General features: G+C 42.8%; 1 protein-coding gene across 2 annotated transcripts; it reads right to left on the reverse strand.

The window, feature by feature from the left end:
- Positions 1-13,348: 13,348 nt before the first annotated feature.
- Positions 13,349-44,972, reverse strand: LOC147882415 (uncharacterized). 2 transcript variants are annotated; one of them, XM_087400890.1, is made up of 9 exons: positions 44,669-44,972; positions 44,366-44,464; positions 43,671-44,279; positions 40,929-43,189; positions 40,563-40,832; positions 40,408-40,488; positions 29,188-29,296; positions 29,027-29,093; positions 13,349-13,766 (listed from the first exon to the last, which is right to left on the reverse strand). In XM_087400890.1, the coding sequence occupies exons 2-9, from the start codon at positions 44,430-44,432 to the stop codon at positions 13,730-13,732; spliced, it is 3,501 nt and encodes a 1,166-aa protein (XP_087257016.1). In that variant the 5' UTR covers positions 44,433-44,464; positions 44,669-44,972; the 3' UTR covers positions 13,349-13,729. The 2 variants fall into 2 exon arrangements, with proteins under 2 accessions (XP_087257016.1, XP_087257017.1); XM_087400891.1 differs by lacking the exon at positions 29,188-29,296.
- Between the last annotated feature and the right edge of the window lie 27,117 nt (positions 44,973-72,089).

Consider the following 72,089-nt stretch of genomic DNA (forward strand, 5'->3'; position numbering starts at 1 on the left):
TCCGAAAAAAACATGCCCTTAGGTATGTTATCTGACCAAGTACTTATCGGATGGGTGTGCCTCTTTGAGAACATTTCAATACCACCTAGGTTGAAGTGTACGAAAAGTGTTGTGCCCATCGGATATCCTTTGCATGGTCGATCGAGCACTAAATACTATTTTTGCTCGTGTCATGCACATCTGTAAAAAAACACGCTGCTAGGTATGTTATCCGATCAAGCACTTATGGGATGGGCGTGCCACTTTGCATGTAAGTTGATTCTACCTAGTTGAAGGTGTGTGCAAAGTATTGTGCCCATCGGATATGCTTTGCATTGTCGATCAAGCATAAAACACCATTTTTGCCTTAGTGTCATGCACAACCATGAAAAAACACGGTCCTAGGTGTGTTATTCAAACAAGTACTTATCGGATGGGGGCTCCAGTTTGCACACAAGTCCATTTCAACTAGTTTGATATGCATGCAAAGTATTGTCACCATCGGATATGCTTTGCATGGTCGATCACGCATTATACACCATTTTTTCCCTAATGATATGCACATCCGCAAAAAAACATGCCATTAGGTGTGTTATCTGACCAAGTACTTATCGGATGGGTGTACCTCATTGATAACATTTCAATACCACCTAGGTTGATGTGTATGAAAAGTGTTGTTCTCATCGGATATCCTTTGCATGGTCGATCGTGCATTAAATACTATTTTTGCTCTAGTGTCATGCACATCTGTAAAAAAACACGTTGCTAGGTATGTTATCCGATCAAGCACTTATGGGATGGGCGTGCCACTTTGCATGTAAGTCAATTCCACCTAGTTGAAGGTGTGTGCAAAGTTTTGTGCCCATAGAATATGCTTTGCATTGCCGATCAAGCCTAAAACACCGTTTTTGCCTTAGTGTCATGCACAACCATGAAAAAACACGGTCCTAGGTGTGTTATTCAAACAAGTACTTAGTGGATGGGGGCTCCACTTTGCACGCAAGTCCATTTCAACTACCTTGAGGTGCGTGCAAAGTATTGTCACCATCGGATATGATTTACATGGTCGATCATGCATTATACACCGTTTTTGGCCTTGGTGTCGTACAAACCGTCAAAAAACACGGCCGTAGGTGTGTTATTCAAATAAGTACTTATCAGATGGGGGATCCACTTTGCATGCAAGTCTGTTTTAACTACGTTGAGGTGCATGCAAAGTATTACCACCATCAGATATGCTTTTCATGGTCGATCACGCATTATACACCATTTTTTCCCTAGTGATATGGACATCCATAAAAAAACACACCATTAGGTGTGTTATCTGACCAAGTACTTATTGGATGGGTGTGCCTCTTTGAGAAAATTTCAATACCACCTAGGTTGAGGTGTACAAAAAGTGTTGTGCCCATCGTATATCCTTTGCATGGTAGATCGGAGCATTAAATACTATTTTTGCTCTAGTGTCATGCACATCCGTAAAAAAACACGCTGCTAGGTATGTTATCTGATCAAGCACTTATGGGATGGGCATGCCACTTTGCATGTAAGTTGATTCCACCTAGTTGAAGGTGTGTGCAAAGTATTGTGCCCATCAGATATGCTTTGCATTGTCAATCAAGAATAAAACACCGTTTTTGCCTTAGTGTCGTGCATAACCATGAAAAAACATGGTCCTAGGTGTGTTATTCAAACAAGTACTTATCGGATGGGGGCTCCACTTTGCATGCAAGTCGGTTTCAACTACGTTGAGGTGCGTGCAAAGTATTATCACCATTAGATATGCTTTGCATGGTTGATCACACATTATACACCATTTTTTCCCAAGTGATATGCACATCCGTAAAAAAACACGCCCTTAGGTGTGTTATCTGACCAAGTACTTATCGGATGGGTGTGCCTCTTTGAGAACATTTCAATACCACCTAGGTTGAGGCGTACGAAAATTTTTGTGCCCATCGGATATCCTTTGCATGGTAGATCGAGCATTAAATACTATTTTTGCTCTAGTGTCATGCACATCCGTAAAAAATCACGCTACTAGGTATGTTATCTGATCAAGAACTTATGGGATGGGCATGCCACTTTGCATGTAAGTCGATTCCACCTATTTGAAGGTGTGTGCAAATTATTGTGCCCGTCGGATATGCTTTGCATTGTCGAACAAGCATTAAACACTGTTTTGGCCTTAGTGTCATGCACAATCGTCAAAAAACGCAGTCCTAGATGTGTTATTTTACTAACTACTTATGGGATGGGCATGCCACTTTGCATGTAAGTCAATAATACCTAGGTTGAGATGTGTGCAAAGTAGTGTGATGATAGCATATGCGTTGCATTATTGATTAAGCATAAATCAACGTTTTTGCCTTAGTGTCATGGACAACAACCAATAAAAAACATGGTCCTAGGTGTGATATTCCAAAAAGTACTTATTGAATGGGCGTTCCAATTTGCATGGAATACCATACCACCGCTTTTGAGGCACGTGCAAAGTTTTGTGCCCATCGGATATGCTTTACATGGTAGATTGAGTATTAAATACCATTTTTGGCCTTGGTGTCATGTACAACGGTCAAAAAACACGATAGTAGGTGTATTTTTCAAACAAGTACTTATCGGATGGGGATGCCACTTTGCACACAAGTCAATACTGCCTAGTTTGAGGAATGTGCAAAGTCTTGTGTCCATTGGATATGCTTTGCATAGTCGATCTCACATGATACACCATTTTGTTCCTACTGTTATGCACAATCGTCATAAAATACGTCTGGAGGTGTGTTATCCGAACAAGTACTTATGAGATGGGTGCACCACTTTGTATACAAGTCAATAAGACCTAGGTTGAGGCATGTACAAAGTTTTGTGCCCATCGGAGAAATGTAGATGTGATAATATTAGAAAATTCTCGCTATGTGTAAATGTGTGTGTGTGTGGCAAACAATTTTGATACAAAGTAAACACCTAGTGCACAAATTATGCACTTCATACCTTGAGTAAATAAGCTTGTTGATGAGGATAAATATGCCCTTGAATAAAAGCACAGTTGTTGTATGACCACAATAGGATCGCTTTGACACCTGTGATTTTGCCCACATGTGAGTTTGCAAATAGTATAAAAAATCATATAATAATATATTAATAGTTTGCAAATGTGTATAGCAAGTGAGTAATGGGAAGTGGAAGTGGGAGTGAGGAGGGAGGAATGGAATGGGAGAGGGAAGTAATAGGGGTGTATGATAATAAGTATAAAAAATAGTATAATAATATATTAATAGTTTTCAAATGGCAAGTGAGTAATGGGAAGTGGAAGTGAGAGTGGGGAGGGAAGAATGGAATGGGAGAGGGGAAGGTAATAGGGGAGTAGGATAATAAGGGAGTGAAATGAGTGAGGGAGTTAATAGGGGATGAAAATGAGGAGGGTGAGATGGGGAAATATGGGATTTTGGGAAATGGGAGGAGTATGGGACATGGTGGAAATGTGGGATGGGAGTGGTGGCAATGGGGAGGAAGAAGAAATGGATGGATGGGGGGAGGGCTAATGGAAGATTGGGATGAGGGATGGGGGTCCAATGGGAGAGGGGGAGTAATGGGAGCCAATGGGAGAGGGGATAAATGAAAAGCCAATAGGAGAGAGGGGAGGAATGGAAAGCCAATAGGAGAGGAGGAGGAAAACCTAATTTTTCTTATATATAGTCTTCCTTCTTCATTCATTCTCCCCTCATTTCATTCATTGAAGCAAGAAAGCAAGGACGATCAAGAGAGCAAGGAAGGAAGAGCAAGAAAGCAAGAAAGAGCAAACTTACAAACTTTTTCCAAGTACTTGCAAATTTTTTTGATTAATTCTTTTTCTAGATTTTTTTTTAAAATTTGAAGAGAGAGGAACTAGAGAGAGAGGTTCAGGGGAGGAGAAGAAGAGGATGGAGGGGCTGGAGGGAAGGGAGGAGGAAGGGAGGGAGAGGTTGGGGCTGAGTAGAGGGAGGAAAGGAGGAGGGAAGGGGGGCGGGGGGGGAAGGGGGGGACTAGGTCTCCCCTGGAGGGAGGAAGGGGGGAGAGGGAAGGGAGAGGAGAGGGAAGGGGGTGGGAGGGGCTGGCGGCCCCGGGGGAAGGGAGGGGGGGAGGAGGGGTGGGGAAAAGGGGGGGGAGGGACTGAGGGGGGGGCGAGGGGGCTGGGGGGTTGGTGGCCGTGGCCGCCAGCTCGGGAGCGGGGAGGGGGGTGGGTGGGGGGGAAGGGGGTGGGAGGGGTGAAGGGGGTGGAGGGCTGAGAGGGGGGTTGGGGGGGGCAGGGGGGGGCTAGCAGCCACGGCCACCAGCTCGAGGGCGGGGAGGGGGGTGGGTGGGGGGGAAGGGGGTGGGAGGGGTGAAGTGGGTGGGAGGGGTTGAGAGGGGGGGGTTGGCAGCCACAGCCGCCAGCTCGGGGGAAGGGGGGGTGGGGAAGAGGGGGGGAGGGCTGAGAGGGGAATGGGGGGCTGGGGTGCCGCGAAGGGGGGGTGGGGAAGAGGGGGGGGGAGAAGGGGGGAGAGGGGGCAGGGAAGGGGGGTGGCGGGGGTGAAGGGGGGGAGGGGGTGCGAGAGGGGGGGGGGCTGGGGGGCTGCGAAGGGGGGGGTCTCCTCATAGCAATGAGAGAGAAAAGTAGGGAGGGAAAGAAAGAGAGGGAGGGAGAGGGAGAGAGAGAGAGAGAAGAGAAGAGGGAGACTTAGGGAGAGAGAAAGAGAGAGAGAGAGAGAGAGAGAAAGAGAGAGAGGGAGAGAGAGGGAATGAAACTTCTCTGCTAGAAGACTAGGGAGGGAAAGAAAGAGAGGGAGGGAGAGGGAGAGAGAGAGAGAGAGAAGAGAAGAGGGAGACTTAGGGAGAGAGAAAGAGAGAGAGGGAGAGATAGAGAGAGAGAGAGAAAGAGAGAGAGAGAGAGAGAGAGAGAGAGAGAGAGAGAGAGAAAGAGAGAGAGGGAGAGAGAGGGAGGAATGAAACTTCTGTGCTAGAGGGAGGGAGAGGGAGAGAGAGAATAAGTGGGATGAGGATAGAGAGGAAAAAACAAGAGTTGTCAGAGAGAGAGAGAGAGAGATTAAGAGAGAGAATGAGGTGTCTTGACTATGGCTACAGAGAGATTTAGGAGTCGAGAGAGAGAGAGAGAAAGTAAAGAGAGTTTTATATATTTACATGTTTTATATTATACTTTTAAAAAATTATAAAAGAGTGAATTTATGGTTTGTTTTGAAGGTGAGATAATATTTTTATATATATTCATCTTTTAAATTGAAAAATGTTAACTTTTCTTTAGTTACTTGTTCTTCATTTATCTCACATGCAGGTTTAGCCTCTACATCACAACCCCTTCTTTTGCATATTTAAGCCTCTTAAACCCCAACACATTAAAAGGAACACAGAAAAAGAAATTATTTATTGCTTTTCTTCGCTTCGACGGTTGGTTTAGCATAGTTTAGCATAGATTAGATTGCCTTAGCGGAGAGACAATTCTCCAAGTTGCCAATCGAAGCCATGCTCAAATTTTTCTAACTAGTTCCTAATCGTTGTCAGTCCCTTCGCTCACATGCAGTTTAACACTCATAACATGCTATTAAATAAGACCTTTTACCATTTACCAAGAAGTTTATCAGTGGGCAGATTGCATGAGTAGATATCAGTGGATAGATTACATATACCAGTGGACAGATTACATGTCATGGGACATATTGGAGCTTGATGATTATTAGTTATTTTTATTGCATTTGTATAAATATTTAAGCTCCTTTATTGTCATAAAAACCCTTGTAAAGCCTTCTATGCTATTTTTTACATTTATTGTCATATGAAGCACCTTGTAATAAACCCGACCATCTCGACCATTCACTATTTAACGAGTATCAGTGGGATGCATAAGTGGATATCATGTGGGCTGCATAAGTGGATATCAGTGGAACAGTTTTTAGTGGATAGATTGCATCAGTTGGGTATCAGTGCACAGATATCAATGGATGGACAGATTACATGTCATCATGAAGATTGAAGCTTTATGACTAGAGGGCAAATCAATGGATGGACAGATTACATGTCTTCACGAAGATTGAAGCTTTATCACTAGATGACATTTTATATTACTTGTAAAGCTTTATTGGCTAATGTTTTTACATTTGTACAAATATTTAAGCCTTGTAAAGCCTTTTAGGCTATTTCCCACATTTATTGCCATATGAAGCCTTGTAAAGCCTTTTGGGCTATTTCCCACATTTATTGTATCAAGGGTCGTATATTGTACTTTACTTGTATGTATCTAAATTCTTCATTATCTTTTCTCGTAGGATTATGGAGCAATCAGCTAATGTGATGGCTATCCTATATGACTTTGAGATTAGAGAATGGGTTTTTGATGTCACTTTGAATTTCAAAGGAAAGGAATATAGCCCCAATGGCTTTTGTAGGTGGACTCGATATCACATGGGCAGAAGAGCTTGGTTTCTTCATCAAAAGGAAAAGAGACTCTTTCTACTTATGTCAAAAAGGGAGTTCAATGGTGTTGAAGATCCATGGGATGCTACTTTCTTCAAAAAAGATATGACTTCAAGCCTCGTGGTAGGCATAATTATAGAGCCAAAAGAGACCTTTGTGGATACTTTTACAAAGAGTTCAAATCCTGAAGTTGGCGGTCTTCATATTGTTTTGTCAAGGAGAGACTCAAAGACCTTTGTGATGCCTCCTCCTCAACCATCAAAGTTTCCAGAGCTGCAAAGTGCATTGGAGACTCTTTCATATACTTGGGAGCAATTTCCTAGTGTGGTGGCAAAAAGGATGCATGCAAAGATAATGTTTGAGTACTTTCAGGATGCACAATATGCTCCTCATATTCAAGGATCTTCAGATGAAGGAGATCAAAAAGCTCAGACTTCGATGCAAGGACAAGAAGAACCGGCACACTGTCACAAACGTGTAGAACATGAGCGCAAACTTCTAGAGAAAGAAATGGTGGATGTAACTAAGGATGATGAAACAAAAGCCTTGAGTGCATGGGAATTAAAAAAAATTGAAGAAGATCAAGGTCGATCCACTGTAGTTATGCTAGAAGCTCTTGCTAGCAAACCACAACGTGAAATGCAAAAGGCTAGTACTGCAAGAGCCACGGTTCCAAGCAGTAAAAAAAGACATCATCCCACTATAGAGAGAGATAATGTGATGAAAAACGGTTAAAAAAAAGAGAAAGATAAAGAAGACTCAGAACCCGAGGCTGAAGATGATCAGGATGAACTCACATCAATCAAAAATCTTAATCTGCGTCTTAATGAAGCAGTTACAGATGACGATGTGGGATATATCTGGGGTCAAAGGATGTGGTTTGTGAATGCCAAAGATGTGGAAGCTGCAGCTCTCTTTACTAATAGCCGAAGCCTTGATATATCCTATGCAATGCAAATATATGAGGCTTCTTGTGCCCAATAATGTTTTGTCCAACCAAAAATAGTTTTCTGGATCAAATAACATTTATAGGGCCTACACATTTCGAGGAAACCTTCAGTCGATTCTTTAAAGACACTCTTAAAAATATTCCACATGAACAAGGCAAAGAGGCACAAGGTGAGAATATGCTAAAGGAAGTAAAGAAGGAATTCCTCCTTCAATGCCAATTCCAGCCCATTGATGGTCAGCATTGGGCTTATGCTTGTAATCAGATCACAAGGGAAGCAAAGGAGGGCAAAAGACTGACTCCAGAACAATTTGCAAAGATAACTTTATTCTATTATTATCCTGCAACAATCTGTATATTCAAGCATGAGATCAAGTATTTGATTGAGTCTGAAAGACTTAATCATTATGTCCATGGAAAGAGTAAGATATCCTCAACATCAGAGGTCTTACAGAAGGCAAGGGTTATATGGACAACATTTGGTTCTCCAAATCTTGATTTGAAGCAAAAGGTCACAAAAGCAGACGCCGACACACTCACGAACTTCTATACTTCTTTGAGTGCAGTTGTGCCTAGGGGAACTCAAGAGCGAGAAGAAAGTATGACAAGCCTCAAGGTGGTGAGGGACAGATATGCCGACTACACTTCTATCATATTTCGTCCTGTTGAAGTGTTCAATGAGATGCTTGAAATGTGCATTGCTTGTGAGCGTGGACAGTTGACCTATGAAGCTCCTTTGTTTATCTCCGGCAAGTCAAAGGTAATGGATAAGAAGGAGTTGACGGCAAGGATGTGAAGACCTATAAAGTACTTACTTGATAAGTATGCATCCATGGCAGCATAAAAAATTTTAAAGACAGAATGGTTTTTTGGAAAAAAAGACAAAGACCACTGCATGGAAGAATGCATCAATGTACAGGTGAGGTGTGATGCAGTGCATAGTGCCATTAAGTATTTGCTGTTAGAGAAACAAATTCCACTTACTCATTGTAACATTGACTATAATGTGGTGAAGCATATAGCTTCTTTGTCAACACCCAAGGTAAAGCTATGGGCAAACAGGTGGATTAAAAAGAATGAAGATGGGTAAAAAATAGTAACCTCTTATATGAGAAAAGAAATCCCACAATAAGTGGTTGCATATGTGGAAAGATTAATCAGCGATATAAGAATGCCGACAGATATGCGCCAAAGCTTTCAATTCAATGTAGAGGTTACGGCAGAGTCTGGAAAGCTTGTGAACTTCAGGGGAGTCTCAGAAGATGACTTCTTCAAGAATGAGTTAGCATGGGATAAGCCACAACTATTCTTTATCAATGAAGTTTCTAGCGATGATATCCATAACTTCATTGATGGAATAGTATATACCACCATTAGCAAAGTGGCGATTTGCAACATTGTCATTTTTGTTGATAAAAAAGGCAAAGAAGCCATGCAGGTTACTCTAGAGCGAGCATATTCATCAGATTTGAAGATCTATAGTGGTGTTTATGCAGCAAAGAGAGGCAAGAGAGAATGTGGCATAGCGATTCAATCTCTTGAATCATTCTTTTTGTGTATGCGGAGTCCCAACTTTAATCACTCCTTACAAAAGAACATAAGAGGGAATTCAAATAATTTGAGATTGATGCTAGAAGAGCAAGATATTCCCAGGTCCATACATTATCAAAAAAACAACTATGGAAGTCCTGCAAAAAGTGGGAGTCTCTTGCTTACCATGATGGAGAATTTGCTACCGGCAGGTTGGGAGGTCACCTTGTGCGGGATGGGATATTTGTTTGAGGATCTCGTCAAAAATGGCAACTCCACAAATATTATTGAAAATAAGCATTTCATGGCTTATTTCCAGCTTCAAGCAGATCTAACCACAGGCTATGAAAAAGAGATAGACCACAAGGACACCGATGACATGGATGATTACCTTGAAGATCATAATGTCCCAGTTGATGATGATGAAAAGATGGACTTACATGACCCGTTCACAGAGAGGTTGGTGGATGAATACAAACATGATGATGCCTTCTTTGATAATTATGGCTCGCAGGGTTATGAAAAAAGGCCACTACGACAATACTTAGCGGTATGAACTCTCTATTTCTCAACTAAATATAATTTTTAAAATAAGATAAGATAATGAATCTAATCTCTCATATTTGTTTACAGGCAATAGAGGGAGAAGAAATGGATGAAGTCAATACAGAGGCACTCCCTTCTACTTCAACAATGCAATCACCTGTAAATTTGATTGAAGAATCAAATTTAGCTGCATTGGATAAAATGGAGAGCTCATTTGAAGTTAGGATCGTTTTGAAATGAGAACCTCAGTATTTGAGCTTTGGTAGAGAGGAGGTTTCAATCCTCTCCAATCCTTTAAAAGAGATTAATGACAATGTTATCTTGGCCATTCTTAGGTAACGTTTGTTTATTTATTGCTACTTTAATGAGCTAACATTTGTTTATTTATTCACAGTGTAGTTATATATCAGTTTCCTAGTGCAGAATGCAAATCAATTCTATGATCTAATGTTTGTTTATTTCTTGGTGCAGTGTAGTTATTTCTCAGCTTCCTAGTACAGTGCAGCATCATGTCTACATGCTCGATGCTCTCCTTTCTTCTATTCTTAGCTCTCCTCAAAAGACTATAGAAGATGTTTGTACTTGGTTAAGCCCTTTGAATTTAGATGGGGTGCGAGTCATCTTAATGCCTTATCATGAGGCGTAAGTATCAACTCTAACCTTATTTTTACTATTTCTTTGGCAAGTTTGTGTGTAAAACAATAATAATTTTTATTCTAGTCGTGTAGCTCACATTGGAGTCTGATCTTCTGGGACCTTGAACTCAACCATTTATGGTTTGTAAATTCAATAGAAGGCTATCATGCCAACTCCCCAAGGTAATTATTCTCTTAATATTTTTTATACTTTCTTATTTTGTATCTTATGATCATGACATATTAATATATTTAATATGTCATGATGGACAATGCTGCATATCGGCTAGTATCTGTTGTCAGAACAACCACGGAGCAACAAGATCAAGTAGAATTCAAAAGACGTCTGCCAGTGGAGCAAAAAGATGGACACAGCTATCGGTGGAGAGTTGCCTACAACTGCATATTGTTTCTTAGAGAGATTTTTGATTTGGAGTTACCAGTCAAAATGGAATCATATACAAAAGCCGATCTGCTAGCATTTCGGGCTGAGAGTATTCAACGTCTAATTACTACCATTAGGAAACAACCTGAAAATATGACTACATTGCAGCATGTATAAAACCTTATCTTTATAGTTATATGCTTGTTCAAGCCTTTAATTGGGATGTGTAGATCTCATAACTTTTTTATATTTTCCTCCAAGAGGAGAAGAGATTGAGTCTAATGAAAGCATGCTATCTTTATACTTCTATGATTATTTAAACCATTATTTTTATTTGGGATGTGTAAATCTCATAACTTTTTAAATTTTTCCTCCAACCACGTGGCCACTTCTCAGTTGCTGAATGATATGTTTGTGCGAAGCCCGTGTGTGAAAGTGTTTAAGCGCAAGATCCGGAGATCTAGTCGTAGCCACTATACCCATTCATGAATGAGTACATCTCGTGGCCCACCACTTGGTCTACTATAGTAGAGGGATTGGAAATGGATCTAGTATCCTTTGAGCATTGAGCTTTCTATAGTTGCCACACAGCCGAAGCTTCTTATTCTTCTTGGACACCACCATGATCAGGAATAGCCAATTTCTTTGATCAATTGCCTCTCAATTGCATATATGAATCTTGCTCTTGATTAGTTGGCTAAGCTTGGATTTGTCCTACTTGGCATAATTGGGGTTCTTGTGTTAGTGGACGAGCTTGGTATTGGGTATCAAGGGAATCCAATTTTGACAATTCTCAAGTGGAACACCTACAAATCGGTGTCGCTCCAAGAAAATGCATCCTTCAATTGTACACACAAAATTTGATTTCTTACAATTGAGAAGTAGACATATTCTTGCTTACTTGCATGTGTGTGGCTCCTTGTTTGTACCCAATTCAAGTGGCTAGGTTGGTTTAGCCATCTTGGGATCTCCTAGCTCGCGTTCTCCTATGATATCACAAAAATGCTTCGGGTAAAGATGTCTATTCTTCAAGCTTGTCTTCCTACATCTTGTGCTTGAGTTCTATTGCCACCTATAAAATATCCACACACCAAGCATGATCGTAAGGCTCTCCACCTTCTCAAAACAAATTATGTCTGTTCGCCTAGACTTCATGGAGGTTTGAATATTCTTGATTCTCACACTCATTTACTCATCCACAAGGCTATACTTTTGTCCACCTTTTTGGAGTTCCAACTATTTCTAATGTGATATTTGTTTACTTTTCTTACCATATTCAGGACTATTCGTTCTCTTCTCGATTGCTTCAAGATTGATAGTAGCTTCTAGATTATGTCCACTTGTCTAGTAGACCTCCAAATCCTAGAAACACACTTCGATTGCAGAGTTTTCACTAGAGTTGAATCTTTCATATTCTCTTGCAACCTCTCAAGGCATATTTATTACACCACTTGGGAATTTCTTTAGTGGCAAATGTAGTGGATGATCGAGGTTATACACTTTTCTTTCCACAAGCTAAGAGACTACTATTTAGAGCTACATCACAGACTTACTTGTTGTAACCTTGTTGCAACCTCTTCATCTTGTCTCGTCTATTTTCTACTCTCCCCTTACTCAATTGGCGATTTGATAGTGAGACTCTAGGTTACTCCTTTTCATTTGCATATCTTTGATAGTGAGACTCTAGGTTACTCTCCCCTTACTCGATTGGCGATTTGATAGTGAGACTCTAGGTTACTCCTTTTCATTTGATAGTGAGACTCTAGGTTACTCCTTTTCATTTGACAGTGAGTCTATGGAAGTAGGAAGGCATATCACTTCCTACTTCCATAGACTTGGATTCAAGGTTACAACAATCACTTTTGACATTTGAATAAGTCCCTCTCTTGGTGGAGAACAACTCTTCGACGCATCTAAAACATCTAACTCCCTTTGAAGAAAAGAGCCTTTCTATGGCGTCGTTTGGTTGGGGCTTTACCGGTGGGATCCAAACTCATTGCTTCCTCGACTTGGCCCACTTGCTCTCATGCAAGAGAGAGGGTCTTGCATCTGATTTGGACCTGTCCTTTTGCACGACATTTATTTTTTCATTTGATGACAAGGCTTTGAGTTCTTTTCCCATCCACTTCCTTCGGATAGCAGTTTGGTTGTTTGGAAGATATGCTTCTATCTCGAAGTATCATCATTTCTTTTGTGGATGTTGCTATTGATCATTGTATTGTCATCGTACCATTCGACTATATGAGCACTCTTCAGTGAACGTCTTCCCATACTTTCGAGCTCCTTTGCTTCGGCTTTACAAGATGCTTAATCCTTTGGGACCTCTCTCAAGCCCAGCTGGAAGTTTTTTACTACTGCTTTAATTATTAGTAGCTATCCCTCTCTAGGACAACTATGAATATAAACGCTTTCTTAATGCAAAATTTCTTTTACAAAAACAAGTGTGTTTGTGTATGTGCGTGTCCACAATGCACACATACATGCAAGTGGATGCAAAAAGGTGCAACCTGCAAGCTGATACAGAGACCTTGCATAACATGCAGAGGCATACACACGGACTCACACCAACACACACGCGCTAACACCCACAAACATGTGCATCCACCTTCCCATAGATACAAAAAGGGTGTGTATATAAGATATATATCTAACATCAACAGAATCATAGATAAGTGCATCGTGCTTTGGAATAATGAAAATATTATGATGTCATTGCTGCAACTCATAAAACCTCTTGAAGAAGAGAACTGTCATCAATTAGGCCAGATCAAAGCTAGAATATCTCCCGTCAAAACCCAAAAAAACGTCTTATCAATTGTCTCACACGCGCCCCAGCCCCCCAACAAAAGAATAATGCCAACGCATGCATCTATATGCACAATGATGCCGAAATGTCACATGTATAAAATTTACTGACTGTTCAAGGCATATCAAGTGTGTTAGAAATATAGCTTTGGGAGTAAAATATGAGAATCAACACTTTGTCAGAGTCTCAAAAGTGAGAGATACATTGCACATTGAATTCATGACAACACACAAAGGAGATCACCTTAGGAATTTCCATCATAAATATAACTTTATTGGTACAAGCACTTGCTATTATCACTTTTTATGCGCTCCAAAAGAGCATTCAATTAACGGAAACATACACACCAATTATACTTCATGAGATATTTAACCAGCACTCCCAAAACTTAAATGCTCTTTTGCATTCTCGGATAGAATTGAACATTTTTGATACCCAAAAACTGGCTGCCCATCTTAATTGATGTTGTCCACATTCTTAAAAAGCTGGTTCCTGGGAGTGAATGACCAAAAGCATACAGTCAGAACATGACGACTTGTCAAAAATGAGATCTTTCACATGAAAAGTGTGAAGGCCTGCAAAGGTCTGTAAATATTGACACCAAGCACATTACTGATTGTCACACAACATTATATCGTAGTTTACTTTTTATAAACAGAAAGCAATAATATCCTAAAGGAAGATGAAACTAGTAATCATTTTTGACACCAGCATGTCTCTGTTGCAGTTACACTTCTGGGTAGTGTGTTGACACTCCACAATCAACGTCCAACATGTGATACACATTACGTTTAGGAGTCCAAGATCTAGAACACCTTGCAAGGTGGAGTAGGACTAGTGTATTGTGCCTGGGGCACCCTATTATAGATGGTCTCTCCAGAGGGGCACCACGACACATGTCAAACATAAAAAGTCGGTTCAAAGCCATTGAACCCAAACATATGGACTCAAAGGTGACTATGGGAGAGAACTAGACATGTCCTCTGAAAGGGCATAGGGAGTATTCCTTTCATCGCCAACTCAAGAACTGAGAAGGTAATCTCTCAAGAACTGCATGCTTGATCTTTGCAAGAATTTCCTTTCTACGAGTCAGATGACCAGGAACAGGATGAAGGTCTAGTTCAATGATCAGGAAGTATTGCTCGGATGAAAGGAGACTCCAATGTTTTAGGCACAAGGAGTTGATGAAGATGGTTTGTACCTGATCAATACGTGATAGTCCAAGGTGACAAAGACAGCTCCAGACTGTGGCATGAGAGGTTTGGTCATGGCAACTATGATATCTTGTTAAAGATGCAAAGGGACGAATGATGGACGGACTTCCACCAATAGTAGGTGTGAAAGAAGTATGTGAGGCTTGCTTGGACTGCAAGCAATGTGGGGAACCATTCGGAGGAGGCCACATCCAGGGTCAAGTAAATGCCCCAGTCCCTTTGCTAGGCACATAGTCTGGCAGACCTTGCACAGCAGCCCATGTGGTAGTGTTCAATGCTTGCATGTGGATGTCAATCTTCACCTAGATATGCCCATGCGGTATCTTCTTCTCATGCCCACGTCTATTATTCCAACATATCTTGGGGTAAGTGCCTCTCCTTCCAATCCTTCATTAGGAATCACTTCAACACCTCAAGACAATACTTCTCTTGAGAACTGAAGGTATGGCCATGCTTCAACCATACTTCTATAACAAGGAAATAATTGAGCACCCCTACATCTGCAATTTCAAACTCCTGCATGACAAGACCTTTGACCTCCCAATCTTTCACCTATAACCACCTGAAATAATTAAATAATGAACATTAAGAAGCGGTATAGGCTGGCATCTAATGGACTAGTTACATGACAATCCAATCTCATAAAATCAATTCCTTGGTATCATGCCCTAGGGGCTTGTTTTATCCCGTATACTGTCCTCTGGAGCTTGCAAAATTTTGTTCGATAACGAAAACCCTATGGCTGCTCCACATAGACTTTCTCCTGTAGACTCCATCCAAGGATGAAGACTTCACATCCATCTAGAAAATGGCCACTTATGATGGGCAACCAAAGCTATCACCGTCTCATTGCTTGTCATTATGGTTGTAGGGGCAAAGGTATGAAGCCAACAGACTCATCACGTTTGTGTGAGAATTTTCTTGTCGTTATCTTGTCCTCATTATCATTTGAATTGTCCCCTTTTGAGTTGTTGTCTTTCCCTTTGGGGAGGAGGCCTTGTTACCATCTTTGTCGTCTTGCTTTACCATGGTTCCTCTTGTAGCCATAAGGGCCCAAGCTCTTTGAAGGTGAAAGGCTGTCTGCATTCCACATTTATGCTTGTTACCAACCCCTTGAAGCTTCTAGAAAGCAATCTTGACACAAACATGTTAGAAAAGATCATTGACCAACCTATGAGCCCCCATATGAGGACACCAAGGCAATGCATCTATAGGTAGGTCAGGGTAGCAGACAGCAGATTAGGGTTTGCACACAGCAACCTTTGTTAGAAAAAAAGTGGGAAGCACTGCTCTTTGGGCACGATTTTGGGACTGACTAGGTCAAACCAACCTGCTGGTTGGGTCAAAGGGCCAGACTGGGTCGGGTCAACAGACCAGACCAGGCCGGCTGGTTGGCTGGCTGGGGCAGACCCAGTCGGTGAGTTTATTCACTGAAGCCCTTTCAAATGCACGCAGGAGTGAAATTTCTGGAGCATCTGTTCCTTCATCCATACCTCAGTTTTGAGGAGTCCTCCTTGACTGTATTTTGCCTAGCACCCTGCTGGAGCATCACTTCCTTCATCCATACCTCAGGTTTGAGCAGTCCTCCTTGACTGTATTTTGCCCAGCACCCTGCTGGATGTTTGTTGCTTCACCCTGAAGCAGTTCAGCCACTTTCCTGGTGACCTAAAGCTGAGTATATTTTGGAGATTCCTTTGCTACTCTATTTCCTGTTTTATTTACAGTTTGTGGGTTCAGCACAAGCACATACTTCAGCTCCTGAAACTCTGACATGGTATCAAATCCTCATCAGCAACTCTCATGATACCCCTCAGCCCTGAAGGGATAAAGAAGAGCCAAATTTTTAAGCAAGCCAATTTGGAGGATAGGGAAGTGAGGGAACATGGGATGAGAAATAGGATGAGAGAGGGCAATAAGGAGAATAGTGAAGGAGTGAATTTTTTTAATCATAAACAATAAACACAAATACAATAGCCTTGAGAGAGTTAGAGATGAATAACACTTTGATTAGGGTTTGTGCCCTCCTAAGCCTTTCACATCCTGGAATTCTGGAAAGCTCGACGGAATCAATTATGCCCTCTAGAAGATGGAGATCTGGAGCCACCTTGTGGCGATGATAATTTGGCACATCGTGACACATGAAAGGGAAATCAAAGGGCAAGCCTTCAAGGGTAGGCCACATTCTGATGGAGACTCCTAGGATGACGAGTCTATTGTGAGAAGCTAGAGCAATTTGCCAAAGATTGAGTTGAAGGTAGCATACAGGTCAATAGAAGCTGCCAATGTCATCACATAGGATATCTAGGTGAAATCGTTGAAAGTTCTCATGACTTGCAATGACCAATGGAAAAGACCATTGGCACGTTGACAATCGAGCCTCAAAACACATGAAGCAATGGTTCAAGAACCTTGCTGGCCGGTTCTGCCTGATCAAAGCCATTTGGAGCATCCCCTACCCCTTCCTCTACCTTGTTGAGGAGAAGTGACAGGTGCAACCACAGTCTCTCGCCACGTCTCATCTCCGTTGACATAATCCCATAAGTGTTTGCCAACTAAGATATTGCGAACCATAAAACTCCATAAGAAGTAGTTGGTACCATCCAACTTATCCTCCTGTGTGAAGACACCAAAAACCTCATTGGGGTTGTTCTGAGCCATATCTGCCAGATTAAACAAAAAATGCAGCAAATCTGACAAGTGAAATCCCTTCCTGGGATCAAAGATGCACAACCAAAGTCTGCAAAAAATCTTCCCAAAATGACAGCTTGCTGTCATAGCCTATCAAAGGCTTAAAATGCACCAGAATGCTTTGCAGATGCCCAAAATCTGCACAATCTGTCTGCAAAAATTGGCAAATGTCTGCAATGTGACTCAATTTGAGTCCAAAATTGCCTGCAAAACTCCCAAATTGTCTGTCCACTGCCAAATTGCATCCAAAATACAAAAGCCCCAAATTTTTGCGAGAAATTGCAACTGAAAGAGGGCAAATTGACCAAAACCCCCAAATTTTGCAATCGTCTCCAAAAGCCCCAATTTTTGCTGCAAAATTGCAAGCAAAAACCAAAAGCGCCAAATTTTGGGGAGAAATTGAGCTGAAATTGGGGCAAATTCACGAAAAGCCCCAAATTCTGCAAAATGCCCAATTCATAGACTGTGTTCAAATCTACCCACAAATCTGCTTGAATCTCAGCCAAACACTGGTTGCAAATGCAAAATGCAACTGGCTGGTCTAAAATGCCATTGATTGCTTTGTGCAATCACTGCAAAAATGGCATCAACCAATCACTGCAATCACTGGAATGCACTCTCAATCTGAAACTGCACATCCGCGAGTGCCCAAAAGCATTCACAACTGCCAAGAATCTACAAATCCCCCAAATGTGCCAACAAAAATAACATTTACGCCAAGGAAATGCACAGAATGCAATGTACATGTACAAACACCACCAGCAGGCTGTACAGACAGCAACAACCTCTTTGGACGGGCAGGTAGGACAGGACCGTACAAAATGTACGGCACTATTTATGTACACGTGTGGTATGACAAAATTGGCAGAGCAAGTCCGGACTGTAGTACGGAAATGTCCAGAAGGTCACTTATACGGGAATGCACGACGCAGGAGTACCGTACGATTTGTACAGAGCTTTGTATACGGGCAACACCCTACAAATGTACGAACAGCTGTGCGGGAGCTCTGTGTACGGCGCATGTATATTGTGCTGCAGGCAACGTACGGAATCATTCCGTACTGACTATACGGGCTGATGGTGCGACTGTAAGGGCTGCTAGTTGATAACGGCCTACAACTAGTAGTAGATGGCAAGCAACAGCAGTTGGTCCGAGAGCTGGTCCTGCTCTGATACCAAATGTGAGAAATGAACAGGCAAGCAGGATGCAAGAGAGTTGGAGAGCAAAACGTAGAGTGTGTAATAGATAAGATAGAAAGATACAAGAGTGGAGTGGTTAAAAATGGATTAGTTTTGAGTTGAAAAACTGGACAGTTTCAACAGTCCAAGAGAACCGTTATGCTTCTTCAAGCCAGACAGGCACAAACGCCACAAAAGTCTAGGGGACGAGCATTTTTCGAGCGAAATCTTCCAAGCGTCCGAGAGAAGGAAAAAAAAAGCATCCAACCATGTAAAAATATGGCAAAAATAGATCGAAACAAAATCTAGTTTTACTTAGAAACATGCAAAGTATTATAGCAATGCCTATTTTATACACAAATCTTTACATGAATCTTTGAAAATTGTGAGTAACATAATGGGATGGCTTTTTAAGAAACCCACATGTAGAGTAGACTTCTCTATGAAAATTCCCTTATGATCCTTCTTACGACTTTTAGTTAATAGGGGGTGACATTGAAAACCCTCTCTCAACCTAGCCTGTGAAAGGGTTTATCCAAAGAAACCTCGTTGAATTAAGCCATCAAAGTAGTTTAGCCAACGAAATCCCTTTGAAGTAAGTCTTCCAAGGTAGTTTCGTCAGCAAAACTATCATGGACAGTACTTTTAAAAGTGGCATAACTTTCACATCCAATGTCCTAATATAGTCATTCAGCCACTCAAATTGATCGGAAAACTCCTTTTTAAAATATTGCATGTATAGTATTAAATATTACAGATATATAAGCGCAAGTTAATACTTATTTATAGTAATTTAAACTTCTTTAGAAACATATCCATAAATATCTTGTTATCTATGCTATTAAAATACTAGAAAGCTCTTGTCATATTGATATAAATGTGTTTAATAAGTAATTATGTATGTATAATGTTATGCTCTAGCCGGGATAGCATGACCTCGGATAGATCGGTGGGCATTTTCTCTTAGATGACCAACTTTTGTAATAGTTAATGTGCGTAATTGAAATGGTCAAGAGAAGTAACTGCCAAGGTCCTAGGTGAGGGCGGAATGGCATTGACTAGATAGTTCTGAGTGCTAAGGCCTAGGTGCACCTAAATGTGCAATAATGCCAAGGGGCAAGTGGTTTTTAATGTGCCCCAAGAGAGGGGTAAAAAGGTGCACCAAGTGGAGAGGCTATAATGATGACATTTAGCAAGGAGAACTATCTAGGGAATTGAGGGTCTCATGGATAAGTATGAAGGAAAATAACGAAGGAATATACGTATCTGACGATTTACTATCCTTGAGAATTTGGCTGGGTGGAAAAATCGTATGCCATCGCCCGTGAGTTGTATCCACGTATGGAATAGAGCTTCGTAAATTAGAGATAGTGTTTTTGACAATTGGTATCAGAGCTCAGGATCAAGCCCTTTCTTAAGGGGCTGACAATCCAGGACAAAGCCTAGTGCTTGGAAGGTGTGCGTTGTTTTCAATTGTCCGGGAAGTGCTACGCAAGATAATCACTAGGTTGACGGGCAAGACACAGAATCCTGCAACCAGCGACGAGCTCCGTGAAGGTCACAAAGCGTGGTCATGAGGTGTTTGCAGCCGACGAAAGCCGTGTTCTTTCTGAGAACAGGCTCTGATATTGCGAGGTCACAGAAGAACTAAAGAGCCGTCGCAAATTCCAGACTTGACATGGCATCAAAGATGGACGGAACTGATCGGCGCTAGGTGAGGCTAGGTAGAGATCGATGGAAAGCTGACGTGCTGAATGGGAAAATGGCCACCGTGGCCTACGAAGCCTGTGCGTGAAGGGACTAGGTGGACGGACAGCAGGCGGCAAAGATATCGCGACTGGTCGAGGGGGATAAGCCGTCCAAGAGAGGGGTAAAAGAAAGCAAGCTCGAAGCAACCGCCGACACCCCTGCGTGCGCAAATAAAGGGCGACTCTGGAGATGCAGTAACCGCTATTGAAGAGATCAACCACTGAGCAGAATTGCGACGTGCATAATTCAAAGTGATGCCAGCACCTGTGTGACTTTGTTGAGAGCATAGGAGAGAGAAAAGCTTAGGCTGGGCCTAACCTTTGGTATCACGTAAGACAGCGCAAAGGTGACGTGATCCGTCGAATCGTTTGAAGAGGAGAAATCGGGGAGCCCTTTCTTTCATATGTCCTGTTATTTCTGCACCGTCGAAAAGAAAAGAAAAAAACCCAGGAAAGCAGAACAGAAGTGAAGGGTGCATATATTGGTTATTTGGGTTTTAGATAAGACTGAAAAAAAAAAATTCCCATCTTCCATTGTGAAACTGTGGAGGTAGAAGGGCAGAATTCAAGGGTGAATCCTAGTGAGTCTAGAGTGCAGTCTACACAACAGATGTCACATCATGCAGCACCTACATTCATTGGTAGGATTTCGATATTAGAGGATGCTTTACAGCAGATTATGAACCAACAGCTTCAAGTGAATGCTGGTCAAAATGAGATCAGGGAGATGGTGCAAACCTTGTCGGCTAGACCGTCTAGAACTGATAAGGGCAAAGCTCCAGCAGAGCCAGAGCCCAGTATACATTCCTTAGAGCGCGCAAGGGTCAAAGTGCCCAATATCGCTAATTATAGACCGGAGAAGTACGCTGGTCGGATGACCGAGCGCAGCTCTGATGTGATCGAGGTTTGGTTACACAAGTGGGAAGAAGCCTTCGCCATTTGTGAGACTAGATCCGATCTAAAGAAAATCCGCGAGGCCACACACCTGTTTATTGAGGCAGCGGACAGATGGTGGATAAAGCAACAGAAGGATCAAGTTGCTCCAACCACCTGGGAACGGTTTAAAGCTGAATTCAAGAAACACTTTCTCCCACCTGATGAAGAATCCCGAGCTTGGGATGCTTATAGAAATCTTCGTCAGAGGAGCTTGTCAGTGGCAGAGTACACTGACAAATTCAGGGAATGTGTCATGAAAATAACAGACCCTCTCCCTATGTCGGTTCAGTTAAAGAACTATATCTATGGACTGAACGACAAGATCAAAATGGAAGTTCGGGCTAAATATGTGACTACACTAGATGAATCTATAGCAGTAGCCCTGAACTATGAGGATGCCTTCTCAGAGGTTAGTACCTTGTTTGTTAGTACCTTCTCAGAGGTTAGTACCTTGTTTGTTATGTGTGTCTGTTGCTAAGTTAGTGACGAGTGCACCTGATAACATCCTATCTAAGCCCGCAGCAACGGGGTATACGGCCTTTAATGATACGGAGTTAATTAAAATGAAAGGGCAAGTGGCCAGTCATGATGTCATTGTGTTGTTTGACTCGGCGTCAACTCACAATGTGATTAACTCCAAGCTCGTGAAGAGGCTGAAATTAAAGACAAGTCCATCTGACTATGCGTATACAGTCAGGATGGCCGATGGAAGTTCAACTGAAGTATGGGACCAAAGGGTTACCCAGTTGGAGCTTCGGATTCAGGACTATGCTGAGAAGCTTGATTTTGAAATGACCAAGCTTGCTCATGCAGATATAGCCCTGGGTATGGCATGGCATTCTAAGAAGAATCCAGCCATTGATTGGAAAAAGCACGTATATCAGTTCAAGATGAATGATGTGCTTTATGTATTGCGAGGTGAAAAAGATATACCTCAGGGACCGTTGGTTTCCGTGATGGAAATCAGAAAGGCTCAAGTAGAGTTTTTATTCCTTTGCACAGCATCGGTAGAGCCGGTGGATGAGTCTTCGGCTAGCACTGATGTTACGCAAAGTGGTGAGATGGCCAAGCTGGCTAATCTTATAACAGAGGAGTTCTCTGGATGTTTTAGGGATGAACTACCTTATGGGTTACCTCCAGAGCGGAAAGTTCAACATAAGATTGAACTGATCCCGGGGGTAGAACCTGTAAATAGACCTCCCTATAGAATGAGTTTTGCTGAAGAGGCGGAGGTGCGTAGACAACTGGAAGAATACCTCAAGTTGGGGCAGATTCAACCAAGTTTCTCACCTTTTGCTTCGCCAGTGATATTAAAGAAGAAAAAGGATGATACGTTTCGCCTCTGTATAGATTACAGAGCATTGAATAATATCACTGTTAAGCACAGGTATCCGATGGCTCGGATTGATGATTTGCTAGATGCATTACATGGAGCCGTGATTTTCAGTAAGATAGATCTTAAGTGTGGCTACCATCAAATCCGGATTAGAGCCGAGGATGTGCATAAAACCGCTTTTAGAAGCAGGTTTGGTCATTATGAGTTTTTGGTAATGCCCTTCGGACTTACCAATGCTCCAGCGACCTTCGTCATGCTTATGAACGATTTACTACGTCCGTATATCGGAAAGTTCGTAGTACATTTCATTGACGATATCCTGATATTCAGTAAAAGTATTACTGAACATCGTGAACACTTAAGAGTAGTGTTCAGTACTTTGAGGAAAGCCAGTCTCTATGTAAATAAAAAGAAAACTATACTGTGTATGGTTAGGCTTTAATACTTAGGGTTCATTATTACTCCACAGGGGGTAGAAATGGATCCGAAGAAAGTGGCTGCGATACTAACTTGGCCAATCCCTCAGAGTCTGACCGCGTTGCGATCATTCTTGGGATTTGTCCAGTTTTATAGAAGGCATATCAAAGGATATTCCGGAATAGTATCGCCATTGACTGATCTGACCTCAGATAAAGTACCTTTTATTTGGGGACAGAATCAACAGGAAAGTTTTAACACCATAAAACAAGCTGTGGTCTCAGGACCGGTGTTAAAAATAGTTGATCCCCAGAAACCGTTTTTCCTAGAAACCGATGCAAGTGGCATTGCGATAGGAGCAGTCCTCCTTCAAGAGGGAAGGCCAGTAGCCTTTGAAAGCAAGAAGCTTTCTCCCTCTCAAAGGAATTGGCCAACTCATGAATTGGAGTTGTATGCTGTTATCCATGCTTTGAAAACATGGAGGCATTATCTGTATGGTTCAGAGTTTTATGTGGATGTAGATCATGATACTCTGAAACATTTTTGTAAACAACCTGACTTAAGGGGCCGCCAAGCTAGGTGGGCAGAGCTCATGCAAGAGTTTAATTTGACGATTCGGTACCGAAGAGGAAAAGACAATAAGATGGCTGATGCATTGTCTCGCATTATGCACAACCTGAGTTTCACGGTATTAGAGAGTGCTCTAATGACCGAGATCAGAGAAACTCAAAAGGTGGACGAGTTTGTCTAGAGCTTATGGCCTAAGGCTCATGTGTTAAAACCCGGGGAAAGTGAAAAGGATGACCTGGCATCTAGAAAAGGACAAACTTATGCAAGATATACCATAAGGGATGGTATGCTAGTTAGAAATGGCAAGGTTGTAGTACTTGGTCAAAATGATCTCAGGCAGAGAGTCATTCGACAGTGCCATGATAGCCCGTGTGCGGGACATCCAGGTGTCGAGAAGACCTATGATCTCGTAAAGCGAGATTTCTTTTGGCCAAAGATGAAAAAGCATATTCATGAATATGTGACACGGTGTTTCTCGTGTCAGGTAAGTAAGGCCGAGCGGGTGAAGCCACCCGGACTTTTACAGCCCTTGGAGATACCACTAAGTAAGTGGGAGAGCATTTCCATGGACTTTATTGTAGGACTACCTGCAACACAAGGAGGATATAATTCTATCCTTGTGGTGGTTGATCGTCTAACCAAGATGGCTCACTTCATTCCGACTAAAGAGTCTGTTAGTGCCCCGCAAGTGGCGGATTTGTTCATTAGACATATATTTCGTCTGCATGGATTGCCTAGATCCATAGTGTCAGACAGAGATGTCAGATTTACCGGTCATTTTTGGACAGCAGTATTTGAGACACTAAGGACTGAGTTGGGAATGAGTAGTGGGGATCATCCTGAGACGGATGGTCAGACGGAGAGAGTCAACCAGACTTTAGAGAACATGCTGAGGGCATATGTGTCATTGAGGCAACATACATGGGACAAGTGGTTGCCATTGTTGGAGTTTGCCTACAATGATAGGAAACATTCCTCTACCGGGTTCAGTCCGTTTGAACTGAACTATGGTATGTTGGAGTACCTCAGAAAGTGCCTAGTGCCGCGAACTTTGTAGTTCAGATGCGGGAGATGCTAGCACTTGCGAGAGCCAATATCCGCCAGGCTATGGATAGGGCCAAGGTATATGCGGATGAAAATCGGTCTATAAGAGTATTTAAAGAAGGAGAAAAAGTTTTTCTCAGAGTTCCTTCGCACTCGAAGTCGTTGACTTCAGGAGAGTGTGCTAAGTTATCACCTCGATACTGTGGGCCGTGGTTAGTTCTAAAGAGAATAGGCACTGTAGCCTATAAATTAGAATTGCCACCGGGGTGTAAGGTGCACCCGGTTTTTCATGTTTCGCGCTTAAAGAAATTTTTGCATACAGGTGACTCACTAATCGAAGGTGTGGTTTTGTTTCAGGAGATAGAGGATATTGCAAGGCGCCAGCCAACAAGAATCCTGGACCGAGGAACAATGCAAATACGAAATCGGAAGATACCCACGGTGTTGGTTGCATGGCATGGTCAGCCTCTATCGGAAGCTACCTGGGAATCCGTATACCAGTTACGGAGAGCGTTCCCAGATTTCATCATCGAGGACGCTGATGCTTGAAGAGGGAAGGAATGTTATGCTCTAGCCGGGATAGCATGACCTCGGATAGATCGGTGGGCATTTTCTCTTAGATGACCAACTTTTGTAATAGTTAATGTGCGTAATTGAAATGGTCAAGAGAAGTAACTGCCAAGGTCCTAGGTGAGGGCGGAATGGCATTGACTAGATAATTCTGAGTGCTAAGGCCTAGGTGCACCTAAATGTGCAATAATGCCAAGGGGCAAGTGGTTTTTAATGTGCCCCAAGAGAGGGGTAAAAAGGTGCACCAAGTGGAGAGGCTATAATGATGACATTTGGCAAGGAGAACTATCTAGGGAATTGAGGGTCTCATGGATAAGTATGAAGGAAAATAACGAAGGAATATGCGTATCTGACGATTTACTATCCTTGAGAATTTGGCTGGGTGGAAAAATCGTATGCCATCGCCCGTGAGTTGTATCCACGTATGGAATAGAGCTTCGTAAATTAGAGATAGTGTTTTTGACATATAAGAAGGATGTTTCTTAAAGGAATTATTTTCAACAATTTTTAAAGGTAATAATAGGGGTACAAATGATGTCTACGAAGAAGAAAATTTATGTTATGTAAAATTGAATAAGTGACAATTTTGTATGTTTTTATGATAAAGGAATTTAGTTCTAGTGAAAATAAAAGTGTAAAAACCATGTTTCTTAAATAAATACATTTTTTAAAATCTCTTGAAAAACACACTCAGATAAACCTGCTCATAGGTTTTTGCTCATAAAATTGATGCATCCAAAAGTCTGCTCCAAATGAAGTTTGAAAGACTGGAGTTTGCAATCTCTATTAAGGAAGCTTCAGAACGAACCAATGCAAAACCCAATCTCCCTTCTTGAACATAAACAGCTCCAAACTTCGAAGGCATCCAAATGACAACAGGAGCAAGTACAACTGTTCCACGTCTAGCAAAGCTGCACCAAGAGCATAGCTTGCGTCAAAATAAGCATGTGATAGTTCATGGCTGCCCTGTTCAGCTCCAAAAAGGTAACAGAACCTGCGAAAACAGCAGAAGGTCTGCTGGAATGACCTCTAACAGCAGTGCCTTGCTGGTGTGATAGGAAAACCAGCCAACTGAGACTATTCAAAGAGTCAAAACTCCTCTAAGAAAGGAGGGGGAGTGCCGGGGTAAGGACACAAGCAGGATTTGATAGCAAACGTGAGATGTGGAGATAGTGGTGAGAACCAAACATGGGGCAATTTGGAATTGAAATTGCAAGAATGAAAGACAAACGTCTGTCAACATGACAAACCCTTAAACTAACAAGAATTCCATTTGCTATATTCCCTGATACGGACGCTCTCATCTCTGTAAAGAACCTATTTTTTCTCCGTGGTCACAAAGACTTGTTGCCTACCTTCTGGTGCTCAAGCTGCATTTTTGCTATGCAATTATGGATGTTGAGTTAACTTTTCCTTTTATTCATGTTGGTTGTTTTGAAATGTTTTTCCCGCATTCACTCATCAGACAATTAAGAACCCATACGTATCTGCTCATTGTTCTCTAACAATCAAAAGCTCCACATGCACACTGCCTATATGAGTCAGTCAGAGGCAGAGTTCGTGCCCCAGGTGGTCTATTGGATTGGGTTGAGAGTACGATCGGAGTGAAGCAAGCCCGCCCCCTCTCACTGACCCTTTTCGGGCTTTAAATTGATGAGATCACTTCCTTCATAGACCACCTAGGAGGCGAGGGATCATTCTTGGCGATCTCATGATATAGATATTGCTATATGCTGATGTCATAGTCCTCATCTCATCTTCAACGGAGGGGCTACATAGACATCTGGAGGCCCTAGAGAGAGACCTGACAGTCAACCTTGGGAAGACCAAAGTTATGGTCTTCAACACCTTACATGCAGTGCTCTGCCGACTCAGCTTCACTTATCGTGACAAGCCAGCGGAGATAGTGCAGTCCAACGCATATTTGGGAGCAGCCTTCACAGGACCCCTTTTCACTATGACCCATGCAACCCAGGCACGACTCACACGCGAATGGGGTGCTCTAGCCCGGTTGGAGATACAGTGCTTCCAGGCACACTTTCAGGATCCACCGACGAAGTGTTGGCTTTTCAATATACTAGTGCGACCCGTTGCCATGTATGCAACACCCCTCTAGGGATGTGATCTACTGATGGCGGAGTGGAGGAGATTTGAGCGGCTACAGGTGACTATGGGGTCTAGGATGATTCGAAGTAAGTCCTCAATCCCACATGAGATAGTACAGGCATAGTTCACCATGACACCACTACAGGTTGATGCCATCTTCCAGACAGTGACATTCATTCATAGAGCCTAGGACTTACCCCAGTGGAGACTATTGAGGTTGGCCTTGGAGTCATCCAAGCGACTAGCTGAGAGCGGAGTGGACATAAGGTATGCATGTATATCCACATGGTTTGCTAAACACGAGATTCACATGGATAGACTTCCCCCCTTTCAATATAGCATGGATGTGCCCCTTGAGTTGATCCCACGAGATGAGATTAACCGTATCATAAGGTTAGATCTTCTCCAGCTCCACACATCTCGGACTTGGGAGGGAGATCAGGAGCTCCCCACCAAGACCCAGTTCTACTGTGACCACATCCTAAGAGTCTCAAAGGAGGGATTCTTCATCAGATCTCAGTATCTCAAGGACAAAAGAGTCTCACATCCACTGAGGATCGCCATTGGACTGATGCGGGTCTCATCCCATCGGCTGAGAATTGAGACAGGGAGAGCAGCACGTATACCCAGAGAGCAGCAGATCTACATGCTATGCACATTGGGAGTGATTGAGACAGAAGATCATTTTCTCTGTGCCTGCCCAAACTGCTTTAAGATCAGGGGACGATTCCATTGTCTCTATCAGGATGGGAGCTGCTTCGGCCCACTATCACGATTGATCCACTTCCATGATCAGGTCTGCAATGGGCTCTATCTGCTTGAAAAGCGCCAACACAGGAGACTCTACTATGACAAATCAGAGAGCAACAGAAGATGACCCGACCACATGATATAAAGGCGGACCCGACACAACGGTGTGTCACACATTTTAATGCTTTTGAGTCAGCTCCAGGACATAGTGGGGTGGAGGAGGAGCTATCTGATATGTGGACAGCAAGCTGGATTACCGAGAGAGGGATATAGAGGCCACCCGCCCTACAGAGAGCGACTAGAGCACATTCTATTGAGGTCCAACCTATCACAACTTTCCTAAGAGAAGACCGCCCAAGACGAGGGGTAACTCTGAACATAGCTCAGCAGGTTCAGAGACCACATTCCCCTCCACCACCACAACGTGAGACATCCCAACACACTGATCTGTGACATTTTCACCACTCATAGACGAGCCACCACAGTGCCGGGTTACGGATTCTAAGTTGCAGCTTTCAACATATGTTTTGTACTTGATTTTGCTTGAGCTATTGAGCTCTTTATTTTAGCATCGTACTCAACAAGCGCCTTAGCGCGCCCTTTGAGGCTTGTCTGAGTTTTTCCTTTTGGTGTACTTTGCACTTTGTCCCATAGGCCCGTGAGGCCTCTCGCGGACTTTAATATATCTTTCTTTCTTTCTTTCTCTCTCTATCTCTCTCTTTGGTAAAAGAACCTTTCATTAAGAAGAATGTACATTCATAGCTATTCCAAAGTGAGACAACGACTACTCATATGCTAAAAAATAAAAAAAGAAGACATATTGTAGCTGCTCTAGTAAAGAGCGCACAAACACTTATTTAAATTATGTATGTGAAGGGCCCATCCATACAAACATTTGCAAAAATGCTTATGCTTGGGCACTGATGACAACATAAGTGTTGCATTGCTTCCTAAGTATGTCTTCCTTTTGTTTTTCAAAAAAATTTGTTTTGTCTTTTCTATCCTCTTTCGTTTCCTCTTTTATTTTCCGTGTAGATTTTTGGACTTAGAGCAACAAAAATTCTAAATTTGCACGATTAGATATATTCTAGTCTTACAAAGGTATACATATACATATATGTACACACACACACACACACACACACACACACACACATATAGATGATATGGAACACAAAATTTGGATTATGATACCTTGAAAAGTCCAAGTTTTGTACAACAATTCCATTCAGAATTAGCTCTGCAGAATAAACCTTGAAACCTGCGAACCCAACACACAAAAATCACTCTTACAAAACAAGTTGTGTAAAAGTGCAACCCATATGGAGCATACAACAGTACAAAACAGCAGCTACCTCTCTCAAGTAAGGGAAGACAAAATTCATAATCCCTCTCACATGCAACGACAATCGATATCGTGTCATCAAAAGGTGATTTTGAGAAGCCTTGCACCTTCTGCATGGCCTGCACCAAACATCAACCATGAATATCATTTACGTATGATTCATGCATGCACACTTACACGTCCTGCACAAATGTGTCTATACATGCAAGAGCAAAGTGCATGCTTGCAAGCTCACAAAACAATAGTTCCAAACTGAAAATTTGAGCTTTTGTTTCTTTGAGCATAACGTGAAGACCATTGTGCATGGTCGAAAAACAACAGTAAAACAAAAGCAGCATCAAATAATAGAAGGAACTAATTCTTCATTCCAATATCATACAAGATAGAACAAGAGACTGACGGAAAGGAGCTATGGAAAGGAGAGTTCACGACATGGAATGCATGGAAAGTAGGAATTCATTAAAGGTGCACCATTACAAGAGAGTTCATGACATGGAAATAGGAGATTATTAAATGTGCACCATTAAAGGGAGTTCATGACATGGAAAGTGGTCTTGGTGACTGGCTTCTCATCTCCCAAACTAAGCTAGATGGGGATATCCTAGGCAGTGGTAGGTACAAATAGGCAATAGCTCAAATAACTTGTAGAGGCTCAAACTTGAAGCCCCCATCGTCATTCAAGGCACATACATATAGGAGCGTGTCATGAGGCTAAATCTTAAGTAGAGCATGTCTTTAGCAATTAGAATCTCAACAGCTTTATGGGAGCCTTCATTCCTTCTGCCACGCTGCAACACTACCTCTAGACAGACGGAACGAGCTTGGAGGATTGGCTATGGAGTCGCGTACCTGCTGCGGTTGTAGATGGTCCGTCTAAGAGACTGAGTGCAACCTATTAATTCTTACTATAGATAAGGTTATCATCTCATAACACTACCAAAAGTTTGCCAAATAAAGTGCTACCATAGTGAGCACATAAACTAAAAGCAACACCACTACAAATATAGGCAAAAGATGTAACTTGTACAAATTTGTGTTTTATAAATATCATCTTCATACAAATGTATCATATGAACCCCCCCCCCACACACACATACACGCACGCATGCACGCATGCATGCACGTGCGCGTGCACACACACACGCACGCACGCACGCATGCACGCACGTGCGCGTGCACATGCACACACACACAATCCTTTCACCCTCTGTCGTTAGTGCATTTACCTTTTATACCTTCAAAACTCCGAAAAACCTCGCTTTTTTACTGCCTTTATCACTTATTTCCCTCTCTTTATTGCCTATTTGTACTGAAAGGACTTAATCTATTTACTACTAACCGATTCTTGATTCGCGAGCATAGGCACCTCAGTTTTCCTCCCAGCTAACCTCGGTGGTAGCAATCTCTCAGCAAAATCTGTTGTTACGTGAAGCTCCTTCCTACTAAATTCCACCAAGCCCCAAAATTCCCTAGATGGATCTAGTATGCTACATGTCTTCTTTCTAAGGTCCCTCCTTAATGCATCATTTACCCCTCTCTTGGGATATCATTAAAACCATTTGCCCCTAGGCACATTTAATGCATTTAGGTCCCTTAGCCTTAGATCCACCTAGTCTAGTGCCATGTCACCCTCACCAAGGACCTTGACCTTTATTCCTTTTTGATCATTTACATAAAACAAATATAATACAAACATTGATCCTTTAAAGGAAAAGGCCGACTGACCCTCCCGAGGTCATGTTACCTCGACTTGAGCGTAACATTCCTTCCCTCTTTAGGCATCAGCATCCTCGATGATAAAGTCTAAGAACACTCTCCGTAACTGGTATACGGATTCCCACGTAGCTTCTGATAGAGGTAGACCATGCCATGCAACCAACACCGTGGGTATCTTTCGATTGCGTACTTGCATTGTTCCTCGGTCCAAGATTCCTATTGATTTGCATCTTGCATTATCCTCTATCTCCTGAAACAAAACAACACCCTCAATTAGTGAGTCACCTGTATGCAAAAATTTCTTTAAACAAGAAACATGAAACACTGGGTGCACCTTACAACCCTGTGGCAATTCTAATTTATAGGCTACCTTGCCTATTCTTTTTAGAATTAACCATGGCCCAGAATATCGAGGTGATAACTTAGCACACTCTCCTACAGTCAAAGACTTAGAGTGCGAAGGAACTCTGAGAAAAACTTTTTCTCCTTCCTTAAATTCTCTAGCGGATCGGTTTTCATCCGCATACGCCTTAGCTCTATCCATAGCTTGGCAGATGTTAGCTCTCGGAAGTGCTAGCATCTCCCACATCTAAACCACAAAGTTTGCGGCACTAGGCACTTTCTGAGGTAATCCAACTTTAGTTGGATTCGCTAGCCTATAACCATAGCTCAGCTCAAACAGACTGAACCCTGTAGAGGAATGTTTTCTATCATTGTAGGCAAATTCTAACAATGGCAACCACTTGTCCCATGTATGTTGCCTCAATGACACATATGCTCTAAGCATATCTTCTAAAATTTGGCTGATTCTTTCCGTCTGACCATCAGTTTCTGAATGATCCCCACTACTCATTTCCAACTCAGTCCTTAGTGTCTCAAACACCGCAGTCCAAAAATGACCAGTAAATTTGACATCCCTGTCTGACACTATGGATTTGGGTAATCCATGCAAACAAAATATATGTCTAATAAACAAATCCGCCACTTGCGGGGCACTAACATACTCTCTAGTACGAATGAAGTGAGCCATCTTGGTAAGACGATCAACCACCACAAGGATAGAATCATATCCACCTTGTGTCGTAGGCAGACCTACAAGAAAGTCCATGGAAATGCTCTCCCACTTACCTAGTGGTATCTCCAAGGGCTGTAAAAGTCCAGGTGGCTTCACCCGCTCTGCCTTACTTACCTGACACGAAAAACGACGTGTCACATATTCATGAATATGCTTTTTCATCTTTGGCCAAAAGAAATCTCGCCTCACGAGATCATATGTCTTCTTGACTCCTGGATGTCCCGCACATGGGCTATCATGGCATTGTTGAATGACTCTCTGCTTGAGATCATTCTGATTAGGTACTACTACCTTGCCATTTCTTTTCAGCATACCATCCCTTATGGCATATCTTGCATAAGTTTAGCCTTTTCTGGATGCCAAGTCATCCTTTTTTCCAAGTTTGAATACACGAGCCTTAGGCCAAAGGCTCTGGACGAACTCGTCCACCTTTTAGGTTTATCTAATCTCGGTCATTAGAGCACTCTCTAATCCTGTGAAAGTCATATTATGCATAATGCGTGACAAAGCATCAGCAACTTTATTATCCTTTCCTCTTCGGTACCGAATCATCAAATTAAACTCCTGCATGAGTTCTGCCCACCTAGCTTGGTGGCGTCTCAAGTCAGGTTGTTTACAAAAATGTTTCAGAGTATCGTGATCAACATCAACATAAAACTCTGACCCATACAAATAATGTCTCCATGTTTTCAAAGCATGGACAACAGCATACAACTCTAATTCATGAGTTGGCCAATTTCGTTGAGAGGGCGAAAGCTTCTTGCTTTCAAAGGCTACTGGCCTTCCCTCTTGAAGGAGAATTGCTCCTACCGCAATGCCACTTGCATCGGTTTCAAGCAAAAACGGTGTCTGGGGATCAACTATTTTTAACACCATTCCTGAGACCATATGGTGTTAAAACTATCCTGTTGCTTCTGTCCCCATATAAAAGGTACTTTGTCTGAGGTCAGATCAATCAATGGCGATACTATTTCAGAATATCCTTTGATGCCTTCGATAAAATTAGACGAATCCCAAGAATGATCGCAAAGCGGTCAAACTCTGAGGGATTGGCCAAGTCAATATCGCAATCACTTTCTTTGTATCCATTTCTACCCCATGAGGAATTATGAATCCTAAATATTCAAGTCCTACCATACACAGTATAGTTTTCTTTTTATTTACATAAAGACTGGCATTCCTCAAAGTACTGAAAACTATTCTTAAGTGTTCGTGATGCTCGGTAATATTTTTACTGAATACCAAAATATCATCAATAAAGTGTACTACAAACTTTCCGATATACGGACGTAGTAAGTTGTTCATAAGCATGACGAATGTAGCTGGAGCATTGGTAAGTCCAAAGGGCATTACCAAAAACTCATAATGTCCAAACCTGCTTCTAAAAGCGGTTTTATACACATCCTCGGTCCTAATACGGATCTGATGGTAGCCACATTTAAGATCTATCTTACTATAAATTACGGTCCCATGTAATGCATCTAGTAAATCATCGATCAAAGCCATCGTACCTGTGCTTAATAGTGATATTATTCAATGCTCTGTAATCTATACAGAGGTGAAAAGTATCATCTTTCTTCTTCTTTAATATCATCGGCGAAGCAAAAGGTGAGAAACTTGGTTAAATCTGCCCCAACTTGAGGTATTCTTCTAGTTGTCTTCGCATCGCCACCTCTTTAGTAAAACTCAACCTTTAGGGAGGTCTATTTACAGGTTCTGCCCCCGGGATTAGTTCAATCTTATGCTGAACATTTCGCTCTGGAGGTAACCCATAAGATAGCCGTTTAGTGTATCTTACAGATACAACGCAAGATCCTTTACTCGATTCCTGTCGCTGACTGATAAGGCTGTTGTCGACGGAGCTTGCAGACGTATCCTGCCAGCTCGTAGTTAAGGCTTCGCTTTGAGAATCGTTAAGGGACCATGCCCAGTTACCGCCTTCTTCAATCTGGACGCACTGGATACCAAATTGTCTGAGCTATCGCGTAAGTGGCTCTCGTCATGCGTTGCTCGTGTTCCACACCTTCAAATCAACGACGAAATATACAACACCACCAGATTACAACAGCTAGTCCCTTCCCGCAATGCCAAGGAGTCCTGAAGGTAACCTGCGACTGTACGCGATCCTGCCATCCTTTCACACGCAACTCCAAGGTTGACGAACCACTCAGATAATGCGAACCAGATGATGCAAATAGCCCGTGAGCTTAAGCATACGTCTGGCCAACCCAAAATCTCTCGTGATCCCCCTTTTCCAATCACTTGCCGCTCTGATACCAAATGAAACAACTTAATCTGTTTACTCCTAACTGATTCTTGATTCACGTGCATAGGCACCTCAATTTTCCTCCCAGCCAACCTCAGTGGTAGCAATCTCTCAGCAAAATCTGTTGTTACGTGAAGCTCCTGCCTACTAAATTCCACCAAGCCCCAAAATTCCCTAGATGGATCTAGTATGCCACATGTCTTCTTTCTAGGGTCCCTCCTTAATGCATCATTTACCCCTCTCTTGGGATATCATTAAAACCATTTGCCCCTAGGCACATTTAATGCATTTAGGTCCCTTAGCCTTAGATCCACCTAGTCTAGTGCCATGTCACCCTCACCAAGGACCTTGACCTTTATTCCTTTTTGATCATTTACATAAAGCCCAAACAAATATAATACAAACATTAATCCTTTAAAGAAAAATGCCGACTGACCCTTCCGAGGTCATGTTACCTCGACTTGAGCGTAACATGTATGTAGAAAGAGAGAAGGAGCTTCGCATTGGCTGTTGGAATATGAGTCTAAAATGAGTGTTCTAGGTGATCTAGGTGTGTTTTATAGTCTAGTAAGTCCTACATGCCACGTGTCATATTGGGAGTTATCCCATTGAGACTATGGTTTTCTAGAGTCTAGTGTCACACTATATAGTGTTGTACTTGTCTTGAGTCTTCACAAATTAGTCAACATCAAGCTCTTTTGGTATCATGTGAGTACTTGTCCATTGCTTTTATTTTCTTTCCATTTTATTTCCATTATGCTTGTTATCTTTCCTTTCCATTTCTAGTGTTAGCTTGCTTCTCTCCCTACCACTATGATCTTTCATGTGATATTAGAGCCATGTTCCTAGCCCTGCTCTCTCTTTCCCTTTCCCTTCCAAGAGGTTGAGGTGAGGGAGGCCAATGAAGCTACTCTACCTCCTCCTCCTTGGAAGGTTGCCCTCTTCTTGCTCTCTTCTCCACACCATGATTTGCCACCTCTCTTCTCCTTTCTTCAACTACATCTTTCTGTAACCTACGGATGATGTGACGCTTCTATCCGGATCTAGAAGCAGAATCACGGCTTTGTGTCTTCAGTAAAGTTGTAGAGGACCTTGAGTACTACAAATTTCGTTTTTACATCATTGCAATCCGAGTTTTCTATGAAAAGTTATAGCCCTTGTAAGAAGTGACGAAATTGTTTATGCGCGTGGATTTTGTTCTGGAGCTCAATGATTTGACAACTCAAGCATGATGCAGCCAACTCAACGTGGAGCTTTCCATCCTCTTCATCGTTGACCTCTGCTCCTTCTGCTCGACATTCTCTTGGAGCTGCTGCCGCAAGTTGGTGCCCGTATTTGGCCCGTCATTCTCTTGGAGCTGCTGTCCTTCTACTTCTGTCTACCATGAAGAAGTTCCAGACTTGCTCTAGCTCATGAAGAACTTATCAAGGTGATCTTTCCATAGTTACACTTGCATTTCTACTCTTTTCCAGCCATGGAGTCTTCCAAATCAACTACCATTTCGTTCGAGAAGTTTAATGGTAAGAATTTCCCTACATGGCAAACAAAAATGCATCTTGTACTTATGAAAGATAAAGTGTGGAATGTTGTGCGTGGCAAGGAGAAAAAGCCACAATCAAACGAAAAGAAAATTGCACAGTGTGAGAATCTGAATAACAAAGCTCTTTCTCTCATTGGTTTAGGGTTGGGTAATGACGTTATTCATCATTTTGACTTTGATTCCACTGCTCACGACTTATGGGATAAGTTTGAAGAATTGTTCAGCAACAAAATCATCAATTCAAAGGTATTCCTCAGACATGAATTCTTCAAGCTGCAAATGAAGCATGAAGACTCTCTTCATGCTCACTTGAATCATATGGAATCCCTTGTCACTCTACTTGCTAGTCTGGCGGCCCCTGTAGGGGAAGATGATCAAGTTGTTGTGCTCCTCTCGAGCATTGAGGAAAATTCTAAGTACCAAGAGATCATACCAGCACGTGTGACACAAATGGGTTATCATGATATGGTTGCTATGCTTATTGATCATGACAGACAATATGCAAACACTCTTGAATCCACTGTACTATACTCCAAGGGCAAAGGCAAAGGCAAATTCAAGCCTTTAAAATGCAATCACTGTGGGAAGCTTGGTCACACCGAGGACCGCTGCTTCTAGAAGCTTGCCAAGCAACAACACAAGGATCATGTCAACTTAGTTGGGGCTTGCAATAAGTGAAGACAAAGAAGAAGACGATGCTTCGATACCGACTCATGCTCTTACTGCCGACATCAGAGATCTCTCTCTCTCTATTCAGAGGTCTATGTACCTGATGATCAGAACTTTTGTTTCTGATCTATTATTCCTACAGCTTGATGTATTTTAAAGTCCTCTACCCTAGGTAGTCTCCCTAAAATGATATGTATTAAGTGTTTGGTTTTCATTGAGTCTAAAGGTCCTCTGTCTTGGATAGTCCTCCTAAAAAGATGTATTGGTTTTTCTATTTTGGTGTGTGGCTTCCTAACATGTCCTGTTATGAAGCCAAGGGGGGATGTACTGTGGGAGCCATATGTATTGGCTTTGATAGGTCTCTTTATCAGGCCTCGCCAAGTTCAAGATGTTGGTGTATTCCTACACCTTTTTTTTTTTTTTGCACAAAAAGTAGTGCTAGTTATATTACTTGAAAGCGAGAGTACAAGAAGGCCTGAAGGCCAACGGGCTGTAATCACAAAACGGATTCAGCCCGAGAAGTCAAAAAGCTAAATACAAGCCTCCTAGGGCATAATCATCGGAGAGTGGACAAACAGCCACGGTGAAGGGGCGTAATGCCACTGAAGACTCTGAGTGGAGTGCTGGAAGAATAACTCCCGGTGGTCCCAGTCGCGAAGGAAACGTCGTCTCTTTTCCTTCCCTGCCCGGGATTCTCCCTGAATCTATCCCACTGACCCTTGAGCGTGTGAATGATCGTGCTCCAGATATCTGCGAGGGTCTGGGTGGTAGAAGAAGTATGAGCTCCTACAGTCTACGCGCATCTGGAAGTCCAGATATGCCAGCCTGTGATGCTCCCTATGATCTCCCAAACTGGCTGCCGAGGCGTCGCTCCTGATCTGTCTCTGTCAAATGCCACGGGAAGCTGTCCATGTATGCCCAAGTGGCCTGCGAAACGGACGGGATCCTGTCTAGAGAACTCATAGGCCAAGTGATGTCCCGGCTCAGTGCTGCACCAACAAACGGCTCCCCAAGTGATCGGTCCTAGCTCGGGTGTAGCCCTAGCTAAGATCCCCATGATTCCCTTCCAAACCGTTTGCGCGTGCGAGCAGCTCCAAAGGCAATGCTTCAGGGACTCCTCCTCCTGAAGACACATCTGACAATGCCCCTCCTGCCCCATCTCTCTCAGCCAGCTACCAACTGGAAGCCCCTTGTGTGCCACCATCCAAAGGAAGTAGGAGATCTTCCTCCGACGCCAATTGGCCCAAAGAGTCTTCCAGAAGGTGCGAAGAAAGACCAAGGATATCCCCTAGGCATACCACCTATGTGCCTGTGTGGGTAGCCCACGCTGGAGAGCCCCAAGAGCACGCCGGCCCGTGCATGTACTGTAAGAAAAGAAGGGGGTAGGGTTCTCTGAGGTCTCCGACGGTGGCCAAAGCCACTCCCCTGGGTCCCACTCCACCTCTGACAAGGAACGGCCCTCCCATATCCAGAGTCTCCAATCCTGGTCCTGCACAATCAGGGGGTCTATATGCCAAGTCTTCCCTTGCAGCCCTACAATGCGAAGGCGCTGTCAAGGAAGCTGGGGGTCGATGACGGCCTCTCTGCTCTGTAGGCGACTGTCATCAGTGATGGAGAAGAAATGTACCGAAGAATCCGAGAAGAGGCCTGCCACCACCAAAGCAATGCCTCCTGGAGTGAATTGTCCTAGCCACCTCTCATCTCCCAGGAAGAGCTGTCCGGTGCCTATGGGAATCCTCCAACATGCAAGGATGGCAGCATCAATCTCCGCTCGCCGAGCCTGGATCCCACGTGCCGTACCTACTGCTGCTGCCAGCTCGCCTGGGCTCATCCTTCTGTAGACGTCCCTCCAAACCCGGAACGAGCGTGCAGGCCCATGCGCCCAGAGTGCCCAAGGGATATGGGATCTCTCTCCAAGCTGACGACCTGTATCATCTGTCACCTGGCTGCTCCAGATCAAGGGCTGTTTGTCTGTCTCCTCTCGGCAGCTAGGGAGAACCTGAGAAAGGCTGTCGCAGCTTCCTCCATACCGAGATGAGGCTACAGAGGAAAGGGGAACGGGGCTGAGTCAAGTGCTCACGAAGTGATGGCGAACCTTTTGGAGCAGAATCGGGTCCTCGTACAGCAACTCGAATAACATTCATCCCAACTAGAAGGAAGCAGAGATAGCTGAACCAGACAAAACGCTGTCTAGAGAAAAAAGAAGCAAAAAAGCCGCTGGAAGAAAGAGGAACCACATATTTTAAAAATTTGCTCTTGTTGATGCGTGAGGAACGCAAAAATGAGGCGGAACTGAGACACGAAGAGCTTGCCCCGACAGAGAGGCAACAAAAGCTAGACCAAGAGGCGATGCTTCTCCAACACAAACAGATGTTTACTGAGCTTTGAAACGTAGAGTACATCTTTCACCAATCCTAGAGCTTCGGAACATAAAGTACATCTTTCACTAATCCTTGCATACTAGTGAAATTGTTCATAGGGATAATGCATGTCCCTTGAACTGAATTTGGTTTATTATCTGCTGTGTAGATGACATTTTTCTAACCTTCTAATGGTTTCACCTCTGTGAATCATTCATGATGATTTGTCATGTGAGATGATGCACCGTTGTCGATATACCAAGGATCCTGATCTACTTGGTCGACTTGATCGCTAAAATCCTCTTTTGGATTACAATCCATGTCTAGGTACACTGTATCAGTTTACTGCATTTCCTTGTTTGCTAGAAACATATTCCCATGTTTATTTGCAAAATGACTGTGACTAGAATGTCCACCACGATGATTTCCTCTACCACAGAAAATCCCTTGATTATTACTGTATTGACCGCCTTGGTCGTACTGCTTCTTGCGGCAATCTCTTTCATAGTGTCTAAACTTATGACAGTAGTTGCACTGAATGTTTGCACGTTGATGGATGCATTCTCTCGTTCTTGGAATCCTCCTCAATTGGAATGATTTCCTCTTTGCTGATTCTGATGTTACTGAGGATGATGCTGATGTTGATGCTGACTTTACTCATGACTCTGTTGCCACTATGCAGGCAAGTTTAAGCGCGGCAGCAGTCGTCGCCACAGATTCGTCATCTCGATAAATATAACATCACTCACTCGGTCCACTTCAATTCTTGTTAAGTATGACGGTAAGTGTGACCATTCAGCTATTCTTCAATTCATTCATCAGTTCGTAGCTCATTTTCTGTTAGTACAGGTTCAAGATGAGCAAGACAAAGTCCACCTAGCAACCTCTCATCTTACTAGTGAGGGGGTCACCTAGTGGCAACATTGGGCTAGTAAGCATACTAACTCAACAACGTTTAAGACGCATTTCGTTTGGGCAACGTTTGTTACCAACCTCAAAGCCCATTTTCTCCCGCCCCAATATATGCTTAACCTGAAAAATGAGTTTTCTCCTCTCTCCCAAAATGGTTTGCATGTGTTGACATACAAAAACAAGATCATCACGCTGGCACAACAATTGAGCCTATCTGAGAGCGACAAGATGAAGCGATTCATTTGATAATTGGACACCAACATCCGTTTTACTATCCGGAACTTCGATCCGCCGGATTACGAGCGGGCGCTAACTCTCACATGGAATCAGAAGATGATGCTGAACGGGAGGAAGCCCCAACAGGTCCTGAAGGATTCTAAAGCCCCGCAGCAGTCAAACAACACAGCCGCTAAGGATCATCAGAAGGACAACTAGTACCAAAAGAAAGACGGCCAAGATCTTGGTCAAAAGGAGTCCAAGCCAAAGACGACGAGCAGAAGTGGTATCACCAAGAACATTGTTGCTTTCATTGCTACCACATCGCTGGGTACTCTCAGTCTATAGCTGATGTCGGTGTGTATCCATTTTTGATTTGTACTTTGTCTCATACGCTCGTGTTGCCTCCTGTAGACGTTAATACCTCTCTCTCTCTCTCTCTCTCTCTCTCTCTCTGGAAAAGGTATGGTATGCACCTGGCCACCTCCAGCTTCAATCATTGCTGTCATTATCTTGATGTCCGGTGTTGTGTTTGGACTTAGCAGCACTTTTATACCCTGAAAATGGACAGATTAATATGACTCCACCTGTGGAAGATTATTCAAATTGAAGTGATCAAATGAAGCTTTACCTGAAAGATGGGTTTGCATTGTGCAGCAGCTAGTGATGAATGCATTGAGAATCCTATATCCTTTTCTTTTTTGGTATCTCGCAGAATATAATTTTTCTCATCGACAAAATAACAAGCTTGACCGCAACTTTCCAGCCATAGGGATGTGACAATTGGCTTCCCAGCAACCATACTTTCCAGCATATTCCTTGTGCGAACAAAACAGTCAGCAACAAAATGGGTGCAAGCTGCAGCTGACAATGCAACACATCCCCCAAGCTTTGCCAAGATCTGTGATTCAGAAAAGCCAGACATTTAAGACATTGCTCTGACCTCCTTTCTGGAAATAAACACAGAACCTTGCGTCACTAATATCAACTCACTTGCCTTCTTCTGATGCTTAATGGTATCTTCATGCAAACTGTGGCTAAAGAGCACATGAATGCAGCCTGGCTCTCGCTTTCTCCTCCTTCCTTCCTCTAGTATAAAGGAAAACGCCGATTGTGTTGGATTTTTGGAACAGGCTGTCTTCTTGCCTTGCGGTTGGCGTTTGCTTGCCTTCGCACACTGTATAGAGGGAACTGCCATCTGTTTTTGACGGTGTTCATCCTTTTGATGTGATTTTCCACTTTCAAGGGCAGAGATATTGATTTTGAATGGTGACATCCAGGTATCAGGGCTTGATCCAACAGCATCTTTTTGTCTATCATCCCACAGTTCTTCAACCACTGTATTTCTCCTTATGGAGCCTGGAGCACATAAAGCACTTCTCAATCTCCTTGGAACCTTTTGAAGTTTGAAACCATGACCTTGAAGCACTCTGTTAGATTCCACAGAATCAGAAAATTCTACATTAAAACCTTCCCTTTGTCTTTTGTTATTCTTCATAGAATTGTCAGAGTTCCTAGGATTACATGTAAGTGATCCTTTGTTCCTGTTAGTGGACACTGGTGCAGCTGTAGAGCTAGAATTCACCTTTCGGCCTCCATCAGCTTCTTTTGTCACATGCTGTTGACCTGTTTGCATAGTATATCGTGGTTGTGTCAGAGGTCTTCTCCTTGTTTTCAGCCCATCTTCTGATCTACTATCAGCCAGCGTATTTGTGAGATCCTGTATTTTTCGTGTGATTTTTGGGCCCCTTTTCACACCATCTTCCTTCTTTGTACTTCCTTCCAATTCGATATCACGATCATGTTGTTCTTTAACATCATTGACATGGCTAACTTGCTTCTTATCTTTAAGTTTGTCTCCAGATGTTCGATGTCTCTTTCTCACATGCCCAGCACCATCCTTAAAAACCATTCGTTTTCTCCCTTCAGTCTCCTTGGCATTAGTGACTTCATGTGGTTTGTGTTTCTTTCCTGCTCGCTCTTTCCAAATTTCACTAACAATGGGGCCGTGCTTCATTATCTGTATTGCTTCAGCTGCCATCTGAGTGTCGATTCCAATATCAAATCCTCCACACGTTTCTTTTTCACCCTCATTAGTGGTGTCAATAGCACGCTCCCAAATTTTTGGGTCATCAAAAGGTGAATAATGCATAGACATGTCATTTGCATGATCGATTTCTTTTTCTGCATCTTTGATGCACTGCTTTTGTTCCTTATATTTGCCATTAGAACCATTCTCCGCTACTCGAGTGTGTATGGTTTCTACGTTACATTTATTTTGAACATGTGCACTCAGCAAGTTTTGAGGTTCCCTGTTTCTGCTCATGTCAATAGACTTGCTTACAATGTCTTTACTCCTATTTCCAGCTTGCAAGCCAGATTTGACCTTGTGCTGCTGGGATTCAGTTTGCCTTTTGCTACCCTTGATTGGAGCTCCTAACCGTTTCTTTTGTGCTTCAAGAGCAGGGGGAACTTCCTTGATACTACTATTTCCAGCTTGCAAGCCAAGGCTGTCACTGTTCTGTTGAGAGACAATCTGCCTTTTTCTAGCTTTGACTGGCCTTGAAACTTCTAGCTGCTTCTCTTGTGCTTCACAAGGGCTAGGAACTTCACTCACATCTGAATTCACTCCGCCTTCATCTTGTAGACTATCAATCCAATCATATATTCCCAATTTATCTTGCATATTCTTTATTCCTGCAGTTTTTGCCAAGGTTTGAGCACCCTTAGCACTATGAGAACCTTTTACCCAAGGTTGCTGTTGTACCAAGCCTGGTTCAGCATCCTGAGACATACCAGCATTCAGCAAAACAAGCTTGTCAACAACATTCAAGGCATCCCACTGTGCGTATTCATCCGGTTCCTGTGATTCATCATAGTCTAGATTATTGCGCGTTAAAGGTAATCCCGATGGCAAAGAGTCCTGCTCCTTTTGATTCTCCAATCCCTGTCCTCTTGAAGTGTGGCTAACATTTTCCGCATGCTGGAAGGATGCATTTCTGGCTGCTGCATGAAGTCCACAAGCACGCAAGGATGCTGTACGTGCAGATGCAATGCTTCTAGATCTCGATCTAGACGTAGATATACAAGGAGAGAGATCACATATCACATCAGCTACCAAAGCTGCTTTGGGTGTTTGGAAGGAAGGACCCTCGTCACTTGTGGTAAACTCCTTTTTTGCGCCAGGCTCTACTACCTCAAAAGCCTTCCCAACAGTGTCATCTTTAATCCCTGACTTAGCCATACTATTAAAGGAGTCTGCATCCAGAGATTGAAACAATTCAGTCATATTAGATCTATTTTGAGGGTGAAATTTTCCATCAACACCATGAAACTTCCTTAGAAACTTATGTATATCCAACCGATTCAATAAATAGTGTGTGGCTTAAACATCATAAATAAAATTGCCAAGATCCCCTGCTGGCATACTAGGAATGCTAGATCTCGGATGCAAGTTGCAAAATACAGAAATAGGGGGGATATTGGAAGGAATATTTGTGTCTTTATACACATAATATCGCATGCAAAGCATAACTGCATCCAACAAAAACGAATGCACTAAATCGAGCATGAAGATCAAAGTACCAATGACAAGCAAATGTGCATGCTATAAACGTAGGTAGCTCTTTAAACTCCAATAAATATAAGGCTACTATGCACCTTATGTAAAGACTGAAAAGAACTTGCTTTTCAAAGCATGCGTTTTACAACATAGTAAAAAGAGGGCTAGGATCAGCACCTTCCATATGTTTTCGGTCATCATGGCCGGCGTCTCCTGCTGCTGCATCTGAATCAAACAATTTTTTCCTTTTTCGAGCAGTTTTAAGTTTACCATCATCAAGCTTGGTCAAAACACAGGCAGGAGTGGACTTATAATTTAGAACACTTCTTGAGAGAATAGTTTCCTGGATTCCTTCTCCAGTGGAGCTAGGTCGCTGTGGGGATCCTTTTCCCAACCCAGATACTGGAAGAGAAGAGATGCAGTGCTCGTCTCCATCTGAAAGTTGTGTGTCTCTTGAAGCAACACCAGACTCAACGTCTTCTTCGCAACATGATCCGCTGTAATGCGAGTCACATTCATCACGAAGCACTTCTGTATCTCCAGAGCCTTCCCCCTCACTATGAGACACCAAATTGCAGCCCTCTATAACCCCATCGACCAAGTGAGTTCCTAGGTGCTTTAGATGAGCAAGCGATTTTGTGGGGGTTTCTATATTAACAAGCAATATTTCAACTAGGCCTCCTTCTGTTATCTCATCGTTTGTACGAACTTGCAATTGTCCGGCAGTCTCTGTTTCAAAACTAGCTTGATCTTTTGTCTCCTCCTTACTAACACCCACATGGGATTCTGAACCACGGCAGAACATGGTTAGCCACGTCGCTCTTACAAAAGAAACTTTGACTATCAACATGTGTTGTAGGTCCGAAACTGACCAGTCTGTGGCGAGTGCTTTGAGTTAGAAGCCGCCGAAATCAATGATCTACCTACATTTGAAAGCATATCTCGAAGCAACCTCCAGATTTTCGAGAGACCTACGAGGCAAGGATGAATTAAAGGATGAGGAAACGTTAATCTGTGTACAAGCTTCTCCTTTAAAAGCACCAACTTTTGTGACCCTCTCGTAATCAGCCTCCTAGGGAAAAAGAAGAGTTTTTCGCAAAAGCGATCGAGCAACCAAGAGAAAGGGCTCGATCGATTCGTGACAGAAAAGACTTTGTAGCAGAAAGCGGAAGTACCTAAGTCAGCCAGGCTTCAAAAACGGAATGTCGTTATCAGTTATATAACGCTTTCAACAAACTGTTTGGCGGAGCAAGCCGAATGAAGAGCCCGAGATTCAGCTCAGGAGAACACCGAAGCTTGAAGGTATGGCGATGGGGGATTGTGAGAAATGCAGCATTTCCATCCGATTTGCGAAGCTTGAATTCAACAATCACCAGAACCGATTGAGCAAATGAAAACAACAATTAGGCGATGATGAGAACCGACTGAACCGTTGAATACAAAAATTCATCCGATGCTCAGTAGCGATTGAAGCACAGATGACAGAGCGAGGTTTTTGCTTCAACGAGCATCAACAGCTTCTTCATCACGCCGTCGTTTGCTGTCCACGTGGCGCCGATTCCGTTGCCCACTTTGCTGACTCGACTGCTGACTCGGATTCGCATTCCCGCGCTTCAACATCAGCAACATTGGAATTTAGGGCACTTCCTATCCTCTGCATTTGAAAATAGCCCTTGGGGGCTCATGGCCATGCGTGCTCGAGATTTCAATCCCGTCGAAATGTTGCCTGTCAGTTGGCATTAGAGGATGACCTCGTACTTAGTTAGATCCCTCCACACCCGACCTCTCAACCTTGCCCCCTGACAACAAACCACTCCGTGCTGACCACCCACGGAGCCTCTAAGTCAAACAACTTAGGGATCCATTTCGACAAGAGAGCAATATTTTTCTGAGGAGCCTTTAACTTAGGGATCCTTTAGTCATGCAAAAAATATTTTTGTGCAATATCTTTTTAGTCGAGGATGCCCAAACCCCCACCCACCTTAGGAGCCTTTAATGCTTCCCAGGGGATGTAGTGCCATCTTCTTTTAGTACCATCCTCCATCCACTGGAAAGCTCTGAACAGTTCCTCAATTTCTTGCCAATGTGTCTTCTTGAACCTCCATAAGGAAGCCAAGCAAGTAGTAGATGCTAAGAGAATGTGTTTGATAACCAAGCACTTGGCATTCCAACCCAAGATCACTCCATTCCAATACCTCGCCTTTTGTTTGACTTTCTCTCGGAACCAAGTGAAACATTGCTTCAGGGTTGTACCAACCCCTAGAGGGGCACCGAGATATCTAATAACTTGCCCCCTCTGAATCAATACACCAGCAGATTTTGACCAAGCCATTCTAGCATCTCCCATTGATCGGTTTTGATCACAAAGGATTTATTCCAACTACATTTCGATCCCGACACAGCACAAAATGTATTGAGCAATTCAATGAGGTTTTGAACACTTTCCCTTCATTCCTCTGTCATGGCCACCATATCGTCAGCGATTTTTTTTTTGGGCAAAAAATGGATTGAAGATGGAGTGGTTAGGGGGGTGGGACTCCCTTGGGGAGAACACATTTGCTCCCAATTTTTTGCAGATGACAAATCATCTCCCCAAACTGTTCTCCCCAAATTGGGAGCAAAATTGTTCTGTTCTCCCCAAGGGAGCCCCAACCCCTTAACCATTTCATTCTTCAATCCATTTTTTTATTCTTGCAATTAGTGGAGTAGTGCCAATTGCAAACAAAAGCGGGGCCAAGGGGTAGCCTTGCCTCACCGACCTATGCGGTCAAATCTCCCCACCACTCCTCCATTGAAGCATAAGATTGTAGAAGCATTCTCAAAAAGGGTACTTACCATACGGCAAAATTCTTGCCCAAACCCCAATTTATCGAATACTCGTAGCAGATAGTCCCATCTAATTCATTCGTATGCCTTATCAAAGTCAAGCCCAAGCAGGACTACTTTACTATGTTGCATAATCCAAGGCAGACGCACATTAAGTATATTTTCATTGATATTTCTCCCCCAAATAAACCCCTTTTGCTCCTTATCGACTACATTGGCACATACATCTCTGATCCTATTGGCCACGGCTTTTGCAACAATCTTATACGATGTGCTTAACATCGTTATTGGTCTCCAATCCCCTACTCTCAGTCAATCCTACTTTTTGGGAAACAGTTTCATTAAGCCCACGTTGACATCTTGAGAGAGAGAGCCCCCTCTGAAAGGCAACATCCACTATAGCAACATAGCCATCTTGATTAGCTCCAGAAAGTGGAGTAAAATTATGTCGTGAACCTGATAGTAGAAGACCATCCTCAACAAAACCCATCTAACCTTGGGGTCTTTTTCTTCTTTAAACAATCAATCCAATGAAAGCTTCCTACCCAAACTAGCTCTCTGGACATTCAACAAATGAGCTAAGAACAATATATAAAGTCTTTTTAATAGACCCTCTAAGTGTATTTTGCTAGAGGAATATTGTTTGTAGAGCTTGCCCCAACACTATTCTGCCGGCGGAATACCCTTGGAGAGCCTACAAAGAATAGGTCATAACTTTTGCTCCTTAGCTCAAAGTGAGAAGTTGTAAAAAGGAAAAGAATTCAAAATTTCATGATCTATGCAATGGTAGGCTTAAAATTATAATATTTATAGGTATAAAAGAGATAAATTCGAAATTTCAAGATGTATATGAGAGTTATAACTTTTTCCTAATTCATATATGGTACGAAGGAGTTCAATAGGGACCACATTTCCTTAAAAGTACTTAGGTTTGGAGAATTGGGAATATTTTGAAAATACCTCCCTTGCCTTCCCATATTTGATAATGTATTAGAGATTGATTTATTATTGGTAGTAATGGCTTCAATTATGAGATTTTCAATATCATTTTCCTACTCATCCAAGGAATACGGTATACATTGTTACTAAGAGCTTCTCTATACTTCAAATATTGGATTTATAAAGCTAAGGGAAACCCTTTCAAATCGATTGAATTACCATAATCCTCAAAAGAGAGTATTGTAGGGAGGGATTTATAGGAGTTTCTAACGTGTTCACTATTTGTTCATATATAGTTGGTGTTCTCTAAAATGAGGGTTATAATGATAAATAAGTAAGTATATGGTTCCATAAATGAGAAATTAAGAAAGATTTGTATATTCCTTTGAGAAATATACTAGCATGGTTGGTGTCAAACATTATCGCTCGGACTTTTCTGCTCGTAGGTTTTTGCTCGGAAAATGTGCACATCCCCCACACCATTGTCATGGAGAAATTTCCAGCAATCTGTCCTCTCCCCCTAAGCATTGGGGGCATAAACATGAACAATCTCAAAGCAAAACTCCTTGCATTTCACCTTAACACCTAACATGCATCCAACTTCATCTCTAAGAGTTCACAACATGAAACGTTCTTCTTTACCAGTATACCAATCCAAACCTTTCCCCGCAAAATGGGCAATTTGTAACAACAGAGTAACCTACTTTAGCTAGTGCTAGCCAGAAACCATCGAAGGCTCCACATTTAACTTCTTGCATCAAGATTATATCAGCTCCCTTGCTACTAATCACCAAACGACATGCTTTCTATTTGGCTTTGTCACATCCAACCCCGTATGTTACAACAGACCACTGAGCAGCCTCTATATTCCTTACTTCCTGCCTTATTACTGTGCAAGGGCTTTGTAGACATCCCAAAGAAGTTGAAGCAATTTTGCTTCCCTCCATGTGTAACATTCCTTGCCATATTCTTAATTTTCTTTTGTGAAGATTGTGGGAGAGAGGGAAGGAGTCTCACTTGCGGCTTTCTCACATAAACAATTGGGGGAATACACACAAAGGTGGAGGCTGAAAACAGTTTTCCTCTTCTTAGTTGTGAAAGCCAAAAGAACTCTAGTACAAAGAACCCTATATGTGGGTCTCAAACCAAACTCAACTAACTAAGGTGGCATACTAACTGAGACACAAACTAGAGTAGATAAGGATAGCTGTCATCCAGCTATTATTCGTGGGCGGTGTACCAATCGCATCTCCAGCTAACAAGTCGGTGACATAAATACACAACGGTCACCCTGGCATATCGCGAGTGGAGCTCGATATCTCAACACTCCCCCTCGAGCTCAATCCCAATTCCTGCACACTAAGCAGGTCTCTGAACTTGCGCAGCTTCTCTGCGCCCAATGCTTTCGTGAATATGTCAGCTACCTGATCCTCTGTGCTGACATAAACTAGATCAATAAGACCTAGTAAAACCTTCTCACGCACATAGTGATAATGCACCTCAATGTGCTTTGTTCTAGCATGAAAGACTGGGTTCTTTGCCAAGTGTATACTGCTCATGTTGTCATAATAAATGACAACTGGCCCATCTGTAGACTGATGCATATCAAAGAGTAGCTTATGCAACCAAGCTACCTCACATGCAGCCATTGCTGCACCTCTGTACTCAGCCTCTGTGCTCGACAAGGCAACTGTAGGCTGTTTCTTGCTGCTCCAAGTGACTGTAGCACTCCCAAAAGAGAACACATATCCACTGGTAGATCGCCTATCAGAAATACTACCAGCTCAATCAGCATCAGTGTATCCATGCAACTGTATCTGAACCCCAGCCTCATAAAATAGTCCATACTGCAATGTGGACTTCACATACCTGAGTATGCGTCTAGCCGCATCCAAATGCGGTTTCCTTGGAGCCTGCATAAACTGACTTACCAACCCAACAGCATAGCTCAAATCTGGCCTGGAAATAGTCATGTAAATCAAACTTCCTACTATGCATCTGTACATAGTAGGGTCTTCCAGAAGCTCACCTGCATCTGCACTCAGCTTCACATTCTGCTCCAAAGGAACTGAAATAGGCTTACAGCCTGCTGTCATCCCATATTTGGACAGCATGTCCAATCCATACTGCCTCTGCAAGAGCTGTATCCCACTTGGTGATCTAATCACCTCAATGCCCAAGAAATAACGCAGCTCTCCCAAATCCTTCATCTCAAACTTCTGTCTCAATAGCATTTTCACATGAAGGATATCTTCATCACTATCACCTGTGATGATCAAATCATCAACATAAATGACCAGCAGCATAATCCCTTTCTCTGTTTTTCTCACATAGAGTGAGAAATCTGCCTTGGAAATCTGAAAGCCAATAGTGACAAGATACTGTCCTATCTTGTCAGACCATGCTCTAGGTGCTTGCTTCAAGCCATACAAGGCTTTCTTCAACCTGCAAATAAACTCAGGATGAATAGCATGAACATAACCTGCTGAAGAAGGCATTCTTTACATCCATCTGATGTAAAGACCATTCCTTTGATGCAGCCATAGCAATGGCTGCTCTTACGGTTGCCATCCTTGCAACCGGGCTGAAAGTTTCTTCATAATCAATGCCATATGTCTGTGCATACCCCTTGACAACTAATCTTGCCTTGTATCTATTCACAGAACCATCTGCATTGTGCTTGATCTTATAAACCCACTTACAGCCAATTGCATTCTTGTCTTTAGGCAAAGGCACCAATTCCCATGTAGCATTAGCATCCAAGGCATCCATTTCTTCATCCATGGCTTTCTCCCATTTTTCATTTCCCATGGCTTGCTCAAAAGAAGTGGGTTCTGGTTCCTGTATCACTTTGACCATATAGGCATAGTGAATGGCTATAAATCCATCATATTTCAGCCTATCCACAGGATACCTAACCCTAGTAGACTTGCGCAAAATAGGCTCACTTCCAAGTGCTCTCAAAACATCCCTGGTCTTCCTTACTCCACGTGTAACAACAAAAGGAATACCCAACTCATCATCAATGCTCTGTTCTGAGCCACTGGATTCACCATCCACATAAGAGTGACCTGCATTCACATCAAACATGGGCTGATCTACCTTCTCTTTTCCTTTTCGTGATACCTGCATACCACTCTCTGCATTGCTTTGAGGAGATTCTCCTGATCTCAATCTGCCTGTCCATGGCGAAGTATGTGAACCACTACTAGAGGACACTCCAGGTCCGCTAATATTTTGTAATTGCTGCTGTTGTGAAATCTGTGCAGCATTACCATTTTGTGCATCTACATCAATCATCACATTCACTGGTTTATACCAGGTGCTCATCTTATCAAAAACAACATCTCTGCTCACTGTGAACTTACGTGTAGAAGGGTTATAGCATCTATACCCTTTCTGCTGCAGAGAATAACCAATAAAGATGCACTTCTCAGCTTTTGGATCCAACTTGGACCTCAACTCATCTGGCACATGGACATAGGCAATGCAACCAAAAATTTTCAAATGAGAAATATCTGGTTTCCTACCAGTATACATCTCCTCTGGCGTCATGCCATGTATTGCTGCAGTGGGAGTCCTGTTCATTATATAAACTGCTGTAGCAACTGCTTCAGCCCAAGCCCAATAATAATCTGGTAGATCTTTTTCATTTAGCATAGCCCGTGATACCTCTCCAATATGCCTGTTTTTCCTTTCTGCAATTCCATTTTGCTGTGGGGTATGACTGCATGAATATTGCTGCTTTATACCATGCTCCTGCAAGAACCTTGCAAACTCATTTGAGAGGTACTCTCCCCCTCCATCTGACCTTAGGCATTTTATTTGCAGGCCTGTTTCTTTTTCAACCATAGCTTTGAAAGCTTTGAAGTGCCCAAACACTTCACTTTTCTTTTTCAAAAAATACACCCAAAGTTTTCTGCTGAAGTCATCAATAAATGTGACAAAATAGTGACAGCCACCAATAGATGCAGCTTTAGTAGTCCACACATCAGAGTGGATTAATTCCAATGGCTTTTTACTCTCTTGAACATGCCTAGGAAAAGGTTTCCTTGCCTGTTTCCCAAATTGACAGGCTTCACAAACCTTTTGCATTTCTGCAACCTTGAATTTAGGCAATCCTGCAACAATATTTTGGGCTTGCATTGATTTAAGTCACTGTATATTAACATGACCAATGCGTTTGTGCCAGACATCAATATCTGTAACTACACCGGTCCCATGTGCAAACATTGCTGCACTCAATTTAGGCATGTCCGCATCCAACGTAAACATCCTGCCCTTCTTCTTTCCTTTTGCTATCAAGCGACCATTATTTTTCATATCCTCAACAAAGCATCCATGAGGATTAAATCTGACCTGCAAGCCCTGCTCAACCATCTGACCAATAGAAACTAGGTTCTTGGTGATGTTCGGGACATGAAATACATCAGACAAGTATTTCTTTTTCCCATCCTGCATAGACAAAGGAATTTTTCCAATCTGCACAATAGGATGTGCAGTATCATCACCAGTCTCCACAAATCCTGGTTTTTCCATTTTCCTTGCATCTTGCATCCATTCTGCATGACCTGTCATGTGGTTTGACGCACCCGAGTCAACATACCACACATCATTTCGTTCTTCTGCACTTGTCACAGAATTGGTCATATGCTGCACCATAAATAGATGCTCATTTCTGTCATCACCCTGCCTACTAGAAGATGCATAATTGCCTTGTTGCAATTTTCCAGTCATAATGTCATTCTGCTTTTTATAGCAGTCCTTAGCCATATGACCCATTTTGCCACAATAGTAGCATTCAACATTGCTGTTTGCATTTTGGCCTCTCTGCCATCCACCACGGCCTCTTTGGCTCCCCCTGCCTCTAGAGTTACCACATCCTCCTGCATAGGACTGGTTTTCTTGCGTTTGCTGCATATTCTGATTTCTACCACGGCCTGCAGATTGGCCTCCTCTACCTCTGCCTCTACCTCTGCCAGTATTTGAGTAGAAGACAGTTTCTTTTGAAGTTCCTGCTGAAGAAGATGCACCACCATTTCTCTGCTCTTCAGAAATTAGAAGAGCAATCAACTCCTCAAAATCTGGAAATTTTTCACGGACGGCAATGGATGTCCGGAATTGTGCATAATCCTTTCCTAGACCATTCAAGGTCACAGAAACCAAATCGTCATCATCCACTAGCGACCCAATGGAAGCAAGTGCATCTGCAATTTTCTTCACCTTCATGTGGTAGTCATTGATGCTCATGTTTTCTCTCTGCACATTGAGCAACTCCTGCTTGAGCTGCATTTTCCTGGCTTGCGTATTTGTGCTGTACATTTTTGCCAAAGTATCCCATGCCTCCTTTGGCGTACTTGCATCCTGAATATGCACAATCATGGAGTCCGAAATACTGATAGACAGCCAGTACATAACTTTCCTGGCTCTCTCATGCCATCCTTTGAATGGACATTAGGAAGAACAGGTTCTTCTTCATTTCCTGTAATGAACTCCCAATAGCCTTTTCCCATCAAGAAATTCGTCATTCTAAACTTCCATGCTTGGAAGTTGTTCTTGTCAAGCTTTTCACTGACAATCTGTGAAAGAGAATCAGATGCCATTATAGAACACTGCAAAATATTCTGTCACTGCAAAAAAACATAGCTTTTGCCTCACACGGGCAGAACTGCAAAACTGACGAAAGTGGTATTTCACCACACAGTCACTTCCTAGTGACGATTTTGCATCAACAGGCAACAAGCATGAATCTGCAACTCCCAATATCTCTGCACAAAGGCATACGATGCAATTTTTGCGGCAACTTTTCACCGACCCGCAGAACAGTGGTCGCACATCAAAAACAGGGCCTTTTTCTGAGTGCTTGCGGAGAACTTCCGTCTCCAAAACGGGCCCCGAAATGACCTCGAATCAGAAAACATGCAATAGCTAACAGAAGATACAAAGCGGAAATGGAGAGATATATGGAGCATGCTCACCTCCAACCTTAACGGAGTTACAGGCACATGTTCTTATTGAAGTTTGAGAGCAATATTATACATCTTTATTGGACTTCTACCATCTATCCTACACGGGTGGCAGCTACTCTGCCATGAGCAAATGAAGATTCTTGCCTACGTGACTTGGGCTTTCCATGGCATGGGAACCTATTGTTACCAAGTTGCTAATGGATTAGAGGCATCCTAGATCCACACTTGGCCATAAATCACGCTTAACATTTGCCATTTCTCCAATGTTATCAAGCTCATTCTTTCCTTTGTCGTTTTGGGTGATGGATGTGGAATAGAGCATAAGAACAGTGCTGGATCGATGTTGCGCAAAGATAGAGACTTTTGCCAAAAATGCAGGTCACCAAGTAGTGGAGGAGCAATCGGTAGTGTAGTTTTATGGCATGGACGAGAAATTGCCAGCCTGTCAAGCCCCATTTCCCCCTTCCATATTTATCCTCCCCCGTTATGTAACTGCATAGAACTTGGGATAGGTTTTGAGGCAAGGAGGTGCACGGAGGTATTCATTCAATAATTTTTACCCAAAGAGCTTGGGCGGTGCCAGTCAGGTTGGGGATCCAACTTGCAAATCCAAGCTTCAGTAATCTGATGGTGATGAAGGTTGATTGGGAAGTTGTTTAGGGCCCATCTGCCTCGAGTTTTCATATTTGGATATTTGTTCCAAAAATCCTTGATGGGGTTATGTGGAAGTGGTATTACATCAAATTCATATCCATCATTGGAATCTGGCATGGGAGTGCAATTCGGACTATTTGGATCTTAATATTCAAAATCAAAGATTGGGTCCCTTTCTTGCTGATGGCATCTCAGGTAGTGTTGAAGGTGATGGTGATGAATGGAGAGAATCTGGGGACACGGGGGAATAATATGGAAGAGTGTTATTTGTGGGAGGGGTATCTAAGATGAGGGGGGGAAGAACCGGGCAAATGGACTGAGCAACTTGGTAATACTCGAGGGTAGGATTAGCAAGGGTAGGGAAGAAGCTAGGAGTGAGGGGCTGGTAAGTTTGTGACTATCAGATGAGTTGGAAGTGGTGAGATGCATGAGCAAAGAGACAATGAAGAGAGTAGATATTTGGTTAGATCTCAGGGAAGGTTAAGAGGGTAAAAACAACAAAGGAAAGTGAGCTTATGAGATTGGAATAGAGAGTGGTTAGATATGGCAAGTTAGATGTGAGATAGGCCATGTCATCCTCTGACTTCTTTTTGTTGGTGAGATTGGATCATTAGCTCTCTGCTCTGCAAGGTGGGATGCTGGTTATGTCATGCCATGTAAATAAGAGTGATGGCTTTTGTAGCAGTGGCAATAGACCACCAATGACTTTGAGGGAGGACTACCCATGAGGAATACATATGCTATGAAAGCATTTGTCTTGAGTGTAGTTAACCTAGTGTATGTGGACAGGTAAAATATATTTTGTTCATCTTCTCAAAGTCTTGGCAAATTTTTCATAGAGTTTTTGCCCTTATGAAACATTACCAATTTATGTTTGGATAAGCAGATATGATTTGAGTTGGAGCTGTTTCCATTGGATGAGTGTTTGTGCTCTGAGATGATATTTAGCTTCTAGAGCAGCCACAACCTCATGGTACACCACGGCCGTGCACCATAGTGGGACTCCATTTGTGGTGTCATCCATTGCCTCATTGTTTTGCACTAGCAATTGGAGTTTAAGCTTTGAGATGGTTACCTTGTGGGAGTGCAGTTGATCCGACTTTTCCTTATACTTATGGTAGATGGATGTATATGCATCCTTAAGGTTTTTCATATGCAACGTGGGTTGTGTTTGTTGAGGAATGGCTTCATTGGTATTTGACCATTGGTCCAAGACTTGAGCTTGAGTAGTGCTTGCCTCTGTATTGGTGGCAAATTGGTCTTTTAATAGTTGGCATTCCCTTGTAAGCTCCTCAATGTTGAAAGTGTGTATCGCCAAAGATTGTTGCATCTCTACAAGCTTTTCCTAGCAATGCTAGAGTTATTCTTCTTTTTGGAATTCTAGAGTGAGTCGAGCTTGTACAAGTTCCTTTGTTTGCTGAGCATGTGCTAAGGTCAAGTGAATTAGTGACCATAGGAGGTCTGTAGGATTGCCATAACATGAAGTGCTATTGTCAGCTGTATTAGGCTTTGGTGGAGGTTGGAAGTCATATCCCGATTGCTTTCTTCTGAGCTTGGGGAGCTTGGTTCTTGCGCACTTCTTCAACCTCTTTCTCATCTATTTGGGCCTGAAGTGCCATGATCTCTATTGCAATTCCATGGAATTCGTCTTGGATGTCTGCTCTATAGTTTGTCTTTCCAATTCTCGCGCATGCTCCTCCTTGGCCAAGCTAGTGAACAGTTTTGACATTTGAAGCATCTGGTTGGCTTGATGATGGAGGATGGCAGACGGTGATGAGGTTTGGCAAATTTCCTGATACAACTGGTGCCCATGTATCCATCTTGATGACCTTGTAGTATTGGTGGATTGCTTTGGTTGAGAGGAGGTAGACGGCTATGAACTTTGGCAGGGGTATCGTTGTTACTGAGGTTGTGGACTCTTTCATTAAATCTTCTTTAGGTTTGGCATTGATTTTGGTCCTGCATCCATTGTGCACAAGGTGTATCTTGTAGATTAGTTGGTAGGCAGGTATGACAAGTGTGTGTGTAGTGTGAGAGGTGAATTTAGCACATGCTCTAAGAGTTTGGAATGAAAGTGTGACACAATTATTGATGCAATCTACTATGTGCCTATGCAAAAGTGTGAGAATGCATGTGACCTAATAACCATGCAGAAGACTAACTATATGCTTATTTTACTATAATTTCAAAGGGCAACTAGGACTCAATCATCACCTCTAAGCCTAGGTTGAAATCGATTAGTCTACCTACATGTGCGAATGCGAACACATGCCAATGAGTGTGCGTGTAGACTAGGGATAATGAATTCTAATGGGACTACTACCTCCAAAACATATACTAGTTGGAATGGCATAAAACGTAGGAGCTTTTCTGCCAAATCAGAGCGTTTGGGTTCCACTACATTTGTGAGAATATTGCAAAGGGTTTTATTGGTAGATTCTACTTCTTGCTGATTCCCCTAGGGATAGTAGTGCTCTTCAACCATGAATCTTGAGAGAAGTTCTTGGATTACTTCATTGACAAAGTTCATTCCTCATGGTCAGAGACTATTTCCAAGGGGCAACCATACTGAGACCATATAGTGTGATCACATTTTTGTAAAGGAACTTGGCAGTACTTTTGGCATCCACTTTGCGTATTGCTTTTGCCTCAGCCAGTTTCAAGATAGTTTTGCTTGAAAATATATGGACATGAAGGGTGTGTCGCCCGAAGTTGAACAAAATACCATCCCTATGATGGATGATATATCGGTGCAGCAATGACCCTATTCCATAAACCCAAAGTATGTGATGGTTGTCTGAGAATTTATATAGAAGTAGATCGTCACAGGGTTCATTTACAAGATTGAGCATACAGATAAGATGTCACCCATTGTCACACTGTTGAAAAAGAATGGCAAGGTTAGAGTATGCCTTGGTTGCAAGAAAGTAAATGCCATGACTCGCAAAGATCATTACCCACTTCCCTTCACAGAGCACGTCCTAGAAAGAGTCACAGTCAAAGAGGCTTATAGCTTCTTAGATGGGTTCTCGTGATACAACCAGTCGTCTATAGCATCACAGGATCATCATAAAACTACACTCACCACGGAATGGGAGCCTAGGCATCAAGGGTAACACTCTTTGGACTCACTAATGCTCTTGTGACATTCCAAAGGTTGATGATAATGGCCTTTAAGGAATAACTAAGAGTTGTTCTAGAGGTTTTTTAAGATGACTTGTGCATTCATTCCAATTGGGATGATCATCTCAAGTATTTGAGACTCATATTCTAGAGATGCCATCTAAGTGCCATCTCTCATCAACACTTTGAAGTGTCAGTTTTGGGTTAGACATGGGGTTATACTTGGTCACATAGTGTCCACATATTATAATAAGATTAAACTTATCTTGGAATTATCCTCACCCCACTAATGCAAAGTGTGTACAATGGTTCACTAGGCACAGATGCTATTACCGCAAGTTTATCTACACTTATGCTAAAATTGTCGACCCTTTGTACAAATTGTTGATCGTATTTCATTGGACAAAAGAATGTCAACTATCCTATTAGACCCTTAAGGTAGTCTTGGCATCAGCCCCAATTTTGCTAGCACCCAATCGAGAATAATATTCCATGTCCATATTGCTACTTGCAAATTTGCGATAATGTGTGTGTTGGCATAGACATGTGAGTTCAACTTGGACTATCCGATATACTTTGCAAGTTGCCAACTAAATGATGCCGAGATGAATTACACTACAACTGAATGCGAAGGACTTACCATGGTGTATGCGGTCAAAAGGTTTAGGCATTAGCAAACAAGTTTGTCTTCTTCGTGGATCACAAGGTTCTCCTTTATCTGGTTAACAAACCATGCATGACGGGACGCATCATGTGGTGGATGCTCATTCTTTTAGAATTCAATTTCACCGTTGCCGTAAGAAAGGGACGTACTCATTAGGGGAGAATTGGGGTCTCAAAAGGGCCTCCAATTAGTGTTTCCTAATTACAAGGGATTAGAGAGTGATTTGAGGTGTACCAATGAGAGTGCTAGAAGGTGTGGGGCAATGGTACATTGAGGTGGAGAGTGGGCAGGCCTGCAGAGAGCCCCTATTGGTTGCTTCCCTTACACTAGGGACCACCCAAACCATCCCCCCCTTCTTAACCCATGTTTGACCCTCCTACCAGGTGTACCTCCCCCACATGAGCCCAAAACTGCATTCAATGGGATGGTAGGGCCCAAATGGCAAGTTTTCCTTCTCTCCTCCCTCTTTCTAGAGCCTCTGCCCCCCATTTTTTTGGTCCAGCCTACCAAATCACTCAGATTTGAATCAAATCCCATGCATTTTCCCTCTTCCCCCTCTTTCTCTACTCCTTCTTACTCTGACCTACTTGCTGCAGCTCCTCTCTCTCTCTCTCTCTCTCTCTCTCTCTCTCTCTCTCCCCTCTCCCTCTCTTGTGCCTCTCTTGGAGCTGCTCTGTCCCTCTCCTTCTCCCTCTCCCGTGCCTCTGTTGCTATTGCTCTGTCCCTCTCCTTCTCCCTCTCCTGTGCCTCTGTTGTTGCTGCTCTATCCCTCTCCTTCTCCCTCTTTTGTGCCTTTGTTGGAGCTACTATGTCCCTCTCCTTCACCCTCTCCTATGCCTCTGTTGTTATTGCTGCTCTATCCCTCTCCTTCTCCCTCTTTTGTACCTCTATTGGAGTTGCATTGCCTTGTGTAGGAGTCCCATTCTTGCTATTGCAACCTTTACAAGCATGGTGACGAGAAAGGCTACAAGACCATGCAATGTCGTGACCTCTTGTGTCTTCCACAGCACCAGAAATGCATTGGATGAGTGGATCCCTTGCAGCTATAGCTTAGATGACTAGATAGTGATGAAAGGATCAGCCAAAGGTCCACATAAGCTTCCCAAGAGCAAGAGAGGTGACATCTTGCATGAGTGGAAGGGGCACATCTTGAAGTTCAAGTTTGGGAAGAAAGGATGGCTCGCAAAAGTGCAACATGTTTACATGGGAAAAGATATGCAGCTTCCTCCATCATTCAATCAATCTAGGATACCATCAGACTGTGAGCCTTTCTATCTATGTACCTTTTTCACCTGTAAATGTAATGAGTCCATTTGGAAATTTTGTGTTTGGTTTCTAAGAGCTCTTATTCATGGTGGCAGATGTTTTCCCTTCAGACCTCAAGGAGTGGGAACTAGTTGAATCATTCATATAGGCAAATTCACTTGTTCTTTCAGTATAATTTGTTTTGTCGGTCTTCTAATGTTTGTTGAATTGTTGCAGGATGCGTTTGAGCTTGATGAATTCTTATCTCAATGGGATAATGTTCGTAGCACATTTGGGCGAGATCATTCTTTGGCCCATTACCTTGGCAAAGTCACAGAGCATATCGTGGTCTTTCACAGCAAATTTTCTCCTCAAGGTACTTTGGAGTTGCTGAAGTGCAAGGCATTATCGCGTGCTATCGGATACTCCAACATTACTTGGAATGCCGACAAAGTCATTTTGGTACACCGCTTGGTTGCTATCAATGCCTTTGGATCGAACATTCATGGCAGGGCATTGACGGCAACGGCTATGTCTTTGGCAGTAGGAGAGGAGGATGTTAGTGCTGTTGCAGCTAGATTTATATCTAGGAATCACTAGGGGATTCAAAGACCCCTATTCTCGATGTACTTGAACTAGCCAAGAAGAAAGATAGCCTGTGAGGCCTTTTGTATATATAAACATATATTTTGATGGATATTTCAATGGATACATGACTACATGTCTTTATTATTTATTTTAAGTTATCATTGCTCGTCATGAATTCCATTGTATTTTGTTTAAGTTGTTGATGATATATTTTTTCCATCATTTTAATTGTGTTAATTTAATAAATTTCTAGCCAATTTAGTATCATTTTCACCAATTCTGGGTATCAAGAGTTCATTTCTATCAAACCCTGAAGGATTTTCACCATCACGCAGAAGGAAAAAGTGTCTGGCATGTCGCCAGGACCCCAGAAAACCCAAAACCTACCACGGTGTGAATTTGGGCATTTTGGCAAGAGTTTTGGGCTTTCTGGGGTCTTGGCGACGTGCCGGACACTTTTCCCTTCTATGGGATGATGAAATTCCTTCAGGATTTGATAGAATTCAAAACTTACATTAAAATAATCAGTTACTGCAGTCATAGGAATGGAAAATACACAACAATGCGATAGTGTATAGAATGTCTATATATTTTATTAAAAAAAAATCAACCCTTGGGCCTTAGATACAAGATAGTGCCTTCAAGGGCAGGGGGTGGGCTGCAAGAGAATCTAGGGCTTCAAATTTGGCTCCTAAGAGTGGGCTATAAGAGAATCTAGGGCTTCAAACTTGGGTCACTTCATAGCCACTTCGCCAGAGCCATGTCCTTTTCCATGATCGTGACACGCTTTGCATGGATGGCACACAAGTTGGCATCTTCGAACAAAGCAGTGTTCACTTGCTCCGCAGCCTCTTCGAGCACCCCCATAGCTCCTGTGCTGAAGCACATGGCGTTCTTGTATCCTTGTGCTCTCTCCTGTACCACACGTTGGAAGGGAGCATGTGGGATCAAGTTGTTGGTGGTCTTCTGCATTTGCTTGATCTCCCTCAGGGCCTGCGCTCCTAGCTTTGCTCTGTACAGCTTCCTAACTCTTGGTGGGGGCCTTACAGGAACCCGAACACCTTCCCATGGCCTCCTGTCTGCCTTGAACTTCTTCCGCTGCTCCTGTCTGCATTGGTCCTCCTCCGAGACCTCCTCTCGCTGACGTCTAGAGCTTTGGCCTTCTTTGGGATGGGGCTTCCTCGGAGTCTACTTTACCCTCCTCATGGGCACACAGATCATCTGCAATGGGTTGTATCTCTGGGAGAGGGAAGATGGTGCTCTTCTTGGCAGTCTATTGGTCCTCAGGAAGCCTCTCTATGTCCGAGAGGTTATCAAACACATTTTGTTTGATCTGAAGAGGGCTCTCATGGGGAGGGGAACACTACTACACACGGATCCTATTGCGACGTTTATGTACCGATGTTTAGCGCCCGCTTAGCATTAATCATTGGTATGAAAAGCGGGTTTCGTAAATCGTTGCTATATAGCGACTGTTGCTAAAAGTCGCTATATAGCGACTTTTACAAAAGTCGCTATATAGCGACTTTCAAAAGTCGCTATATAGCGACACTGATACAAAATATTATAGCGACGTTTTTATAGAGAGGTTTTTTTTTTAAAAATACGCCTTAAAAGTTAGTTTTTTCCAATGACAAATTTTTTTAAATTTTCATACATGTTTGAGCTCATAGAGAAATAAAAAATGAGAGCATGTACATCAAGCCTTTGAAGCTCATATATTCATGTCCAAGTTTGAGATGAGAAAAATCAAATAAGAGCATTTACATCAACTGTTTCATCTTGAGCCAAGTCTAAGGTGCCAAGCAAGTCTATCTCCAACTCTATACCGAGTTGATCTCCTATATCATCATCGTACTCTAGCATTGTACGTTCACCTAAAAGTATTTGATCATCTTCTTCAATAAAGCTTAAGTGTGGTGATTGATCTTGATGATTGTTGTCTTCTTCATCAATATCGTGATCTCCATCCTCCTCCCGTGCGACGTCATTATGTGCATCTTTCTCTTGGCTCATATGGTGATCTACATCTTCTTCGCTAGATTCATCAATTGGATCCGGCATTGGTAGTGGCATCTCCATATCCACATCTCGATCTTCAAAAATTTGCTTACTTCGTGGTGCAACTTGGATCACATACCACCATCTTGGATCATAACGATTCGGATGAAAAACCACCTATATTGAAGATGGGTGCCAAATGTCATCAATTATATATATATCAATGGACTTTAAAAATGAAAGCTTCGACTAATTAAATCATTAGTATGCACCTGCTCACAGTGCTCGGGAAGAACAAAAGTATCACTTTCATCGGTCCAATGTTTGGTGGAGTCTATTGCAAAGAGACCGCTACTATCTTTTCTCACTGTCGCATGGAGACCGTTGTAAGTAGTTCTAAACCATTTTACATCAAGAATGAAAATAGTAAATCGTCTGAAATCAATTTCATAGATGTTGCGTATGGTTCCACAATAATCCAACTGTGAGGAGAGAAGATTGGTATCCAAAGCACTTGCTCGGCTATCTTGTGTGAAGTTAGCCATGACTCCACAATCATACGTGACTCTCTTTGAATCGATGCGTTCCATGTGAAAATGTCGTCCATATGACCATAATGCACTGTACTTTTTGTACTGTAAAAGAGCATCATTAGAACAATGAAGATGCACCTATTTTATAGCATATATTGCCACAAATAATTACTTAATTACGTCAAGAGATAAGAAACTTACATGCACCATACATCCAGATGTGATAACTCCCGCTCGCGCTCGTTTATTGTCTCTCCATCACGTTCGGCTTTACATAGAGCCAGTTGTAGCCAATCAAGTGACATGTGAGTAGGGAGAAGAGCCAGATCTCATGGATATGGTTGTGATCGCCTGTACATTACTCTGAATCTTGTCCTTGCATTTATTCTTTCTGCTTTGGCCACTTCATATCTCTCAATCCACTTCTGCATCTCAGGGCTATTGAGGATACAAAACTTATTGAATTTCTCCATTTGCTCTTCGCTCATCTTTCTTTCAATCCCTTTTCCTTGGGGAACCTCGCCAATGATGCGATCATCATCCTTGTTGTGCCAAGCTTGCGGCATATCAGGATCCGTGGATGCAAGAAACTCTGTGATATATACTAATGACTCTTGCACAAGCCATCCCTCTACCATGCTTGCTTCCGGTCTTGCTCTTTGTCTTACAAACCCCTTTAAAGTTTTCATAAACCGCTCGAGAAAAAACATCCATCGATTATGAACGGTACCTGCTATAGCCACCTCATCAACTATGTGCACAAGCAAGTGGACTTGAGTTGTCATAATGCTTGAGGGAAAGTGCTTCTCAAGCAAGCATACGGCTTCGATGGATTCCACCCTAGCCTTCTCGATGCTCGATATAGAGATCTCTTTTTGAGATATCCACCTATTTCACATGTCCATGCATATGTAAGATATTTGAGATATCCACCTATTTCACATGTCCATTAAGAAAATACATAATGCGATTTGATAGTAAGCATACCTCACAATACCACAGATCTTGAATATAGCATTTCTAACATCTTCTTGTAAGCACTCTTTTATTGTAATTGGGAGGATGAACTATCAAAGCAACAACGAAGTCATGTCAACAATATAACATGATAATAATTACGCCTCAATTACGCTAATGCATCACTATTATCGGTACACTAATTCTACTTAGAATACCTGTAAGACCTTGTGCCAATCATGGGACTTGAGGCCACTAAGCTTATTGTCCTTTGAAAATGCTCCTTTCAAGCTGTCGGTGTTTGAAAAGAGGCACTGTCTGCCTTGACCGCTGCCTCCTCCCTCATAGAGAGGATCCACGTTGCTTTCGAGAGGACAACTTTTCTCGAAGCATGCACTTGGGGCCACAAACGAGACATCCTATTCATAGCACGCAAGTCTTCTCGCACTCCTCTCGAGTCCTTGGAACCAACCAAGTGTGCCCAAATAGTAGGCCCCACATTCTTGAAGATATGCATGGGATCCAAGAGATGATTGATTTGTAACTGACCCCAATAAGGAAGCTCGTGAAAGATCGATAGCCTCTTCATACCAGGAGGAGGTTCCTCTCCATTCGCCCTCCAAGCTTGAATCCAATCACTTGCCATCAAATATGATGGTGGTGGATCAAGCTGACCTCCACGTGCGAGATGGTCGAGCGGAAGGTATCGAGCATGACCTTCATAAACATTTTTCCTCATATGTTTGGAGTAGTGTGCAAGCGATTTCAGAGCCGGTCCACAAACAGGACAAGCATGGTACCCACTTGTAACAAGCCCTGCATGCATGCATGAATGTGTTAGTACAAGACATGCGTGCAAAAGAGAGTAAAAAAAACATAATCCCTCATTGTACATGTAAACACATAACCACGTACCTGCGCACTCTCCATATCCTGGGTAGTCATGCATGGTCCACATCAAGATACCCCTGACCAAAATATCATTGGTATGTCTAGGAGCTCTGGAAATATCAAAGACCTGCACTCCTCTCCATAATATCTGTAACTCCTCTATCAAAGGTGCCATGTACACATCCATGTTTTTTGCCTTGTACTTTGCTGGCACAAGTAGTGCAAGCATGAGGTGTCCCTTTTTTATTGTTAGCCATGGTGGGATATTGAAATTCACCATGACTATGGGCCATGTCAACCAAGATGTCGAGTGTAACCCGAAAGGATTCATGCCGTCCATGGCTAGCCCAAGATGTAAGTTGCGTGGCTCCCTCGCAAAGTCCGGCCACTGATTATCTATGTGCTTCCAAGCTGCACAATCTGCGGGAATCCTCAATGTGTGATCAGTGGACCGATGAGATGCATGCCATGTCATCAACTCTGCTATGGATTTGCATCGAAACATGTGTTGTATTCTTGCAATGATGGGAAAGTGTCTTAAGACCTTATCGGTATACGCTCACCCTGCAAGTCATCTCTATATCGTTGTTCCCCACACTTTGGACAACTAGCCAAATCTCCATGCTCACGATGAAAGAGAATACAATCATTACGGCAAGCATGGATGGTATCATAATCCATACCCACCGTTGTTAGCATCTTTTTCGCTTCATCTCTTGATGCGGGCATGGTATTTGGTGCAGGCAACATCTTCTGGAGCAACCTATGACAAAGACACTATCCAAATGATGATTCTCAAAACAAATAATATCCAAATAATGAGTCAAATTAATGCAACCTCCCACTCTATTTTCCACTCCTCACCCTTCTCCTACCTCTTGTACTCCCTCTCTATCCTTTTCCCTCTTTGGTTTCTTGAAAGGAAGTTCTTCAAGAGGTGAGTTTGTTTCAACAATGTAGGTTGTTTCTTTGTTAGCTTTAGTTTTGTGAGTGTTTCTTCTTGTATTGCTAAACCTGTAAACTAGTTTTCATGCTTGTTTTGAAAGGATTGAAACAAAAAACGAGATTTCAAGAAAGAAAGAAAACTCACCTCTTTTTTCTATATTTCTCTTCCTTCTCTTTCTCCTTGTCTCCTCAATCTCCTCCTTTCCTTGTCTCCTCAATCTCCTCCCTTCAAGAAGTTGCTTTTGTAATCTCCTCCTTCCACTAACATCTTATTTGAAAAAATGGGTTGTTTTCTCTCTTTTGTAGGGCCAGTCCACTACACCGAGCGGGACATACTTTTTCAGGTAAGTGCTTCCTCTTTTTTCCATTTATTATTTTTATTATTTGCATTGGCCTGCAGCTAGTGCCTTAAGTGCTAGCTGCAGTGATGGGCATAGGAACCCTCTCTTCCCCTCCCACTCTTTCCTTCTTCCCCCTTCTCTTATTCTCCTTTTTCCCCCTTCTCTCTTTCCCCCTTCTCTATTTCCCCCTTCTCTCATTCGCATAAGCTCATGCTTATGCATGAGCATAAGCATGAGCTTATGCTTATGCTAATGCATGCGCATGACCTTATGCTTAAGTTTCCGCATGAGAAGGAGCTTATGCTTATGCTAATGCATGAGCATGAGCTTATGCATAAGCTCCTTCTCTTTTTCTGCATGAGCATCAGCATGAGCTTATGCTCATACATGAGCATGAGCTTATGCTTATGCTTATGCTCATGCGAAAAAAGAGAAGGAGCTTATGCGGAAATAGAGAATGAGAGAAGCATAAGCTTCTCTTATTCTCATTTTTCCCCCTTCTCTTTTTTCCCTCTTCTCTTATTCTCTCTTTCCCCCTTCTCTCTTTCCCCCTCATCTCTTTTCCCTTCTCTCTTTCCTTTCCCTCTTATTCTCTATTTCCTTTCCCTCTTATTCTCTTATGCTTATGCTTCTCTCATTCCCCCTTCTCTCTTTCCCCCTTCTCTATTTCCCCCTTCTTTCATTCGCATAAGCTCATGCTCATGCATGAGCATTAGCATGAGCTTATGCTTATGCTAATGCATAAGCATGAGCTTATGCTTAAGTTTCCACATGAGAAGGAGCTTATGCTTATGCTCATGCATGAGCATGAGCTTATGCATAAGCTCCTTCTCTTTTTCCGCATGAGCATGAGCTTATGCGTAAGTTTTCACATAAGCTCATGCTTATGCGTGAGCTTATGCGGAAATAGAGAAGCTTCTCTCATTCTCTATTTCGGCATAAGCTCCTTCTCTTTTTCCACATGAGCATAAGCATGAGCTTATGCATAAGTTTCCCCCTTCTCTATTTCCCCCTTCTCATTCCCCCTTCTCTATTTCCGCATGAGCTTCCGCATGCAAAAATAGAGAATGAGAGAAGCTTATGCGGAAACTCATTCTCTATTTCCGCATAAGCTCCTTCTCTTTTTCCGCATGAGCTTCCGCATGAGCTTATGCTTAAGTTTTCGCATAAGCTCATGCTTATGCATGAGCTTATGTGGAAATAGAGAATGAGAGAAGCTTATGCGGAAACTCATTCTCTATTTCTGCATAAGCTCCTTCTCTTTTTCCGCATGAGCTTCCGCATGAGCTTATGCTTATGCTTATGCTCATGCATGAGCATGAGCTTATGCTTAAGTTTCCGCATAAGCTCATGCTTATGCATGAGCTTATGCGGAAATAGAGAATGAGAGACTTATGCGGAAACTCATTCTCTATTTCCGCATAAGCTCCTTCTCTTTTTCCGCATGAGCATAAGCATGAGCTTATGCTTATGCTTATGCTTAAGCATAAGCATAAGCATGAGCTTATGCTTAAGTTTCCGCATAAGCTCATGCTTATGCATGAGCTTATGCGGAAATAGAGAATGAGAGAAGCTTATGCAGAAACTCATTCTCTATTTCCGCATAAGCTCCTTCTCTATTTCCGATGCCTATGCTTAAGCATAAGCATAAGCATAAGCTCATGCTTATGCTCATGCATGAGCATGAGCTTATGCTTAAGTTTCCGCATAAGCTCATGCTTATGCATGAGCTTATGCGGAAATAGAGAATGAGAGAAGCTTATGCAGAAACTCATTCTCTATTTCCGCATAAGCTCCTTCTCTATTTCCGATGCCTATGCTTAAGCATAAGCATAAGCATAAGCTCATGCTTATTCTCATGCATGAGCATGAGCTTATGCTTAAGTTTCTGCATAAGCTCATGCTTATGCGTGAGCTTATGCGGAAATAGAGAATGAGAGAAGCATAAGCTCATTCTCTATTTTCGCATAAGCTCATTCTCTATTTCCCACTCTATTTCCCCTTCTCTCATTTCCCCCTTCTCTCCTTCTCTATTTTCGCATAAGCTCATGCTTATGCTTATGCGGAAATAGAGAAGGAGAGAAGCATAATAGAGAATGAGAGAAGCATAAGCATAAGCTTATGCTTCTCTCCTTCTCTATCTCTGCATAAGCTCATTCTCTATTTCCGCATAAGCTTATGCTTATGCTTCTCTCATTCCCCCTCATCTCTTTCCCCTTCTCTATTTCCCCCTTCTCTCATTCTCTATTTCCTCATTCTCATTATTTTCTTTCCTTTCCATCTTCTTTCCCTCTTCTTTCCTTTCCCTCTTCTTTCTTCTTGCCTATGCCTATGCCTATGAGAATGCTTATGTTTGTTTTTTTGTTTTCTGTTTTCGTGTTTGTGTCTATGTTAGACATGGGATCACGTCGCTCATCCGACGAGTACGGATAGCCTCACAGGAGGAGAGCTCACGATCTATATGCTCCAGAGGACTTTGATTCCTCTCAGGCAACTACCCCGAGGACTACCCCTGGTCCCGACTCCTCTCGGACCTAGCACTACGACTACCCTTGGTCCAACCCCTCTTCCACGTAGCACTGCGACTACCCCTCGGGGAACTCCTTTGCTAGTCGCGCATGGCTTTGTCGGGAGTCCCGACGAGTTTGTAGCGCATATGAGCGATGAGGAGGCAGCGAGATTCTTCTCTCTGCTCTCTCAAAGGACCTCCGCAATTCCTTCCCCTACACCGACGGGTGGATGTACTGCCCAGCCATCCCCTCACGCCCCTTCGACCGCGGGATCATCACCTGCGCATGCCTCTTGTAAGGGAAGGAAGCATAGGATGGGCGGCTCATGTTGTGCTGACTCGGGAGATGTAGATGAGTCAGCACACTCACGCTCCTTTAGGTCTCCACTTGGTCCGGAGACACAGTATCAATCAAGTCCCTTTCCCTCTCCTACTCCCACTGCTACTCCTCGCTCCGGAAGTGCTCGCGCAACTTCCACTCCTTCAGACTCTGCTACCGTCAGTCCCCCTTACTCATCAGGGGATCTCTCCTATCAAATCACATCTGCCAGAGAGATAATAGAAGATAAAAAGGGCAAAGCAGTGATGGCCGCCATGAGGAGGTTGATGAGTCATCACTTCAAGAGCGGCATAAATACCGATTGGCGGTATCAAGATGCCCAAAAGAAGTAGGCGGTGATCGATGAGTTAAAACAAAGATACCCTAATCCGCCAAATGTGGAGTTTAATGATGATTATATGCGAGAGCGCATGGGTTTGGTCCTGAAGCATCGTAGATCAACCTTGCGTACTTCCATTACAAAGGGGTTGGCTAAACCCAGCTGGGCAGACAAAGCTGATTGGAAGTACTTCAAGAAGCAACATAGGGACCATCCCGAAATGTTCGAGGGTCAGAGGAGGGCTACGAAGAGACGGCTGGACGTCATAGGTACTTCGCACTTTGGTGCAGGCGGACGGTATGCGTTCGAGGCAACTGTGGTAAGTCTACTTCTTCCCATTTAATGTATTGTTCTATTTGTTTTACTTACATATTACATGCACTTTAGCTAACTCTAACTCTCGTAAATTGGATCCACAGCAAGCTACGATGGGTCGTCTTCCTACAGATGCAGAGACGCGGCACGCATTTTGGATAGGAACAAAGCCGTGGTTCATTGAGCAAGAGGCAATGGGAGCGACGGTCGATTGGGCTGAGGTGGCTGCTCGCACCGTATAAGTTTACTCCTACTTGTAATCTCACTTTTTAATTTAAGTTCCAATATAATTTTCGATTTATATGGTTCACTCTTAGGGTCAAAGCTCAAGCATCCCATCATAAGAGGCGAGCGATCAACAGGGCCAAGGATCGGACGCAGGTGGCGAGGACGAGGGAGAAGACGCAAGTGTCGAGGACCAAGGAACAGGCCAATAAGACAAAGATGATTCGGATTCAAATGAGTAGTGATAGTAGCATTTTGTATATCCGCTCATTTGAGCAATTTTGTATCGCCCTTTTGACAGAGTAATTTTGTTACAAACACTGTTGTATATGTCCGACATGTATATGCATTTGTTACTCATCATTTCACAAGAACAATTTTGTATCACCCTGCAAGCAAGGGAAATTTTGTTATAAAAAACTTTCTTTTGTAATTACAAAAAAAAAAAAAGGATTAGTGGGGCTAAACAAGGCCAAAAGGAAGCCCTGTTTAGCCCCACTAACCCTTTTTTTTTAATTCTATTAATCGTCGCTATATAGCGACGTTTACCAGTGTCGCTATATAGCGATGATTAACAGTGTCACTATATAGCGACGTTTGCATCGTCGCTATATAGCGACGTTTGCTAGTGTCACTATATAGCGATGCTCCTTTTTCGACGCTTTTAGCGACACTTATAGCGACGTTTGCGTCCGTGAAAAAAAAAATTTTAATGTAAAAAGCATCGGTATTTCCGTCGGAAAATGGCCTATGCCTTGTAGTGGAAGGCTGAGGATCAGGTTGAGGCTGAGGCTGAGGGGAAGGCTGAGGGAAAGGCTGAGGGGAAGGTTGAGGGTCAAGCTGAGGCTGAGGCTGAGGGGAAGGCTGAGGGGAAGGTTGGGGAGAAGGCTGAGGGGAAGGCTGAGGGGAAGGCTGAGGGGAAGGGGAAGGCTGAGGCTGAGGCTGAGGGGAAGGCTGAGGCTGAGGAAAAGCTTGGGAGACCTCACGAGAGTTGGAGGAAGGCTCACGAGAGTCGAGGGAGGTGCCACCAGACCCAGATAGGTTTGTGTGTGCGGATGCCATGGAGGTGGTGGAGCTAGAGGTGGAAGGGTGGAGGCAGCGTCCAGTGGGTCTTGCACTGTTCTTTACTCTTGCCATTGAATAATGAGAGTTAGGGTTTTTAAAAACGTTTTATAAAGGCCCATCATGTTTTGACATCCCTTTTAATTACATTTAGGGTTTCATTGTGGCCGCTGCCCCCGCCCTAACCCCTCCAACCCCCCCCACCCTCGTCGCCCTCCCCTCCCTTGCCCTCCCCCTACTTGCCTCACCCACACCCGCTCACCCACACCCGTCGCCCTCCCCCATACCCCCCATCATCCCCTCCCCCCACCCTTGCTACCACTCCACCCCTCCCCTTGCCCTGCCCCATGCCCCTCCCTTCTCTCCCCCCTCCTTCACCTTGTCCATTCTTTAGCTCTCAAAGTTGCTACTCGAGGATGAGAAGCCTTATTGATCGTGCATTCACACAATGCTTTCCAATATTCCCAACCCAAACTACTTTGAGACAATGTATGTTTGTCTTTGTCGAGATTGTGGTTCGATAGGAATCTCCTTGCCTTCCCTCCACCCATGGACACTTTTGCAGGAAGATTCTGTGTTGCCCCAAACATTTCTTATCCTCCTTAAGTTTGAGATGTCCTCCATGGAATCCCATGTCTGACAATAAGTTCTCAGCTTCTATAATGCACCATGCGGATACTTCTTGTGGAATTAAATTCCAAGCATAAACGAGATGCAAATACAACAACTTATCACAAGTACGTGCAGTTCTGTGTGTAAAGTTCATATGTGTACTCTCTCAAGTGGGATGGGCAAGATGGGATCCCACTTTGGATCCTTCTTGTCGCGATTGGGAGCTTGCGTTTGGCTACAAGATAGAATGCCATTCTCCCATTGTAAGCCAGCTTTTTGCTTACATTGCAAACACATGCAATAAAGGCATGTGTTCATTGCATTTGCCCCTGTATCACAACCATGCAAGCACTTGAGGGTTTTCAAATCTCCAGCAAGATGCCATTCAGCTTGAAAGGTTTCATGGCCATCAACTGTCAATGTTTGCCCTTCCTCTTGTCTTCGGATGGTTGATGGGATTCTTGTTCTATCTAGAACCCACTTCAATGTCTCATGGCACTCTTTCAAAGTCTGCAAGCCACCATATATCTTTCTCTGATTGCATTGAGAAATCTTGCTCTACTTCTTCATCCCCTTGAACAAAGGCTAAGGCTTTATTCATAATGTAGATGTTGACTCTCTCTAACTTGTGTTCTTTCACCAATTAAGCTTCATCCATTTTGATGACAAATATGAGCTTTCCATTGCAATATGTACAACAAAAAAAAAAACCGTTAGGATAAACATGATATAGGAAATGAACTAAGTAAAGTGCAATGCTATAATGGATTTCCTCTTACCATCTTCTCTCATGCCATAGAATTTGACCATTTCTTGTTGCAATTTCTCAACATCTAAGTAGACATTGTTGAAAACATTTATCTCAAAGGTTTGCAAGCCAGATTTCTTTTTACTCTTCCAAGTCATTGTGCCCCTTACACAATGGTACCCTCCAAGTATTTCTCTTGCACATTGGTTTGTTTCTTGCCGTGCATGTCTCACAGACCAAGGTGTGGGTAGGGGCACTGTAGACTTCTTATACTTTCCCGAAATAGCAAACTTGAAAAATTTGAAAATAGATGTGTAAGCTTCATGACTTACACCGGCAGTATCACAAGCTGCAAGCATCTCCTTTGCATCCACAATATCCTTGGAGTCCTTCATCACCTCCTCAGCAACTTGCACATGTAGGCGCTTGTGTCTTGGGTCCCTTAGTATCCCAATGACATCGTTTGACTTCAATAAACTAGCTAGAGCATATGAACAGTCAATATCATCCCTGTCCATTCTTCCCATCACATCTTCCATGAAGTTCCTAAAGAAGAACATAATAAAAATTTAGTCACAAACAGTGTAGCACAAAAGAGTGTAATCTCATTGGAACATTTGATAACCAACCTTGTAGCCCGGACTCTCCTCTTTCTAGCACCACCAGTGGGTGCTAATGCATCCATGTTATGTAAGTACCTTCTTTTCCTCTCCTTCAATCCCAAAGGTGTTTACCTTTTTTGTTATCTTCTCGAGACTCCAAGTAGTCTTAGAATCATGGGAATGCAAAT

Source organism: Dipteris shenzhenensis, chromosome 29 (genome assembly GCF_047967505.1).
Source record: "Dipteris shenzhenensis isolate YYH24624 ecotype China chromosome 29, Dip_SZ_1.0, whole genome shotgun sequence".
Taxonomy (NCBI): domain Eukaryota; kingdom Viridiplantae; phylum Streptophyta; class Polypodiopsida; order Gleicheniales; family Dipteridaceae; genus Dipteris; species Dipteris shenzhenensis.

Excerpts from the sequence above, each read along its gene's own strand:
- LOC147882415 (XM_087400890.1), bottom strand. The coding sequence starts at position 44,432 with ATGCTTTCAAATGTAGGTAGATCATTGATTTCGGCGGCTTCTAACTCA. Across the intron at positions 44,280-44,365 it reads AAAGCACTCGCCACAGACTG|AATCCCATGTGGGTGTTAGT; the intron begins GTCAGTTTCGGA and ends GCCGTGGTTCAG. Across the intron at positions 29,297-40,407 it reads TTGAAGCTGGAGGTGGCCAG|GCCATGCAGAAGGTGCAAGG; the intron begins GTGCATACCATA and ends TGTTTGGTGCAG.